Source organism: Rhinoderma darwinii, chromosome 9 (assembly GCF_050947455.1).
Source record: "Rhinoderma darwinii isolate aRhiDar2 chromosome 9, aRhiDar2.hap1, whole genome shotgun sequence".
Taxonomy (NCBI): domain Eukaryota; kingdom Metazoa; phylum Chordata; class Amphibia; order Anura; family Rhinodermatidae; genus Rhinoderma; species Rhinoderma darwinii.
The window spans coordinates 30551199-30615545 of record NC_134695.1 but is presented as its reverse complement, the minus strand read 5'-3'; the positions used below and the strand labels follow the sequence as shown (position 1 = coordinate 30615545).

General features: G+C 43.9%; 1 protein-coding gene across 2 annotated transcripts; it reads left to right on the top strand.

Annotated features, from left to right (window-relative positions):
- The first annotated feature begins 6566 nt into the window (after nucleotides 1–6566).
- Nucleotides 6567–37238, top strand: SF1 (splicing factor 1). 2 transcript variants are annotated; one of them, XM_075837458.1, is made up of 12 exons: nucleotides 6567–6842; nucleotides 15610–15735; nucleotides 19406–19481; nucleotides 25273–25425; nucleotides 25804–25893; nucleotides 26028–26211; nucleotides 28034–28149; nucleotides 28225–28332; nucleotides 28436–28625; nucleotides 32039–32222; nucleotides 32301–32471; nucleotides 36166–37238. In XM_075837458.1, the coding sequence occupies exons 1-12, from the start codon at nucleotides 6737–6739 to the stop codon at nucleotides 36489–36491; spliced, it is 1830 nt and encodes a 609-aa protein (XP_075693573.1). In that variant the 5' UTR covers nucleotides 6567–6736; the 3' UTR covers nucleotides 36492–37238. The 2 variants fall into 2 exon arrangements, with proteins under 2 accessions (XP_075693573.1, XP_075693575.1); XM_075837460.1 differs by lacking the exon at nucleotides 6567–6842 and adding an exon at nucleotides 7322–7448.
- The last annotated feature ends 27109 nt before the right edge of the window (nucleotides 37239–64347 follow it).

Below are 64347 nucleotides of genomic sequence, written 5' to 3'. Positions count from 1 at the left end.
CTCACGAGTACAGAAATACCCCATATGTGGTGATAAACTGCTGTTTGGACATGTGGCAGGGTTCAGAAGCGAAGGAGCGCCATTTGGCTTCTGTAGTGCAGATTTTGCTGGATTGGTTTCTGGGCACCATGTCACATTTGCAGAGCTCCTGAGGTACCAGTACAGTAAAAACCCCTGAAAGGTGACTCCATTTGGGAAACTGCACCCCTTGGTGAATTTTTGACTCCACAAGTTTTTTTTTTTCTGAATCTCCTGAGACTTTGGCTGCTCACTGCTGCTTTTGAGGCAGACAACCCCTTTAAAGAGACTCTGTCACCACATTATAAGTGCCCTATCTCCTACATAAGGAGATCGGCGCTATAAAAGCAGTGCTTTTTATTTTAAAAAACTATCTGTTTTCACCACTTTATCAGCGATTTTAGATTTATGCTAATTCGTTTCTTAACCCCTTAACGACGCAGCCTAGTTTGGGCCTTAAGGCTCAGAGCCCATTTTTCAAATCTGACATATTTCACTTTATGTGGTAATAACGTCGGAATGCTTAAACCTATCCAAGCGATTCAGAGATTGTTTTCTCGTGACACTTTGGGCTTCATGTTCGTGGTAAAATTTGGTCGATATATTCAGTCTTTATTTGAGAAAAATTGCAAAATTTAGAAAAAATAGAATTTTTTAGAATTTAAATGCATCTGCTTGAAAAACAGACGGTTATACCACCCAAAATAGTTACTAGTTCACATTTCCCATATGTCTACTTTAGATTGGCATCGTTTTTTGAACATTATTTTATTTTTCTTGGACGTTACACGGCTTAGAACATAAACAGCAATTTCTCATATTTTTAAGAAAATTTCAAAAGCCTTTTTTTTAAGGTACCAGTTCAGTTCTGAAGAGGCTTTGAGGGGCCTATGTATTAGAAACCCCCATAAAGCACCCCATTTTAAAAACTAGACCCCTCAAAGTATTCAAAACAGCATTTAGAAAGTTTTTTAACCCTTCAGGCATTTCACAGGAATTAAAGCCATGTGGAGGTGAAATTTGCAAATTTCATTTTTCTTTCTGAATTTCAATTTTATTCTATTTTTTTTCTGAAACAAAGAAGGTTTTACCAGAGAAACACTACTATATATGTATTGTCCAGATTCTTCAGTTTTTAGAAATGTCCCACATGTGGCTCTAGTGCGCTCGTGGACTAAAACACAAGCCCTAGAAGCAAAGAAGCACCTAGTGCATTTTGGTGGTGCTTTTTTATTAGCATATATTTTAGGCAGCATGCCAGGTTTGGAGAGGTGTTTAGGTGCCAAAACAGTAGGAATCCCCCAAAACTGACCCCATTTTGGAAACTGCACCCCTCAAGGAATTAATTTATGGTTATTGTTACCATTTTGACCCCGTAGTTTTTTCACAGCGCGTATTTGAATTGGGCTGTGAAATTAAAAGACTGACAATTTTTCCAATAAGATGTCATTTTTGATCAGAATTTCTTATTTTCACAGGGAACAAAATGCCCCATTTTGTTGCCCAATTTGTCCTGAGTGCGGCAATACCCCATTTGTGGTGATAAACTGCTGTTTGGGCCCATGGGAGGCCTCAGAAGGAAAGGAGCGCTGTGTGTTCTTAGGAGTCCAGATTTTGCTGGATTGGTTTTCGGGTGCCATGTCGCATTTGCAGAGCCTCAGAGGTATCAAAGCAATGGAAACCCACCAGAAGTGACCCCATTTTGGAAACTACACCCCTCAAGGAATTCATTTATTGGTGTTGTGACCATTTAGACTCCACAGTTTTTTCACAGAATTTATTTGAATTGGGCTGTGAATTCAAAAAAATGTAATTTTTTCCAATAAGAGGTAGTTTTGGCTCAAAATAAATACCGCATTTTGTTGCCCAATTTGTCCTGAGTGTGGCAATACCCTATTTGTGGTGATAAACTGCCGTTTGGGTCCATGGGAGGGCTCAGAAGGAAAGGACCACCATGTGGCCTACTGGGAATTTTCTGGTGCTAAGTCGTGTGTGCAGAAGCCCCTGAGGTATCAGTACAGTTGAAACCCCCGAGAAGTGACCCCGTTTTAAAAACGACACCCCTTAAGGAATTCATCTAGAGGTGTAGTGAGCATTTTGACCCCAGAGGTATTGTGTAAAAGATAATGCGCAGCAGATGGTGCAGAGTGAGATTTGCAATTTTCTATATATATGCCATGTCAGTGTCCGATATATTGTGCCCAGCATGTGCCACCGGAGACATACACCCCATAAACTGTAATGTGGGCTCTCCCGGGTACGGCAATACCCTACATGTGGCTGTTATTAGCTGCCTGGGCACACGGCAGGGCTCAGAAGGAAAGGACCACCATTTGGCCTACTGGAGCTTTTCTGGTGCTAAGTCTTGTACGCAGAAGCCCCTAAGGTACCAGTACAGTTGAAACCCCCAAGAAGTGACCCTGTTTTAAAATCTACACCCCTTAAGGCATTCATCTAGAGGTGTAGTGAGCATTTTGACCCCACAGGTATTGTGTAAAAGATAATGTGCAGCAGTTGGTGCAGAGTGAAATTTGCAATTTTCTATACATATATGCCGATTCAGTGTCCGATATATTGTGCCCAGCATGCGCCACCGGAGATATACACCTCATAAACTGTAATGTTGGCTCTCCTGGGTACGGCAATACCCTACATGTGGCTGTTATCAGCTGCCTGGGCACACAGCAGGGCTCAGAGGGGAAAGATGAGGAGGGGTAAGCTGTGCGAAGTGGATCAGAGCGAGTAAAACTGGGGTAAATTAAAAATAAAGGGATGGATGATAAATTTTAAAACACTCTTTCATACAGAGCTCTGGTTTTTCGGGACACGCGTCACATTGATATATTGTGTCCTTCCTTATCCCCCTCTTATAGCAGACTCTGCACCTCTTTTGACTTTTTCCCTTCTTGCCAGTTTGGGGAACTTCTCCTAAAAAGTGTTGCCCTGGTACGATGCCTGTGGCCCCGCTTCCAGAAGTACTGTAAGGTTTCAGGACTTGATCTGACAAGTCCACCCCTCCCATGTACCTATTGTAGTCCAGGATGCAGTCTAGTTTGGGAGTCCCTGTACTGGTACCTCGTACAGGTACATGGGTACTGGTGTGGCATCTCCCTGGTCTTGTACTTGACACACAATATGTTGCTGCTAGATTGTGCCCTGCTCTCACCCCTTCTGAGTGTTTGCCCAAGCAGAGTCTTAGGGAGGCCTCTCAGGTTTCTTCTAGCAGTGCCGCAGGACTTCTGGAAGCGAGGCAGTTGAAGAGTGGGACGCTGGTATAAAAATTATCCAGGTAGAGGTGGTAACCCTGGTCCAGCAGTGGGTGCACCAAATCTCACACAATTTTTGTATTAACTCCCAGTAAGGGGGGGGCATTCTGGGGGCTGAGTACTGGTGTCCTTCCCTTTTATATATCCTAAATTTGTAGGTATACCCTGATGCACTCTCGCACAGCTTAGACATCTTCACGCCATACCTTGCCCTCTTACCCGGCAGGTACTCGCGGAATTGAAGCCTCCCTTTCAAATGTACCAGGGATTCATCTATAGAAATACACTTCTCGGGGGTGAATGCTGGGAAAACCGGGCACTGAAATGGTCTAATAGGGGTCTCCGTTTATACAAACGGTCAAAACTGGGGTCATCTCAGGGTGGGCACGGCTCATTATGAGTATAATGTAAGAAGCAAAGTATTGCCTCATTTTTATTTTATTTTTTAGTTTCCAGCTCAGTTCTGAAGTTGCTTTGAGGGGCCTATATATTAGACACCCTTATCAAACACCCCATTTCAGAAACTAGACCCCTCAAAGTATTCACAACAGCATTTAAAAAGTTTATTAACCCTTTAGGTGTTTCACAGGAATTTAGAGCAAAGTAGAGGTGACATTTAATTAATTAATTTAATTTATTAGGCACCATGTCCGGTTTGAAGAGGTCTTGTGGTGCTAAAACAGTGGAAACCCCCCAAAAGTGATCCCTTTTTGGAAACTAGAGACCTTGAGGAATCCATTGTAGTTTTCTTGGGGTGCATGCGACTTTTTGATCAGTTTTTATTCTATTTTTAGGTGGCGTGGTGACTAAAAAAACAGCAATTCTACTATTGTTTTTTATTCAAATTTTTTTTACAGCGTTCACCGTGCGTTATAAATGACATATTCACTTTATTCTGCGCGGCGATACGATTACGGCGATATCAGATGTTTATAGTTTTATTTTATGTCTTATGGCGTTTGCACAATAAAATACATTTTGTAAAATATAATTTATTTTTTGTGTTACCTTATTCTAAGAGCCATAACTGTTTTATTTTTCCATCAGGAAAGTTGTGCAAGGACTTATTTTTTTGCGTAACGAACTGTAGTTTCGATCAGTACCATTTTTAGGTACATGCGACTTTTTGATCTCTTTTTATTCCATTTTTTGGGAGGTGAAGTGACCAAACAATTGTGATTGTGGTACGGTTTATTATTATTTTCTCTTACGGCGTTCACCGCGCGGGATAAATAACGACATCGTTTTGTAGTTCAGGCCGTTACGGACGCGGCGATACCAATTATGTATAGTTTATTTATATATTTTTATTAATAATAAAGAACTGATAAGGGAAAAAGGGGGACTTTTACTTTTATTACTTTTAAAACTTTTTTTTACTTTTTCACACTTTTTTTACTTTGTCCCACTAGGGGACATGAGGGCAGGAGGCTCTGATCGCTATTCTAATACACTGCACTACATACGTAGTGCAGTGTATTAGAGCTGTCAGCTGTTCGCTGACAGCAAGCATAGTGGGTCCTGATTTTGTCGGGACCCACTAGGCTTCCGTCGATGGCGTAGCCAGAGTCCATTGTTAGGATTCTGGTTGCCATAGTAGCCATCACGGCCCGCTATCGTGTAGCAGGCCGGCGATGGCAGCTTAACCCCTAAGAAGCCGCGATCGCTATTGAACGCGGCTTCTAAGGGGTTAATCGGCGGGGACCACCGCGATCGGTCCCTGCACACTAAGCTGTGATAGCCTGCTGTCAGAAACAGCAGTTATCACAGCTCAAGCACGCGCCGGGATTAAATGGCGCCGTGTTTACTCAGGTCAGTAATAGTACTGACCTGAGCGCGAACGTTCTACTTAGCAGGACGTACTATTACTGACCTGAGCGCGAACGTTCTACTTAGCAGGACGTACTATTACTGACCTGAGCGCGAAGGGGTTAATGCCCAAGTGGGCGTGTTTTTACTTTTTACCAAGTGGGCGTTGTACAGGGGAGTGTATGACGCTGACCAATCAGCCTCATGCACTCCTCTCCATTCATTTACTCAGCGCATAGGGATCCTGCTAGATCCTTCTGTGCTGTCTTATAATAACACATTAACGATACTGAAGTGTTTAGACAGTGAATAGACATTCCACGGAATGTCTATTCACAATCTCTGCACTTCGTTACTCTGTCTATGGTAGTTACAGCAGAGGAAGCGTAATCTCCCTGTAACCTGTCATCTACACCGTAATCTCGCGAGATCACGCTTCCTCTGCTGTAACTACCACAGACAGAGTAACGAAGTGCAGAGATTGTGAATAGACATCCCGTGGAATGTCTATTCACTGTCTAAACACTTCAGTATCGTTAATGTGTTAGTATAAGGCCTGATTTACACGAGCGTGTGCGTTTTGCGCACGCAAAAAATGCGGCGTTTTGCGTGCGCAAAAGGCACTTAACAGCTCCGTGTGTCATCAGCGTATGATACGCGGCTGCGTGATTTTCTCGCAGCCGCCATCATTGACACTCCGTTTGAATGTTTGTAAACAGAAAAGCACGTGGTACTTTTCTGTTTACATTCAGTTTGACAGCTGTTGCGCGAACCACGCAGTTCACACGGAAGTGCTTCCGTGCGGCATGCGTGGTTTTCACGCGCCCATTGACTTGAATGGGTGCGTGATGCGTGAATAGCGCACAAAGAAAGGACATGTCGTGAGTTTTACTCAAAACTCACGCACTGTCTGCACGGCTCCATAGACTAATATAGGTGCGTACGACACGCGTGAAAAGTGTGCTGTACGTACGTATATTACGCTGGTGTAAATGATGCCTAAGACCGCACATACTGATCTAAAAGGATCCCTATGCGCTGACTAAATGAATGGAGAGAAGTGCGTGACGCTGATTGGTCACTGATGGGTCAGCATCATACACTCCTCTGTACAACGCCCACTTGGTCGAAAGTAAAATACGCCCACTTGTGCATTAAGCAACTCATTAGCATAAATCTAAAATTGCTAATAAAGTGGTAAAAATAGATAGGTTTTTTTAAAATAAAAAGCACTGCTGTCACCTACATTATAGCGCCCATCTCCTTATGTAGGAGATAAGACACTTATAATGTGGTGACAGAGTCATTAAGCCCTTGACATCGCCAGAGCATGGAAAGCTGTCTGGCGGAGGACTCGTGTCTAGCTACACCCCTTGATGTCAATGTCCATATATGGACAGTGACGTCAGGGGCTCCTCCAGAAGGGGACTCTCAAGCCAGAGCATTGCCGACACTCAGGCTGGAGGAACCCACGTTATACTGTAGATCCCTCAAATGGGAATAACTCATTGCAGCCCTTAGGAGTGGCCGAATATGACAACGTGGTCCTGCTTTGTGGGGTGTGGATTAGATACGATGTATTCTCCCTGCAGCATTTCACAAGGTGCGATATTCGTAGTAGTGCCTCAGCTCGCCATGCGGTTATGTACACAGCCTGTGGCACACGTGTCCTCCAACTAGAAGGGACCGTGCTAAAGATCCTGAAGACGAATGAATCACCGCTCTTCAGCCGGCAAACATCGAGACTCGGTGAGAGGAAACTATAGAACAAGAGGTTTCCAGCAGCCTCGCTTATAACGCTGAGTATACACGCGCCGACATCTTCTCATAGGCCATGAATACTATGCACTTGCCGCCATTTTCCCACGTAATCACAACCAGAGTGGCAAAAAGCAGTTTTCAAAATGGCAGCGATAGGCAGGTCGGTGAAACACATGTATGCAAGCAAAGAGGTAACCAGCGAGTCGGCTAATAGGAAGAGAGCGCGCGTACAGGAGGATTGTCGCCCAGTGTGATAGGCCAGGGCTCGCCACTCCCCTAAGTTTTTTTTTTATTATTATAATAACATCAAACCGTTCAAGCACTTTCTTGCGCGCATTTGACTGGCATATTCATCGTCCAATCAGCACACCTTCTTCCGGCTTTGCAAGTGCTGTTTACGTCACGTCCCTTTCTTCAGGCATAGCGCGTTCGTTCAATCCAATCACTGGGTCATATCCTAAACCAATGAACGCCGTAGCCTTTATGTGGTGGGAGGAGCAACCAAGCTTATAAAGTGTCCAGATGTTAACGTGACCGCGCAGTCATCTTAGATGAAAGACGAATATTACGTGACTGTACGAGACCGCGAAATGGGTAAGGGAGAGGCCTACTGTGCGAGACGGATAACTGATATTTCACCGAATACACGAATTTGTCACGTGCATGTGGCAACTTTTGTCTGATATAGAATAATAGAGAACGTGGTTTAGGAAGGCCCGGATGTGGCGAACAGCTGTAATGTCTCCGGACTGTCTCCGCAGGGATACACGTGTGCTGCTATATTCCAGTATTCGTATGTCATGTTCTGGGCTAGAAATGTGTATTAGCAGCGCCCATAGTGCAGACATTGTCAGAACGGTAGTCCCAATGAACAGCTGTGGCCTAAAATTGCCTCATGTGTCTCCCGGCTCAGCCAATGTATGTGTATAATGTAACGGTGTCCTCTCACCAGTGTTGTCTTCTAGTAGTTAATATGGTTCTTGGCTGTGTTCTATTACCTATCCGCAGATCATGGCTATATCTCATTGATAATTACTATGTGGATTATGTTTTCAGGGATGCATCTGCTTTAGGCTCTGTTCACACCATGTTTGGTCTTCCAGTTGACAATAGGCCGTTGCAGCGAGCGCCGATCAACGAGACATTTTTGATCGGCGCTCGTTTGCTCCGGTCACACGGGCTATGGATGGGGACGAGCAGTCATTGCTCGTCCCCATCCATTGTCATCATGTCGGCAGCGCGTCTCCTTGTTTACACGGGGCGATGTGCTGCCGACAAAGATAGTCTTTTAGTTTTTTAAAACCATACGACCAGCAGATGATCGAGTCTTTGCTCGTTCATCTGCTGATCGCTGCCCTGTTTTTTTTTTTCTTAAGATGTAAAGACTTAAGAATGGATTTCCACAAAATAAGTATACAGCTCAGTATATATTTTTTTATCGCGGGGCGAAGTATGATGTACGGCATATGTTGGGCCTTTATGTTCAGCACATAAGTGGGGAGATTTCCCATAAATGCTGAATGTAAGGAGAAAATGTGGTGTGAACAGAGCCTTAAAGAGGTAGTTCCAGAATCAACAATTCTCACCTATCCAAAGGATAGATGAGTGTTTTATTGCTGGGGTCCCCACTGGTGGCACCCCCATTAATCATGTAAATGGGGTCCCCATTTCCCTGTTCCCACTAACTGCTCAACCGCAGTGAGGAGGACAGTCCAGCATGTACGCGGCTGCATTCAGAGACTCTGTGAATGACGGAAACCGCCAAGTACAGTGCTCGGTAGTTTCCGTCGGTTCCAAGGGGAGCAGCGGGCACATTCTCGGCAACCTCTCCATTCAAGCTCCTCCTCACTGGGGGGTGTAGTAAGGTGGAACAGGGGGTTCGGGACCCTCGTTCTCGCAATCAGATGATTATCTCCTATTTTGTCGATATGTGAAAATTGTAGATTCTGGTAAAACCTCTTCAAAGGCTATGGAGACAACTGTGCGCTTATTATTTTTATTGGTTATTTGTTCCTTGAAGAGGACCTGTCGCCAGTATTTATCATCTTTTGTAAACCATGTCTACTCCCTCGCTGTGATGTGGTCCAATCAAGTCTGACCGCTTCAAAGTGATACAAAGACATGCCGATCTCGCAAGATTTACTTATCCTCGCGAGACCAAACTCTGTAACCCGGAGATGCCGTGGGCAGAAGATAGGAAGATTATTGGAGCTGCAGCACAAGCATCCTAGAGATTATTGTAACCTCCCCTGGCATGAGCGATCGTGACCGCAGCCTAATAACGGATGCGGCACCCCTAGGAAAACGAGAATGGCATAATGTATAGCAGTGTATAATGGCCAGTCCCACCATGGTCTCGACACCCCAGGGCAATGAGCATGTGGGCATTCCATCTATGGTCTCTATAACCCCTGGGCAACGAGTATGTGGGCAGTGTATATTCTTGCCCAGAGGGCATGGAGACCATAGGGGAATGCCTATTACACACTGCTGTACATTATACAATGGTTCTTGTCTAGGGGGGTCGCATCCGTTATGAGGCTGCGCTCCCATTCGCTTCTTTCTGGAGGGGGTTTCAATAATCACCAGGATGTTTGTTCTGCAGCTGCTGTTCCTATAATGTTCCTATTTTCTGCCCGCGGCTCCAGAATCACCAGGTTACAGAGACTTCTCTCTCTCGACTAGGTAAATCTCGCAAGATCAGCATGTTTCCTGCATCACTATGAAGCGGTCTGCATTGATTGGACAGCGTCACAGCGAGGGAGAAGACCACACCCACTGAGGAGAGCTTAGGTCTCCTCCCTGTACCAATGCTAGATAAGAAACAGAAAACACGGCGCCACATAGTGCAGGTTACCTGGGTAGGATGTAGTATAAAATTGCAGATACTACTAACCTGGTATAGGATGATAACAGTCAATGTATATTTAAATGCTGCTGCTGCCAGGGCTCAAAACCGGTGTTCCAAGGAAAACCGCAGAAAGTGTTCTGGGTATGCAAGAAAAAAATGGAGTCTCCAGGGCGCTGCTGCACTTCAGTTTAACGCATCAGTACATAAGTAATGATAAGTCCCGTACGAGAGAAATTGATATAAAGGTTTATTAAACAATAAGGCTACGCGTTTCAATGCCGCACTGGCATCTTCATCAGGCAATGGGAAAGCATGCAAACTACACTGCTTAAATACAAACGTATCATTAGAAAAAAAACCGACAATGTGACCGGGGTCAGAGTGCTCCAATGACGTCATAGGTCAAGGTTAAAACACCAAATATAAATGTAAGCAAGTGGTTATACATATAAAAGAAAGAACAATAGTACCTTACAATGCTAAAGAAAAAGACATCAAATATTAGCAAAACAGACGTATTGATGTAGTAGGACTCACTTAAACACTAACGCGGCATACAAATCATCCAAAAGGATGCTAAATACTGAAACATCCATTTGGATGCCAAAATAACATCCATGTAACATCTAAATGCAAATTTAACCCCTTCCCTCTGCGGCCAGTTTTGGCCTTCCTGACAGAGCCTCATTTTTCAAATCTGACGTGTCTCTTTATGTGGTAATAACTTTGGAATGGTTTTACCTATCCAAGCGATTCTGAGATTTTCTCGTGACACAGACTTTGTTTATGGTAAAATTTGGTTGTTACATTCAATATTCGTTTTTATAATTTTAAATGTATCTGCTTGTAAGACCGATAGTAATACCACACAAAATAGTTGCTAGTTTACATCCCCCATATGTCTACTTTGTTGGCATCGTTTTTTGAACATCCTTTTATTTTTCTAGGACGTTACAAGGCCCAGAACTTTAGCCGCAATTTCTCACATTTTCAAGAAAATTACAAAAGGCGTTTTTTTTTTTTCCAGGGATCAGTTCAGTTGTAAAGTGACTTTGGCCCATACAATACAATCCCCCCATAAATCACCCCCATTTTAAAAACTACACCCCTTCAAAGTATTCAAAACCGTATTTTGGGGCGTTTACGCCTAGAAAAAAAACTCCTGAAAAAAATGGAAGCTGAGTGCCTACAAACATCTGCCCATTGAAATCAATGGGAAAAACAGCATTTAGTTCATACGGGGCGTCTTTTTACGCCGCTGTTGTAAAAAAAAACGGAGCATAAAAAGAGGTAGCATGTCACTTCTTAGGCTATGTTCACACAGTTTTTTTGCAGGCGGAATTTCTGCCTCAAAATTCAGTTTGGAAGGGCATAAAACGCCACGAAATACGCTTTCTCTGCCTCCCATTGATGTCAATGGGAGGTCAGAGGCGTAAACTCCCGTAGATGGGAGCGTGTCCCTTCTATCTCCCGGGAGGGGGTTTTACCGCTCGTGGGAGAAAACCACCTCCCATTGAAATCAATGGGAGGCATCTTAGGGTCGTTTTTGACTAGTTATGCGGCGTGGTTTCCGCGTCAAAAAACTTGTCAAAAAAACTCCATGTGAACGTAGCCTTAAGGCGTTTTTTGGAGCTGATTTTCCATTGAACACTATGAAAAATGCCTGAAAAGAAGCTCCAAATAAATTTTCGGCTTCAAAAACGCCTGAAAATCCGGAGCAGTTTTCCCTTGAAAACCGCTCCCTATTTTCAGACTTTTTTTGTGTGCACAATACCCTACATGTCAGGTAGTCAGGAATTTTTTGCAGTTTTATATTGGACTTTCAGTAAATTTCTTTCTACTAAATTTGTATCTTTTTCTTCTTCCTTTTTTTTTTTTTCCCTTCAAAATTTGATATACACGTGTAGAAGTACAACTTATGCAACCACCTCTGTAAAAATAAATTGAGTATTACACGTGTTGAAGCACTACATACCCTCCTAATAAAATTGTCCCAATCATACCAAATTGTCTATTCAGCTAAACAGGCATAAGGGTATGTGCACACGTAGTGTTTTAAGGCGTATTTCAGGGCGTTTACGCATCAAAAAACGGAAGCAGAACGTCTACAAACATCTGCCAATTGATTTCAATGGGAAATACGGCGTACCCCACATATGAACCGCCTATTCAAAATCAGGCCAGTCATTGATAATTTTTGCACCACATTTGAACAATCATACACCTTCCGAAAGAACATTGCAATAGACGAGTCCCTTGTACATTTTAAGGGGAGACTAAAATTCCGCCAGTACCTGCCAAGCAAGAGGGCGAGGTATGGAATTAAAATGTACAAGCTATGCGAGAGCAGCTCAGGGTACACCTACAGGTTTAGGGATAATGAAGGGAAGGACACCAGGATAGAACCTCCAGAATGCCCTCCTGTCCTGGGAGTTAGTGGGAAAATAGTGTGGGATTTGGTGCACCCCTTGCTGGACCAGGGTTATCACCTTTAGGGCTTATTCACACGTACATATAATACGTCCGTGTTACGTGCGTGGAAATCACGCGCGTCGCACGGACCTATGTTAATGAATGGGGCCGTTCAGACTGTCAGTGAATTTTACGCAGCGTATACGTGCTGTGTGAAACTCATGACATGTCCTGTATTTGCCCGTATCTCACGCTGCACGCACCCATTGAAGTCAATGGGTGCGTGCAAATCGCGCTCGGCACACGGAAGCACTTTTGGGTGATGCGCGCTACAGTAATAAAAACTATGAATGAAAACAAAAAAAGCACCACGTGCTTTTCTGTTTGTAAACCTAAAACCAGAGTGTCATCATGATGCCGGCTGCACGAAAATCACACAGCCACGCACCATATGCTGATGACACACAGACCTTTTGCGGGTGCAAAACGCACACGCTCTTGTGAATCCGGCCTTGCATGGATAACTTCTACACCAATATCCCGCTATTTAAATGCCTCTCCACCTGAAGTACTGGAGCATGCGGCACCCTGCGCAAAAACCAGAGAGGCCTCTCTAAAACTCTTGATTGGGCAACCACTAAGAAAGGGAGAAAGCAGGGCACTGCACTGTGAGAACATGTTGTTGGTCAAGTATAAGGACAAGTGGGATGTCCTTATGTTGACTACAATATACGGTACTGGCAGCCCCCGTTCCTGTCCAAGGTAGCACTACAATGACCCCCAAGCCAGATTGCATCCTAGACTATAATAAGTACCTGGGAGGGGTTCATCTCTCTGATCAGGTACTGAAGCCGTACACTGCCATGAGGAAAACAAGGGTGTGGTACAAAAGTTGGCCGTGCACATGATGCAGATGGCGTTGTATGACGCTTACGTGCTATACCAATGTGCAGGCTGGACAGGGACATTCCTTCAGTTTCAAGAGGTGGTTATCAAGGCCCTTGTATTTTGGAACCAGGAAGGGGAAGGGCCCCAGTGCTTCCAGAAGCGATCACACTAGGGCCACATGTGGGATATTTCTAAAAACTGCAGAATCTGAGTAATACATTTTTAGTTGTATTTCTCTGGTAAAACCTTTTGTGATATAGAAAAAAATGCTTGCTTCCCAGCATGACTTAAATCTCAAACGCATGCAAATGCTTACGTGCGCAATAACAAGGCTGGAGCACTCGTGGCTAAGAAAATAAAACAAACCTCGCCACACTCTCGCATTGCCTACCTTCTAGATGAACAGGGGCCGAATATTCTGGATCCTAGGCTGATAGCTGAGCAGTTTCAGGCTTATTATAGTGCTTTATACAACCTGCATAGAGAGTAACCCCAACCAACCTGCGAAGTTCGATATCACAGACTTTCTTAATGCTGTACCATTGCCACAAGAGTGTCAACCCCGGCTACAGGATCTCTCGGCCCCATATACTGAACCGGAGATAATTAAAGCCATAACTTCCCTTAAGTTATTTAAAGCTCCTGGCCCTGACTAGTTTCCGAACAACTATTACAAAGTGTATGCACAAATCCTAGCCCTTCATATTGCAAGTCTTCAATAAGGCTGCCTTGGAAGGTACTTTATCATGCTATCTGCCACTATAGTGACCCTCCCCAAGCCTGGGAAAGATCCTATATCTCCTGCTAATTTTCCCCCTATCTCTTCTTTTAAATTCGGATGAAAAGAAATATGCAAAGCTTCTCACCAATAGACTTTTCCAAATTGGCCCTCGCTTAGTTGAATCAGATCAGGTGGGGTTTGTGGCAGGACAACGGGCTCTGGATGGAACTCGTAGGTTTATGGATTTGATGCAGTGTGCGGAGATTTCTTGAAAGCTTTCTCTGCTCCTAGCCTTTGAATCAGAGAAGGCATTTGATCGAGTGCATTGGGATTATTTGTCTCACCTCTTGGAGCACTTTGGTCTCAAAGGTTTCATAAAATCCTCTATCCTTGCATTATACTCGTCTCCTTCAGTTGGGGTTCTTTCATTAGGTTTTTTTGTCCGATCCCTTTAAGATAAAAAATGGCACGCGACAAGGCTGCTTGATATTTGCCCTGGTAATGGAACCACTGGCAGAGTTAATACGTTTTAATTCAAATATTCCGGTTGGATCTACGGTTCACAAAATCGGTCTCTATGCGGATGATCTATTAGCAATTTCTGATCCTCTTCAATTGTTACCTGCTGGTTAGGATGTTATTTCGATGTTTGATAGGATATCATATTGTAAAGTCAACCCATCTAAGTCTCAAATACTGAATATTGGAATTGATTCACTCACTAGAGCCGCTTTGATTTCACGATTTCCCTTTAAAGAGGCTCTGTCATCAGGTTATAAGTGCCCTATCTCCTACATAATCTGTTTGGCGCTGTAATGTAGAGAACAGCAGTGGTTTTTATTTTGAAAAACGATCATTTTTGAGCAAGTTATGAGCAATTTTAGATTTATGCTAATTAGTTTCTTAATAGACAACTGGGCGTGTTTGGCCTCATGCACATGAACGTAAAAACGCCCATAATTACGGGCCCACAGACTACTATTGACCACGTGTACCTTCCCGCATGCTTACGGGAAGGTGCCCGTGCCGTTGAAAAATATGAAACGTCCTATTTCAGCCCGTAATAACGCCACAGGCAGGCCCATAGAAGTCTATGGGGCTCCCGTAATTACGGGTGGCTACGTGTGTGCACCCGTAATTACAGGAGCGTTGCTAGGCGACGTCAGGGGATAGTCACTGTCCAGGTTGCTGAAAGAGTTAACTGATCGGCAGTAACTCTTTCAGCACCCAGGACAGTGACTACCGCTGGAGTTAATAGTATTAAAAGTTATCTTACCAGCTTCTTCCTCCGGTCCGGCCTTCCGGGATGACGTTTCATCCCATGTGACCGCTGCAGTGACTGCCGTGTCATCCAGGGAGGTCGGACTGGATGTCAAAAGAGGGACGCGTCACCAAAACAACGGTACGTATGAACTTCTTTTACTTTCAATCGCTGCGGAAACTCTGCCCGAAAGGCCTGCCCCGTCTCTCTTTCCAGCACTGATAGAGAGAAGGGGCTGCCGATTAGTGCAGAGAAAGCGGGTCCGCGTAAATACAGTTGGAATACGGGTGACACCGGAACCGTATTTACGGGCACGGCTCCGTAAATACTGGTGGAATACGGTTGAATACGTGTGACAAAGGACCCGTATTTACGGGAGGAAAAAAATAAGTTTGTGTGCATGGGGCCTAACTGCCTGTTTCGTGATTCAACTTGCCAGGTTTTAGATTCACTTTTGGCGAATTTAAGCAAGTAAGCAAAGTTGGTTCTCCCATTGTAGTCTATACTTCGGCAAGTTAGCAAAGCAAAAGTTGTGAAAAAAAGTACTGGCTTTTAATTTTACTTGGCAACTTGTATAAATTAGATCCAATCTTTCTAGTAAAACCTGCTTCTGTGTTCTTAGACTTTTCTCGGAAGAGAAAACGCAGTCGCTGGAACGATGAGACTCCGGACCAGAAGACTATTATTCCCGGCATGCCAACAGTAATACCTCCAGGGCTTAGTCGTGAGCAGGAGAGAGCATATATAGGTAATGTCATGTTACTTCTTTCACGTTGATTGGTCTTCAAGAGTTAATCTTTAAACTACAATATTTATTTGAATTTTTTGTTAGTATTTAATTTGCTGTCTCCTAAGCATAATCCTATTCATAAGAACAGGTTTTTTTTTATCTTTTTTATTTTCTGTTATAAATGATACTTTGTAATTTCTTTAACATTTGACAGCACAGAAGCTTAAATATTCATTAGTATTAAAGTTGGTCAATGATAACATAAGTGCAAGTTTCATTTAAATCGAAGCCAGCACCAGAAAATAGTTGTTATAAATGACTGTAACGTGATAAGATTCATGGAAACCTGCCTTAGGCTTCGTTCACGTCTGCGCCAGGGCTCCGTTCCGATGGAACGTCGGAGCTTTCCGTTACTATAGAGCCCTGACTGACACACGGAAAGCATAGGTTTCAGTTTCCATCACCATTGATTTCAATGGTGACGGATCCGATGCTAATGGCTTCCGTTTGTCTCAGTTGTGCATGGGTTCCGTCGTATTGCCGGAATCAATAGCTTAGTCGAAATTGGAAAGCTCTGTCGGAAGGGGACCCTGGAGTAGATGTGAACGAAGCCTTAGTCTGTTTTTTTTTGGGGGGGGGGGGGGTTTTACACAAAAATGGAACTGGATAATAGAGCAGACATAAATTCCTTTTAGTAGTAAAGGTACCATGCAAGTAGAATTCAAATGAATGGGTGACTGTAAGTAATAAGAGACCATGCTGAGTTTACCAGAGGGAGAGCTGCTCTTTGCAGCACCTCCTTACTCTGGTCTGTAATGGAATGGAGAGCCCTTAAAGGGAATGTGTCGCTAGAAAAATATATTTATTTTTTTTAGTTAATATATAAAGGATTACACATTGTTCTAATTTTTTTATTTTTTTCACAAGTCAGGAAATATTATAAATTAGATTCTAATTTATAACATTTCCCTGTGCTGGTCACTAGAGGGAGCAATTCCCAAAATTGCAGCGTTGGCATGTGGTAAAGCAACCTCATTGCTTTATGCTGCAAAATTTGAGAAGACACACTCACTCTAGTGTACTCAAACAATCCCCGCTCCCTTGTTCTGGCTAGTACCAGGAAAAAGCAGGGGGTTGAATGTTCAAACCTCCTACACTGTGTGCCGCCATTTTTGTTGAGTGGTAATCACACAGTAAAACACGTACATACACAGACATAACTTACCTGCTTCTGCCGCTCCCTCTGCTCCTAGTCCTTTCTTCTGAACACATGGACGGATGTCGCGACCGGAAGTAGTCATCTTACTGTCCGGCCGCGGCTTCCGGTCCACATGAAAATGGCGCCGGATGTCGCTCTGCCGAAGACCTTCCTTTTGGACTGTGTGGGATCGGCGCATGCGCCGTTCCCACACAGATGGCGTACGCTATAGTGAATGGAACGGCTCCCGTTCGCATTCACTATGGGGATGTATTTGCCGTATTCCATCTCTGAATGTGTCGTTAATCGACACATACAGAGATGAAAAAAATAATGTCAGCCCCCATAGAGAAGTAAAAGAAAGAAAAAAAAAGTATAACACAAATAAATAAAATTTACTTTAATGACATAATAAAAGCAATAACATAACATTTTTTTTTTTTTTTCGTGACACCGTCCCTTTAACAGGGCACCTCTCTTCCCCTTTTATAACATCCATTTGCCTTAAAGGGGTATGTCGATGCTTAAAAGGGGTTGTCTCATTCCCCACCTGGGCCCACCTATACAAGCCGGAGCGGAGAGCCACTAACAAGTAGTGGCTTGAGCTCTGCTGGTCTTAAATGCTATTGGCTATTCACAACCTTTTAAATGCAACGCTATTCAGCCCGGATGATCTTAGGTTTCAGCCCTACGTGACCTTGAAAACCAGTCTACCTGCAGTGTTGTGCCCTCCATAGCAAGTTAAGAGGTTGAGTCTTTTTAAAAACAATTTTTCATTTTTGATCTGCTTGCAAGTGTTGGCTAACCCCTTTAACATTTTGATCATACTTGATGGCAAATTTTGTTGGTTGATTTCTTGTCTTTGGGAGTGTAACAATATTTCACTATGGCACATTGAACATACTAGTCAAGCTTTTTTCAAAATGATTATGGCCATGAAATTGAAACCTATATACACAGAAGGGGTTAGTTTTTCAGTGTTGGAGTACCACCTTCTTATGCAGCCATCCAGGAAGGCATAGGAATATGACGATGGGAGTAAATTCTCAAGAATAATAGACGTGGGGCAGGAGGTGGCTGCAAGTGGTTTCATGTGCTTGTATGCATGTTTAGTGGCTTGCTGACCAAAAAATATCCCACTTAGTCCAAAATGGCTGGCAATGGTCACAACGTCCTTTGCCAGGTAACAGTAGGTAAATCAACTCTGGAGCACAAACCTGCTGATTTAACAATTAAAATACTGTGCTGGCTCAAAAATCAACATTCAAGAGGTACAACAGTGAGTGAATGTGAACAGGGCCTTAAAGGGGTGTTCCCATAAGAGACATTAATGACATATCCACAGAATATTTAATGCCAGATGGATGCAGGTCCCACCTATATCTAGAACGAGGTCCCCTAAACCCTGTTCTAGTTCTTTGTGCTCACGCTGCCTCCCGGCCACTTACTGATAACATGGAGGGGAGTTACAGAAACAGCGTAGCTCAACGAGTTACGCTGTTTCCGTAACTCCCGACCATGTAATCAGGAAGTGGCCGGGAGTCGGCATGAGCACAAAAAACTAGAACAGGGTTTAGGGGACCTCGTTCTAGAGAGGGACCCGCATCTATCTGATGTTTGACATATCCTGTGTATATGTCATAATTATCCCTCATGGGGAAACCCCTTTGTGTACCTTCAGTACAGAACTTGGCTATGTGGCTCCAGTTAATAAACATTAAAGTGGCCATCCTGAATAAGCCATCCTAGGAGATCAAGCCTGCACTTTATTCCTGGTGTACAGAATCGGCTTTGGGCGCTCTGCTGCTGTACCTGTAACCTGGGGTTAACTTGAAACTAGCTTAAATCACCATTAAGACCTGTAGGGGGGCTCTGGGCCTTGTGGGTTTATACGGAAGATAAAATGTGTCCGCGTCTGAATAAGGCTTTGTGTAGAGCATTGGAGGTTTCCATTATCTTGCTGGCCTGGAGCATGTCAGGTTATCAGAATTTTACTCTTACCAGCTGTTAAATGATCACTTTTTCTGGTGTTGGTTTTCTGATATGATTTTCTTAATGTAAAGTGAGTTAGTATTTTCTAAAGTTCATATTAAATTGTCTGTCTATTTATGTTGGGGTTTGACTTCATAGTTGAATGTATATCATGAGATGTTATTTTACATAGTCTGTTAGAATTGTTATGGAACTTGCATGATGTAAATTCTAGTGCTTTGCACAACCCCTTTTTCTTTGAGGCATAACTAATTGAAACCTCGTTTATTGGGGTAAAAAGTTCCTGTTCAGAATTTTCCTTATGGTAAAAATGTGTGAAACCGGTAAAATAACCCTAACCTATTGAAAGCCATGTATGAGTTTTGTTAACTTTAACACATTCTCTTCCGGTCATAACTTGTATTGAAACGAAATGTATTGGGTTTGATTTTTCTCCTTTTTGGGTTTGTAACAATTTTCTCCCGTTCCTTTTTTGTTTTCTAACCTGCTTTCTTCCAGTTCAACTACAAATTGAGGATCTGACACGCAAGCTTCGCACGGGAGACCTGGGAATACCCCCTAACCCAGAAGACAGGTTGGGATACCCCCTCCACTCGCTTGTCACCTGACAGTAACCGTTTCATCTTCTCTTGGGCTTGTTAATATAGTAATCTGTATATTTTGTGAACTATGGCATGTAAGCAGGGTTTCAGTTTTCACTAAGTGGAATTATCTTGTGCTCTCCAAACATGTACACATTTACTTGCCTATTGGAGGTTTATTTTAAAACACTGCACCTGTGTCCATATAGCATTTGAGCGACTAGTGATGTCTTTCACTCCTTTAGCGCTTCATCCTTTCAAGTTTGGTAATAATGTTTCGGACCATGGACACTTTTTCCGTCAGTCTGAAAACTAATCCTACCATTTTTTTTTTCTAGGTTCTGTGTTGCAAAATTCAGCTTCAGAACAATTGACTGGGGATTTTCCCTTTGCAGCAATGTAAAAATGACATTTTTGTATGGGAAATATCTTTTGCATCTGTGCCCTGATCAAATGGACTCAAATCAATTTGATTTGTTTGGTCATTGTTTTTGAGCCCGCTTTTTCTGGCTTTATGTAAATACAGCCTGTTCAATGTAGAAGTTTTGCAGCTTTTAGTCATTGTAAAAAAAAAATAACTAGTATAATATATTTCAGTCCCGGGATACTTGTCCTAATAACTATGACACGTGCCGCACCTGTTAAGAGCGTCTTGATACACTTAAGGGTTTTGTCCCACCACAGCAAACCTTTTATCAAATTAAGGTGGCCTACCAGCTAATCTCTGTGGGGACTGGATGGTCTCTCAAAGAAATTACAGCCAGCTAATATTTAAATAAACGTGTATTAACCCCTTAAGTACTGGCCACCGTCTTTTGATCGCAGGTGCTTAGTCTACAGCGACGTCTTTTGGCGTCGCTGTAGAAGAGGCTGATGAGCGATCATCCTCTAAACTTAGAGCAGCCTGCTGAATACATATGAGATCGGAAACATTCCGACCCCAGCTGCTTAACCTTTTGGTTGACGCGGTCCATGTCCACTCATGATCAAAGGGGACTCCCCTCTTCGACCGCGTCACCGGCAACCCGGTAACGCAATCGTAAACCGGGGAATCCATCTGCAGTCAGCCCTGGGGACTTACAAGGGACCCCAGGGCTGCCTGCTCAGTATGCCTGCTGTTAGGGCACACTATGTGCTGCCCTAACAGCAGCCTGTCCGTGACCGTGTAATGTATTAGTATACATGGATATGCTAAGACATTATAAGTAAAAAAAATAGTTATCCCTTAATGGAATTTAATTTGTTTTTTTTCCAAAATTTCATTATTTTGCATAAAATAAATTTTGTTGGCCATATATTACATAAAAACAAAAAATCGCCACGAACGTAATAACCTCGAGATTTAATCGAACAGGTTATTTAGCGTGAAACGTGAACGGGATAAAAAATAAACAAGAAAAACAATGCTGAGAATTGCTTTTTCCTATATTCACGCCGTAAAAAAAAAAATGTCGCCCCCCCCCCCCAAACTGTGGGGGAAAAAAAATACTATTTCTCTCGCGTAAAACAAGGCCTCATATATCCACGTCAATGAAAAAAAAAAAAAGTTGTGGCTGCTGAAAGGGAGAGAGGGAAATATTTAGCTGGTCATTAAGGCCTTTTCAAGCCCAGTCATTAAGGGGTTAAGATCTCTGCTTGTTTACTTCCAATGGATAAAGTTCTGTCCATGATCATGTGATGGACACACAGGTGCTGGGATTGTTAGAAGACACCGCCCTGATACACATTCTGTATTAATCCCTCACACAGGTGCAGGGCTCGTTACAGTAAGTATATTGAAAAATTGTATAACTTTGAATTATACAAAAAAATAAAATTTCATTTGATGAAACCGGACAACGTCTTCAAGATGTTAGTAAGCCAATCAGAGCCACAACCTATAGGGAGCAGATACCAGGTAGCAATATTCCTTCAGCAGCTGCTTGTTGATAGATCCTAGGTAGCAACTGAAAATGAAGACTGCAAAAACCTGAAGCTATAATAAGCTTTATGGGGAGAGGCACATTTATCCAAGGGCTATCACTTATACAATTACTGGACAACTATACTTCATTTCCCACCTTCAGTACCTTACAAAAAAATGCAAGGACTCTTCCCTGCGTGGGAAGACCTCTTATATGCCAATAAATGACTGAGGAGTGTTTATGAACATGGCTGTTTAGGTCCCTGTACTATAAACTACTTCTAATCCTCATTTTCTTAAAGGCTATGTACAACTTTAAAAACTTTTTTTAAATAAAAATATGTATCAGTATTTTTGTAACTTTCTAATTACTTTTTATTATACTATTGAGATACAGCTGCTTTGTATTCTGTGCTCAGAGCAGCCGTATCTTGCGCTGAGACCTGAATCTGTCAGGTCATCGTTACTGACGGGGGGTTCTGTGACGGTGGGTCCTGCGTCTCTGACACGCAGGATCGAGCGGTTACTGATCACATCTAAGTTCGTAACTTAGATGTGATCGATAACAGGTGGACCCTCCACCAATCAATACTTCTGACGTGTCACTATGACACGTCAAAAGTTTTTTTAATAGTTTAGTTCCACTTTAAAAATGTGAAAACCTTCTATCCGTGGATAGATGCTCAAGGTCGCAGGTCCAAAGCCTGAGCTGCACTTCCTCCAGATTGTGATAATTTATTTCCTATTCTGATTTGTCAGGCGCAGTGATGTCATGTGGCATTGATACATCTGGTTATTTGAATCCACACAATATACAAACATGCCTATCAATAACCAACCCGGTTTGCATTTGGGGATTTGTATCAACATACGATTTCAGTGACAACGCTGCTGCTGTCAGATAGGAAATGTTGGCAGTAGTGCAGCCTCAGCATTTGGGTCTGTAGCATGTAATCGTATCTCTGCATATAGGTAAAACATATTAGCTTCTTCTTTTTTTTTTTTAATTGTCCACTAAATGGATATTCTAATTTTGGTCTCACTTTGCACATTCTGCTGTGGTTTTCACCCCTCAACATTGAAAGGGGTGAAAATCTGCAAACGAAATTGACATGCTGCGGATTGTAAAATCCGCACCACAGGTCCGTTTTTTTTTTGGTTTTTTTTCTTTCCAAGAAAAACATTCTGCAGCATGCGAGTTAGATTTGTTCAAATGTCATCCACATGGCTGGTACAGCAATCCGCGGTGGACTTTCTATGCGGAACTCCACACAGAAAATCTGCATCATTTCTGCTGTGTGGACCCGGCCCTTAGTCTCTGTACACACTTCCTTTATGTCAGACTTTTGCTGCTTTTGACAGGTGGAATAGCATATTCTGCTCTGCTATTCTACCTAGTAAAAAAAAAACAGATAAGTATAAAGTGAATTGGATCATTTGAGGTCCTTTTAAAAATATTAGCTGTAACTTAATATTGTGCAGACCCTAAGGAGCCTCACACACAAGCGTGTTCAGTCCGTGATATACGGTCTGCACGTCGGCCGCGTTTCCCGGAACGAACAAACTGCAGGGAGCCGGGCTCCTAGCATCATAGTTCTCCATGACGCCAGGTCCCGCTGCGGGACAACTGTTCTGTACTGAAAACATGATTACAGTACGGGACGGTTGTCTCGCAGCGAGGCAGTGACACCTAGCGTCATGGATGACTATGATGCTAGGAGCCCGGCTCCCTGCAGTGTGTTCGGTCCGGGAAATGCGGCCGATGTACGGACTATATAACACGCACTGAACCCGCTCGTGTGTGAGGCTCCTTAGCCTCTAATTTTGTCTGGAGAACACACAGATTTCCACTAACTGAATTATTTCTAAGGTCTAGAGTTTGGTTGTTTTAACACGTAGTTGCCTGGTCTTTTGGTGACCATCAGCTTTTTTGCTGTCTAGTCACTTTAAAACATTTTGAGCAAACCATTCAATCATTTTAGAAAAAAATCTGTAGATGAGCAGAGTCCAGCCTTACAATCACTACAGGCCAAACTTGTACACTGTCATGTGGTGCTCTCTGAATCCCTGTCATGCACCTCCTTCCAGCCCCTGTTCTGTTCATTGCTCTATCAGTTTTGCCTGTAGTGTTCTTTTAAGTGGTATAAAGCTGGATGACTGGTTTTCCAATATTAGTTTCTGATTTATGTGCATGTTACGATTTATATGTAGATGAACATTCAGATAATGTTTACTTGTTCTGAGCTTTGATTTGACTGGATTCCTCCCCTACGAGTATTGACCCTGCCTTCACTGAAGGTCTTCTCCCCAAACCTTCCAAAGTCCTGTTCATTTCCAGCTAGCTCCAGATGCCACATTGCCTGTATGGGACGAGTGCTCCCTGAGATCAGCTCTTACAACAATCCACCTCATTATTTACTATAAACAATAGAAAAAAATGATATTTTGTAATCCTTCTAGATTGTTTTGTAAATTGATTAGCCCCATGACTCAGAGGATATTCTGACATCAATTCAGCACTGTCCACATATTGTGGTAGATGGTCACGTATGGATTCAGTACCTTAACCAGTAACCATAACCATTTTCCTTTTTCTTTTTTTTTTCTCTGTATATCCCTAATTCTTATCAATGTCTTCAGCAGCCTTTTATTTTCACTGTCACAATGTTATTAGATGGACAATTTATAGGGCAATTATTCCAAATACAACTGGTTTCTGTTATGCCACCTTAACCTCTACCCTGTTCTCTCGGCTCCTACTGTTCTCTACCCTGTTCTCCTCCGCTCAATTGGTTTTGCTAAAAAAAAAAAAAAAAAAAAAGCCGGTATTAGCGAAGTTCACCTTTGTCTTAATGGTTAACAGCCTTTGCACTTTTTAAACAGGTTTTAAAACATTGTGCCCAACTTAAAAAGGTTTGTGAGCAGATATGAATTAATGACGCTAATGTTTTTTGTTTTTTCTCAAAGCAGCCCTCAAATAATTTGACTTTTCGGCTGAATATTTAACCATATTTACAGATTTAACCTGCTGACTTTCTCTTTAGTCAATAAAGTGACTTTTTTTTTCTCCTCTTGCCCAAGCATTCTTTTTATCCCTTTCCCGCGTATCACTGTCTGAACATATGTGAGTCTAGCAGGTGCCATGGGATCATCTACCTTATAATCTTTTCCATGGAAAAAAAAAATCTAGTTTGTTTACTTTAGATCTTAATAAAAATGAAAGCATATCTTCACTACGGAAGGGTAATGAAATGGTAAGACCTTATGAAGACATCTGCCAGTTTCCATGAATTTTTAAAATGTTTCGACCCACTTTTTAAACTGGACGTCTCAATGTGCACTTGTAAAAACAACATGCCGAGATAAGAGATAACCTAGCGGTAAAAGAAGGCAGAGAGTGCGGTAGCCGTTCACATACCCAATTGTTCACCAAGGAATTTAGCAATTTATTCTAGAAACTTACCGTGGATTTTATGCAGCGATTTGAAGAATTTCTGTTTTGCTGTCCTTTAATATTAACACCACATAATATAACTTTCATGTCATCAATGGAAAATACACTTAATCATTTTTAAGATCCTTGGCCACAAGTTTAATCCCTCTATTACTAGTTTCTATTTCTGGAATATAAAGCAGTTTAATATTCACAAGATCCTCATATCCCATATCTGCTACTGACCTAATGTGGCATTGTAACGTGGTGGTTCGTGGCACCGCTAACCGCTCATGTTCAACAGTTGGCACTCTAATGAAGAATATTTCAGCCATATATAATGTTGGAAATGTATTTTGCGCAGTGTGTTTAAGAATTGTATATTACGTTTCAATATTTTGTGTGCGTTATTACCTTTTTTGATCAGGTTTATTCTCCCTCCATCCAGGTCCCCATCTCCTGAACCCATCTATAATAGTGAGGGGAAACGGCTAAATACACGAGAGTTTAGGACACGTAAAAAGCTGGAAGAGGAGCGGCACAATCTTATTACAGAGATGGTTGGGTTGAACCCAGACTTCAAACCTCCAGCTGATTATAAGTGAGTAGATTAGGGATGGTTACACTCTACACTCGTTTGCTTTCGTCTCTATGGCTGTGCTTCAATTATACGTCTTCAACGGTTTTTGTAATCGAAAAGTTGCATATCATTTTACGATAATTGGATGTGCTTTTTCTCGAATACTCAGCACTTTTCTGTTACGATACCATCCGGGGTAGCTTTGTAGTTCATGATGCAGTGCTCTGGCTTTCTGGATGTATGAATTATCTAAGCAGCGCTAAAGGGTCTGAGCACTTTGGGTATAGGATTAGTATTCGCTGCGCGCGCAACCTTGATTCTTTATTGCCTTGATATAATAATTTGTCTTCGCTTTTAACTCTGGCTTATATTTGTTACACTTCTTTTGTTTTTCCCCAGACCACCCGCTACTCGTGTGAGTGACAAGGTCATGATACCTCAGGATGAATACCCAGAGATTAACTTTGTTGGTTTACTTATTGGCCCCAGGTATAAAATATTCACAGTAGAAATTTTTATTATTTTCGTTCGTTCGTTCGTTCGTTCGTTCGTTCGTTCGTTCGTTCGTTCGTTCGTTCATTCGTTCGTTCGTTCGTTTTCATTGCCTGGTTTGTTCAATTTAGAGGAAATACCCTGAAAAACATTGAGAAAGAGTGTAACGCCAAAATAATGATCCGTGGCAAAGGCTCCGTGAAAGAGGGCAAAGTGGGACGCAAAGACGGGCAGATGCTTCCGGGGGAAGATGAGCCACTTCACGCCTTGGTGACCGCTAATACGATGGAGAATGTCAAGAAAGCAGTAGATCAGGTAAATGTTACTTCCCGCTGCAGCCACTTTTGACCTTCCTGACAGAGCTTCATTTTTCTGACGTGTCACTTTGTGGTAATAACTTTGGAATGCTTTCACTTATCCAAGCAATTCTGAGATTATTTCCCTGTGTCACATTTTACTTAGTAGTAAAATTTGATCGATACATTCAGTATTTAGCAAGCAAAGGATCACGTAGTGGATTTTAGGCACCATGCCAGGTTTGAAGAGGTCTTGTGGTGCCAAAACTACACCCCATAAGTAATTTATCTAGGGGTGTAGTGAGCATTTTGACCCCACAGGTGAGATTTTATTAGAATTGAGCCGTGAAAATGAAAAATGAATTTTTTTTTAGCTCAAAAAGTTTTAATTCTCTCAACAAATAATAACGAATAAAAGTACCCCAAACTTTGGCTTTTGGAGCACATATTTTGCTGGTTTGGTTTCTGGGTGCCATGTCGCTTTTGCAAAGCTCCTGAGGCACCAAAACAGTGGAAACCCCAGAGAGTGACTCCATTTGGGAAACTACACCCAACAAAGAATTCATCTAGGGGTATAGGAAGTACTTGAACCCACAGGTTCTTTGCCGAATTTATAAGAATAGGGCTGTGAAAATTAAAAATGACATTTTTTCCAATAAGATGTATTTTAAGCTAACAATTTTTCATTTTCACAAGGAATAAAGGAGAAAAAGCATTTCAACATTCGTAAAGCAATTTCTTCTGAGTTGTTTTCCAGAAATTAGTGTGCAGTGGATGTTGTTGAGTGAAAATGCCAATTTTTCTATAGACATGCTATTTCAGTGTCCAATCTGTGGTGCCCAGTTTGTGCCACCGTGAAAAGACATCTCTCTAATTATTATGCTGTGTTTCCTGGTTTTAGAAACACCCTACATGTGGCCCTAATGTTTTGCCTGGACATTAGACGGCTCAGGAGTGAGAGTACCATGCGAAATTGAGGCCTAATTTGGTGATAAATACAGTATTGGTTCACAATTGCTGGGCTCTGATGTAAAATAATAAAAGAAACCCCTGAGAAGTGACCCCATTTTGGAAACTACACCCTCAAGGCATTTATTAAGAGGTGTATTGAGCATTTTGACCCCACAAGTGTTTTCCAGAAATGAATTAGCTGCAGATGGTGCACAGTGAAAATTGCAATTTTTCCACAGATATTCAGTTTCAGTGGCAAATATGTTGTGCCACTGTAGACGCACACCCCAAAAACTGTTAAAAGGGTTCTCCCGGGTTTGCCGATGCCATCTATGTTACAGTAAACTGCTGGCTGGGAACAGTGTAGGGCTCAGAAGGGAGGGAGTGCCATTTTGCTAAAGTGATATACTGCAATACTAATGTATTTCCGTATATCTTGATTCTGACAGTCTTTAATAGGAGTACAAAGATGGCAGACTTGGGGGTGGGGGGGATTGTCAGAGGGGGCCGTCTCTACAGGGTTAAATTAGTGGGATACTGCTCATTACAGTGAAGTGTTGGCTGTATCATACAGCCGACACCCGCATGGTATGGAGCTCAGCCCGTCTGCTTGTTCCATACTCTCTCCCCACCCCCTACCGACTAAGATGTAAATATACGTCAGGAAGGGGTTAAAAGATTAATAATGTGTTTGGAAAAAGTCTACACCTTTATGTAATTAATCTATCCGGCTGCCTGTTAGGTGTTCTACAGTAAACCGTTTGTGCAGTTCACATTGAATAAGTTATCTGCAAGTCAATGATCATTTATAGTTTATTGAACTGAACCATCACCGTTCAAGGTACATTCTGGAGGGTTCATTTTTATTTGCCTTTTTTTTTTTTCTCTAGATTCGAAATATTCTCAAACAGGGAATTGAAACTCCAGAAGATCAGAATGATTTGCGCAAAATGCAGCTGCGAGAGCTAGCACGACTCAATGGCACTTTGCGTGAAGATGACAACCGGTTTGTTTTTCTTTTCTCTGAGTTTGACGTCTCACATTTGTGATCACGTTCGATACTAACTGTTTCTATTTATAGGATTCTGCGACCCTGGCAAAATACAGAGTCTAGAAGCATCACCAATACCACCCTGTGTACAAAATGTGGAGGAGCTGGACATATTGCCTCTGACTGCAAATTTACAAGGTGAAAGGAGGAGGTTTTAAAATGAAACAATCACTTGTATTGGTAATGCCAAATATTACACAACATTTCAGCACTTATGAAATCTATTTACATTTCTATCTAGTCTATCCGTCCGGCCTGGAGAGCCCCAGTCAGCGCAAGATAAGGCAAGGATGGATAAAGAATACCTTTCCCTTATGGCGGAGCTTGGAGAAGCACCGGTACCTTCTTCTATGGGGTCTCCAACTCCAATGCATACTACTATGCAAGGAACACAAAGACCATCTGGGATGAACACAAACCAGCCACCTTTGGTATGTAGACCGTGTTGAAATGAACTGTGATCCAGGCCAATTTACCCACTGACTGTTTGGAGAAAGTGGAGACCTTTCATATGCACACTAGGATGCCTGAGACTCTTGAAGCTTAACCCCTTCCCACCGCAGCCACTTCTCGGTTTTCCTTTTTCTTCCCCACTTTCCAAATTTTTTGGGGGTTTTTCTACATTTTTAGTCGAAAGTTGTACGTGGGCTCTATTTTTGCGGGACAAGTTGTAGCTTTTCATGGCACCATTTAGCGTACCATATAATATACTAGGAAATTGGGAAAAAAAATTGTGGGGTGGAATGGCAAAAAAATAGCGATTCCTCCATTGTTTTTTGGGTTTCATTTTTATAGTGTTCACTGCAATAAAAATGACGACATGTTAACTTTATTCTGCGGGTCAATACAATTACAGCTATGTCAAATTTATATTGTTTTCTTTTGTTTTCCTACTTTTTACTATGGAAAAAGTAATTGTTAAAAATTTACCTTTCTCTTCTTTTTTTTTTTTTTTTCTTAACTACTGCGTTCACTGTGTGGATCAAATAATGTTGAAATAGTTAAAACTTTTATGGCCGCGGTGATTCCTGACTTCCGGCAGGGCTGTTTAGGAGCACAAAGATGGCAGGCAACGTTAGGTAGCCGGGCTGACATGACAACTACCACCATTGCATGACTGCAGCGCAGGGGGGCTGATGAGGCGGCAGTGGGGGCTGCCTCTGTTTCTAACGGCTTAGATACTGTAGTCGATATTGACCGCGGCATCTTAAGGGGTTAAACATTCGGGATCCCACTCATTGCAGTGAAGTGTCAGCTGCTTGATAAAGCAGATGTGCTTGACTTATAGAGAATGCTCCCTACTCTCTCCCTCCCCCCTTATATACACAGCAGATGTCGGGAAGGGGTTAAAGACACAAATTCTCAAACCTCAAATGTACACCTGAACATCGCATCTATTAAACTTCATTACAAAATCATAGAAATGAATAAGCAGTTTGTCTACTGTATATAATGTAAAACATCTTCGTTCCATGAATTAGACTAATGTGGAAGAAAAATGTGTTTTTAATGTATCTAGCTTTTAAAACCTTCACCCCTTCACAACATCTGTTGATGAGAGAGAGAGAGAGAGAGAGAGAATACAATTTTGTGTTTTCCATGAAAACTGACACTTATATTTATCAAATGAGTTGCAAAATGACTAGAAAATATAGTCAAGACATTGACAAGGTTAGAAATAATGATTTTTATTTGAAATAATAATTTTCTCCTTCAAACTTTGCTTTCGTCAAAGAATGCTCCATTTGCAGCAATTACAGCATTGCAGACCCTTGGCATTCTAGCTGTTAATTTGCTGAGGTAATCGGGAGAAATTTCACCCCATGCTTCCAAGTTGGATTGGCTTTTACCTTGTACAAATCTCCCACTTTACCAGCACCAAAGCAACCCCAGACCATCACATTACCTCCACTATGCTTGACAGATGGCGTCAGGCACTCTTCCAGCATCTTTTCAGTTGTTCTGAGTCTCACAAATGTTCTTCTGTGTGATCCAAACACCTCAAACTTCGATTCGTCTGTCCATAACACTTTTTTCCAATCTTCCTCTGTCCAATGTCTGTGTGCTTTTGCCCATATTAATCTTTTCCTTTTATTAGTCAGTCTCAGATATGGCTTTTTCTTTGCCACTCTGCCCTGAAGGCCAGCATCCCGAAGTCGCCTCTTCACTGTAGACGTTGACACTGGCGTTTTGCGGGTACTATTTAATGAAGCTGCCAGTTGAGGACCTGTGAGGCGTCTATTTAAAAAACTAGAGACTCTAATGTACTTGTCTTGTTGCTCAGTTGTGCAGCGGGGCCTCCCACTTCTCTTTCTACTCTGGTTAGAGCCTGTTTGTGCTGTCCTCTGAAGGGAGTAGTACACACCGTTGTAGGAAATCTTCAGTTTCTTGGCAATGTCTCGCATGGAATAGCCTTAATTTCTAAGAACAAGAATAGACTGTCGAGTTTCACATGAACGCTCTCTTTTTCTAGCCATTTTGAGAGTTTAATCGAACCCACAAATGTAATGCTCCAGATTCTCAACTAGCTCAAAGGAAGGTCAGTTTTATAGCTCCTCTAAACAGCAAAACTGTTTACAGCGGTGCTAACATACTTGCACAAGGGTTTTCAAGTGTTTTCTAATCATCCATTAGCCTTCTAAAACAGTTAGCAAACACAATGTACCATTAGAACACTGGAGTGATGGTTGCTGGAAATGGGCCTCTATACACCTATGTAGATATTGCATTAAAAACCAGACGTTTGCAGCTAGAATAGTCATTTAGCACATTAACAATATATAGAGTGTATTTCTGATTAATTTAATGTTATCTTCATTGAAAAAAAACTGCTTTTCTTTCAAAAATAAGGAAATTTCTAAGTGACCCTAAACTTTTGAATGGGTGTGTGTGTGTGTGTGTATATATATATATATATATATATATATATATATATATATATGTGTAAAAGTCTGAACTATTACATTACATTATTTATCCCGCACGATGAACGCCGTTAAAAAATAATAATTAAAAAGCCAGAATTGCTGTTTTTTGGTCATTTCATCTCCCACAGAAAATGTAATAAAAAGTCTCGGGTTGCCCAAAATGATACCAGCTACAGCTCATCCCATTGTTTAATCGACTAAAAAAAAAAAGTTGTGGCTTTCAGAATGTAGCGACACAAAACAAATTTTATCCGTTTTTTCCTTGTAAAAGTAGTAAAACATAAAAAATAAACAATGTAAGCTTTGCGTCGCCATAATTGTATTAACCTGCAGAATAAAGTTAACATGTCTTTTTTTTTTTTTTGTACTACACGGTGTATGCACAAAAAACAATGGAGGGATCACTGTTTTTTTTCCCCATTCCACGGCAAATATATTTTTCCCAGTACCTTTTATATGATACAGTAAATGGTGCCGTAAAAACAAATCATCACGCAAAAAAACAAGCCCTCATACAGCTGTATCAACGGAAACATACAGTTATAACTTTTGGAAGGTGGAAAAAAACTAAAAACCGAAAAATTGCTGCGGAAGGAAGGGGCTAAATGGGTTTTCCCATCATTGAATGTTCTGACGCATCACTAGGATATGCCATCAATTCTCGATTCTAGGACTGCCTGGACCCACACAAGTCCTTAGTAAGATCTGCAGCTTCTCTAATCTAAGTGCTGTGGCTCTCATTGTGCAGTTCTCTGCACAGTGGGTGGCCGGTATCACTGCTTTGCAGGAGAAAACAAAGGGACCTTGACTCCCTCATTCTATGGATCAGCGAAGGGGCCGATGTCCGACCACGCCAATAACAATATTATGGCATATTCTATTTCAACAGGTGTGTAATCTGTCACTTCTCTTTTCAGAACCGGCCGCCTTGGATGGCAAATGATCGACCATTCCCATCCCTGCATGGTTCCCCTCATTCCTTCCACCACCCAATGGGTGGGTCAGGAAATGGTCCTCCCCATCAGCCTAATCCCGTAGCACAACATCACCACTGGATGCAGCCTCATCCAGGAGCACATCCACCTGGTCCTCATCCTATGGGTAAGCACTTGGGCTATTAAGTGAAACAATTGCGCCAAAAACTATAGCAAAGTTAATTTATTTTCTTTTTCCTTTCAGGGCTCTTGCACTCTCACCCTATGGGTTTGATGCCGCCACCACCACCACCTCCTCCCAGTGGTCCTGCGCCGCCCCCACCTCCACCATCTGCACCCTCTTTACCTCCTTGGCAGCAGCAGCAAAATGTAGGTGCACCACACCAACCTGGTGCTCCCCTACCTTGGCAGCAAAGTAAGTAGTGTTTTTTGGTTGTTTTTCTCACTGTAAATCTACACTTAAGCCTCTGTTCATGGAAAATGAATGTTCTCCGATACATTTATTTACTGAAAATGCCGGTCGGAAGATATTTCTTGTAGTAATATACACGGCAGAGTCCGTTTTATCTGTCACTGGTTAGGCCCACCAAGGAAACCTCTCTAAGGCTACGTTCACACGAGCGTGACAGATTTACGCACGTAAAAAACACGTGTAAATCTGTCCCTGTGCGTTGCGTTTTGCACCAGGTGAGCTTTGCGAGTGGCATGTGTTTTTCACGCACTTGCAAGTACGTCTTTTTTTTCTTTTCTTCTTTCAATGTAAGTGATGCTTAAAACACAGACAGAACACGGATGTGCTGTCCGTGGTTTTCACGCACCCATTCACTTCAATGAAAACGCACCAATAAAGGACATGCAGTGAATTTCACACAACGGACACTCGCTGCGTGATAACTCAAACATGTGTGAATAGCCCCATTGAAAGTAATGGGGCCATGTGCTGTGCACACAGGACAATTATCGGCAACTAGCATACGAACGCTCGTCTGCACGATAATCGTCCTCTGTAAAAAAAAAAAAAACCCCTTAACTTGACCCATAAGCTGCTGAACAGGATAAGAGCATAGCAAGATGAACAACTAAATAAAGAATAATCTCATTACAGGCGGTGCAAAACTTTTTCCATTGTGCTACATGGCATAATTTATATTTCATTGCTATAACTTGGCTCTAATGGAAATATATACTGAATGTAGACACCTGAACTATCACTCCCATGAGTTTGTGGGACATTCCATTGAAAATACAAAGGATTTAATATGGGGCTTGAGGCTATAACAGTCCACACTTATCTGGGAAGGCTTTCCACAATATTCTGGAGTTTCTGTGAGCCAGACCTTCTTTTGGTTGAATAGGCACAAATTCCCACAATCGGTGTTCAAATGTTTTATGGGGTTGAGGTCAGGGCTCTGCAGGCCACTCCAGTTCCTCCAAACTCCTCAAACCATGCGTTTGTGGACCTTGCTTTGTGCCTAGGGGCACGGTCATACTGGAACAGGAAAGGACTTCCTCAAAAGTCAGAGGCATACAATTGTCTAGCATTTTCTTTGTATGCTGTAGCATAAACAATACCCATCACTGGAAATAAGAGGCCTAGCCCGAACCCTGAAAACCCGCTCCAGACCATTACATTTTACAGTAGACACTATGCATTCTGGTAGGTAGAGTTCTGGCATTCATCCATCGGACTCCCAGAAAGGGTCGTGTGCTTTATCAGCTCCAGAGTCCGCGTGCTTGAGAGAGGCTTCCGTGTAAGCGGAAACGTTGCTTATGTACTTGTTGGCAATAAATGTGTCTGAAACACGTGAATTCACTAAAGTGATAGTTTGTATATGATATGTCTTGTGGTTTAGGTACCCTTTGCTGCGGTTTTTGTTTTGAAAATCACGGAAAAGGTGCCATGTTTTTTTCTGAAAAATTGCCGCAGTACTACGTTAGTATGGCTACATGTGGACCCTTTTACATAGTGCCTGCCAAAATTTAACACCCATAAAATAAATTTGGGGAGCTGGTAATGTAGTGTTATAGGACCAGGGAGGACTGCAGGTAAGCATGCTGCTTGTTGGTTTAGCCCCTGCCATAATGCAGAAAGAAGGCGGCTTACGGGGCTCAAAGTGAATGTGGTTTTTTTTCTTATCTGAAACACATACTGAACGGTTTCGTTTCGTTCCTAGGTTACAGGTGACAAGTCTAAAAGATAACTGTTGCTGCTTTTAGATGTCAAACCATTTCTGTGTACTTTTGATTCCTGACACAATTCCTTGTTTCCTAAAAATATAACATTTAGAGCCGTGTCTTTAAAGGGAAGCTGTCACTTTGAACACGCTGCCCAATCTGCAGCCAGCATGTTATAGAGCAGGAGGGACTTAGCAGAATGATGTATAGTTTTGTGGGGAAAGATTTAGCATAACTTGTATTTTATTCATTTGTTTTCTCATTTGGGTTTTGGAGTCCAGTGGGCGGTCCTACTGACAATTCAAGCTGTGTGCACTCATTCAGAAAAGGCTATCAATTGCAGAGTAGGACTGCCCGCTGGACTCTAAGCCCAGATTGAGCAGGGAGTTAAAGAGGCTCTGTCACTAATTTATTAATGCTCTATCTCCTAACTAATCTAATAGGAGCTGTCATGCTGATAACTACAGTGAAAATTGTGTTCCAAAACGATTTATTTCAAAAGTTATGACCTTTTTTCTAAATATGCTAATCCTATACTTGACAAATGGGTGGTAACTCTTCATTTTCCAGGACGACTCCCTGCAATGGCTGGAGGCAAGCAATGCAAGCACCATCTTCCTGGGTGAGCGCTGAGTCACTGTGTTGAAGGACCTGTGGCTGGAATTGACAACACAGCGTGATCTCGCTGTTGAATCTGAGATCACACGGGGAAGGGGGTGAGCTGTATGATGCTGATTGGACAGCATCAAACAGACAAAATAGAACACCGCCCACAGAAAAATAATTGAGTTACCGCCCATTTGTTGAGTATAGGCTCATTGGCAGATTTAAAAGAAAAAAAAAAAAAAAAAGACATAACTTTTGAAATAAAAATTGTTTTGGAACACAATTTTCACTGTAGTTATCAGCAGCATAGCACCTATTGTATTAGTTGGGAGATAAAGCATTAATAAACTTGTGACGGCGCCTCTTTAAATGAATAAAATACAAGTTATCCTGAATCTTTTCCTACAAATTAATGTCCATCTGCTCTGCTCCTCCTGCTCTAGAACATGCTCTCCACAGATCAGATGACATGTTCAACGTTTCCGGTTCCATTTAACAGCTAATAATATACTTGATATGCTTTGTTTTTATTTCAGTATCTTATTTTAAAGGGGCTCTGTCACCAGTTTAATACTTCCCTCTCTCCTTACCTAATATAATAGGCGCTGTGTTGTAGATATCTACTGTTGGGTTTTTAAAAAAAAAACGTTTATTAGTGACAAAGTTATGGGCATTTTAACATTTATGCAAATTTTTTGTAAATGTCCAATTGGGTTTTTGTTTTTTTTACTTTAACTAAGTGGGCGTTGTACAGAAAAGTGTATGACGCTGACCAATCGGCATCATACACTTCCCTTCATTCATGTCCAGCTTTAGTCACAGGACAGCGTGAACTCGCGAGAGCATGCTGTGACGTGACTTCCTCCCGCTGGTTCTTCACCGGAGCGACGGGACAATGACTGGACATCGCCTCCAGCCAGGAGGCGATGTCTGGTCATTCTCGTGTCGCTCCGGTGAAGGAACTGCGGGAGTGACGGCGCAGTGTGATCTTGCGAGATCATGCTGTCCTGAGGCTAAAGCTGGACATGAATGAAGAGAAGTGTATGATGCCGATTGGTCAGCGTCATACACTTTTCTGTACAACGCCCACTTAGTTAAAGTTAAAAAAAAAATGCCCAGTTGGGCATTTACAAAAAAATAGCATAAATGGTCAAATGTTTATAAGTTTGTCACTAATAAACGTTTTTTTTATTAAAAAAACCACAGTAGATATCTACAACACAGCGCCTATTATATTAGGTAGGAGAGAGGGAAGTATTAAACTGGTGACAGAGCCCCTTTAACCTATAACTTATTTTAATTTGGCCTATTTTTTTTTCCCTACTCAGGCTCTCAAAACACCACTGGTTCAGCTTCCCTTCCTCCATGGCAGCAGCAACAAGGAGCTGCCAATTCTTCCTCTAGCAATGCCATCCAGTCGAGCGGCTCTCTTGTTCCTCCTCCCCCTGGTGTCCAACCACCTCTCCCTCCAAGTGCTCCGCCTCCTCCACCACCACCACCTCCGGGATCCTCTGGTCTTCTCTATGCTCCACCACCTCCTCCCCCTCCTCCCATAGATCCCTCCAACTTTGTCACTATGATGGGGATGGGTGTTCCTGGAATACCCCCATTTTCAATGCCTCCTGCCCCTCCACCGCCCCCACCTCAAAACTGAATCTTCTTTAATTGATAAGTGACAGGGCACTTTGACTTACATATCAGAACTCGGCACAGTAGACCAATGCCTCCTCTCAAGAACGCCGTGGTGGAACGACATACAGATACAAACTTCATGAAGACTTTGTCCTTTAAAGTGAAGTCTAACAATTCAACAGAATTCAATAACTTCAGTGTGGTAGTAATTCTTGTAGTAGATTGAAGACATCTTCTAGGTTTTCTATGTAATATTGATGAATTTCTAATATTTAGGTTGTTGTAGAATTATAACAATATTAAGATATTAAAAACCTATCATTCAGATAAATGTTCCGTTTTAATTTCAGTGGTAGAGACGGATGTTTAATGTGAAAATATGCAAATTTAACGGCACAAGTATTGTTAGCTTACATAGAAATCTAGACGGCTTTTCTAGCTGATTCCAACCTGTGGAAATAAACCGCTTTTTTTTTTAATAATATTCTCCAGTCAGTTTCTTCTAATGTTCTTCTTTAGATACATTTGTTTCTTTACCACACACGTGACTATATAACTTAGATTGTTTACTTATGTACTTTGGTGTTCAGGGTACCCAGAGTTTCCCGATACTGATGTGATTTATAATGCGGAGTTCTTTGGGTCACTGAGGGCAGAGGTTGTACCATATAGACCAAGGGTCTGCGATTTTGAACCCTTATGATTGCGTTTTTGTCTTATGACTCTGTATAAAGCTTATCTTATATTAAAACTTTTTTAATGAATGAGACCTGGAGGTTATTAACATGACTGATTCTTTTGATTAATACTTGAAATGTTTTGTTTTAGGTCAAATCTAAGATATCACAACTGGAAGTATTAATGGATAACGCCAGTAAGAGGATTCCCATTGTAATTATTGAAGGGGTTGTTACACTACGGCTCTTTGTTTTACGTGGTCAAATGAACATAAACATTTTTACAGCACTTGCATGTGTTTTTTTTATTTAAAAAAAAAAGAGACCATCTGACCTGTTTGCTTCTCCAGCCCACTCTGTTGTGGATCCTCTGTGCGTCCTGATTGGTCAATGGGCCTTCAACCTGCCCCCATGTGATTGTCAAGCAGTGGGAACTTATGGGTGAGATCTACGTTCACAGCATAGTCAGACTGCTGCCCTGCACTACTTTTCATTTTACCAATATATCAGCTGCGTGAACACGTTTAGTTTTCTGGAGCTAACCTATACTTTATTATCGCAGGCAGTACTCCATGCTATAATGGAGTATGGAATGTGCTCAAAGAAAGAAAGAACTCATTGTTTTCCTTTACCTGGCGGTTACCTGGTGGCAGGACGTCGTTGTCTTCATCATGCAGCGATTCCCTAGTGTCCCTGTATGCCGCATCTGACCATTTCTCAATATGCGTTATTGAACACTTTGCTGCTTCTCATATTGTTTAACACCATTTTAAAAAGAAATGAATGTAAGGGCTCATTTACACGAGCGTGTTATACGTCCGTGCAACGCACGTGATTTTCACACGTGTCGCACGGACATATTAATCTATGGGGCCATGCAGACAGGTGCGTGATTTTTACCCGAGCCATAGACTTTTTACGGCTCGGGTTTTAACTTGCTGCCCGCGTGATCGGGCAGCTGAATGTCGGGTCTCCAGCGGTCAGGGACCCTGAGGAGAAGATAGAAGCAGCTTTTGCTGCTTCTGTCTTCTCCGATCTCTTTTTTACACAGCGCTCAATGCGCGCTGTTTGTAGGAATAGAGTCAGCGGCCGCGCCGCTGTCTCTATTCCTCCTGGTGATCATGTGACTGGTCACATGATCGCCATGTGCCGTTACTGACAGACTGCTGCTGGGTCTTACTAGACCCAGCACAGCCCTATTAGTGACAATCGTCAATATGAGAGGGCTGATTTCCCCTGTAACTTGGGCTGCTGTGCAGCTCCAGTTACAGTGGAAAAACATGGTGTAAAAGAAAGAAAAAAAATATATATAAAGTTCCCCAAAGGTCTTTTTTGACAGACAGACCATAGTAATAAAAAATAGTAAAGTAAAGTGCAAAAAAATTAATAATAAATACCCATAATATACCCACGCCAAAAAAAAACGTTCCCCCCCCCCCACCACCAATCATTGTTGTAATGCTACCGCTGACCCAATTACCCTAATATAGACATGTAATATATTAAAATTTATTTTCCTACTATTTTCAAACTTTATGAATAAAAATTCTAAAATAGCAAAAATGGTGTGTATAAAAACGATAAAAAAAGAAACCTGCATTGTCTACGGAAAAAACGTCGCAAAAATCACGTCGTTAGCCCAACAAATAAAGTTATAGCCATTTAACTAACACGTGCTAAAAAGGGCTAAATGGTGTCTGGTCCTGAAGGTGCAAAATAGCCCGGTCCTGAACTGGTTAAAGGGAGGGTGTCGTGAATTTTTTTTTTTTATCATATTGCTTCTAGTATGATTAAAAAAATTACATTTATTTATTTGTGTTCGTGTGTTCTACTTTTTACTTTTTTTTTATATTTTTACTTCTCTATGGTGGCTGCCATTTTTTTTCATATCTGTATATGTCGATTAACGACACATAGAGATGGAATACGGCACATACATCCCCATAGAGAATGGGAACGGGAGCCGTTCCATTCACTGCAGTGTACGCCGTCTGTGTGGGAATGGCGCATGCACGCTCCCACAGAGACCAAAACGAAGCTCGTTAGCAGAGCGAAATCCGGCGCCATTTTCATGTGGACCGGAAGCTGCTGCCGGACAGTCAGATGACGACTTCCCGCCCCGGCTTCCGGCCATATGTTCAAGGAAGCGAAGGCGCAAGGAATAGGAGCGGAGTCGGCAGCAGGAGCAGGTAAGTTATGTTTGTGTAAGTGATGTGTGTATTATGTTCGTGTATGTTAGTGTTATACTGTGCTTAGCACTGTATCTAATCCTACACTGTGCAGTCGCTCAGAAAATGGTGGCACACCATATAGGAGGTTTGAAGATTCAACCCCCTCCTTCTCCTGGCACTAGCCAGAATAAGGGAGGGGGGATTGTGTGAGGACACTAGAGCGATTGTGTCTACCCCAAATTTGCAGCATAAAGCAATGAGGTTGCTTTACCACATTGACCATGCTGCAATTTCGGGAACTGCTCCCTCTAGTGACTAGCACATGGAAATGTTATAAATTAGAAAATAATTTATAATATTTCTTGACTTGTGAAAAAATTAAAACAATGTGTAATCACTCAAATAATGTTTGTTTAACTAAAAAAAACAAAAACTAATTTCTAGCGACACATTCCCTTTAAGTTAAAAAGAAACAAAAACCCTTTTCCAATTTTTCCCCCAAGCACAATGTAAAAATAATAAAAAAAATTGGTATTGCTGCGTCCGTAAAAGTCCGAAACACTTACAATATATCATTATTTGACTCACAGTGAACGGCGTAAAAAACTAAATTGAAAACCCCAGAATTGTTGTCTTTTGGTCATCACAGCGCTAAAAAGAATGAAATAAAAAAATCGTATGTACCAAAAAAATGGTGCTAATAAAAACTAATGCTCGTCCTGCAAAAAAATAAGCCCTCACATGATGGAAAAATATAAGTTATGGCTCTTAGAATATGGTGAAACTGAACAAATTTTTTTTTTTTACCAATAGTTTTTTCTTAAAAAAATATGATGTATATGTTAATCATGTCATACCCCCCCACTTACATCTCTTTTCAAGGCTAAATAGGATTCTTTATTTTAATCTTGCCTCATAACTAGGATTCTCCATGCCCCTTATTAGTTTTGTTGCTCTTTGTATTTTTTTTTGTCCAACTCCAAGACCTCCTTTATGAACTGGAGCCCAGAACTGAACTGCATATTCTAGATGAGGCCTCACTAATGCTTTGTAAAGTGGTAATATTACATCCCTGTCCCGCGAGTCCGTGCCTCTTTTAATACACGACAATATCTTGCTGGCCTTAGAAGCAGCTGATTGACATTGCATGCTGTTATTTAGTCTATGATATACAAGTACACCCCGATCCTTCTCAACAAGTGACACTTCCAGTGTAGCTCCCTCTGGGACATATGATGCATGCAGATACTTAGTCCATAGATGCATAACTTTACATTTATCTACATTAAGCCCCATTTGCCAAGTGGATGCCCAAACGCTTAGGCTGGGTTCACACTACCTATTTTCAGACGTAAACGAGGCGTATTATGCCTCGTTTTACGTCTGAAAATACGGCTACAATACGTCGGCAAACATCTGCCCATTCATTTGAATGGGTTTGCCGACGTACTGTGCAGACGACCTGTCATTTACGCGTCGTCATTTGACATCTGTCAAACGACGACGCGTAAATTGCCTGCCTCGGCAAAGAAGTGCAGGACACTTCTTTGCAACGTAATTTGAGCCGGTCTTCGTTGAAGTCAATGAAGAGCAGCTCAAGATTACGGGCGTCAAAGATGCCTCGCATAATGCGAGGAGGAGCTTTTACGTCTGAAACGACGCAGCTGGTTTCTCCTGAAAACAGTCTGTCTTTTCAGACATAAAAGACAGTTCTCGTGTGCACATACGCTTAGTGTGTCCAAATCAGCCTGTAATTTACAAACATCTTCCATAGACTGAACAATACTACATAGCTTGGTTTCATCTGCAAAAATAAAAACCGTACTATTGGTCCCATCCTCTGTCAGTGGTCCCCAACCACCGGACCGCGAACCAGTACCTGGCAGTGGGTCATTTGGTACCGGGTTGCACAGAAAGATGAAAAACATTTTTATTTTATGTCCATTTAATTGTAGTCTGCAGGGAGTTTTACTTTGAAAAATGACCACTTCTGTCTGCGCCTATTTTCTGCACTATAATAATAATAATAATCTTTATATAGCGCCAACATATTACGCAGCACTTTACAATTTAGAGGGGACATGAAACAAACTATATCAGACATTACATAGTGACAAAGTTTATTTACAATTCAAACCTGGAGAGTGAGGACCCTGCTCGCAAGAGCTTACAATCTATGAGGACATAAGGGAGACACAAAGTGTAATAGTGTTTGTTCTGTACAATAGTCCAGCCATTTTTTATACACATGGGGTGGTAACATAAAGCTGCATGAGCCGGTCACCAGCCAGTATCCGTGTATGACGGACATGAAGAGAAGGAGTGTGAGGGAATCTTATTCTGATGACTAATCTAAAAGGAGGGCCATGGAAAGGAGTCAGATTAGGGAATGTTATAGGCCTGTCTAAATAGATGTGTTTTCAGGGCACGTTTAAAACTGTGGATATTGGGAATTAATCGGATTGTCTGGGGTAGCGCATTCCAGAGGACGGGTGCAGCACGAGAGAAATCTTGGAGACGGGAGTGGGAGGTTCGGCTTATGGAGGATTTTAATCTAAGGTCGTTGGCAGAACGTAGAGCCCGAGTAGGGTGGTAGACAGAGATGAGGGAGGAGATGTAAGGAGGTGAAGCACTGTGGAAAGCTTTGTGGGTGAGAGTAATAAGTTTGAATTTTATTCGGAAGGGGATGGGCAACCAGTGCAGTGACTGGCACAGATTAGAGGCGTTTGTGTAGCTGTTGGTCATAAAGATGAGCCTGGCTGCTGCATTGAGGATAGATTGGAGAGGGGAGAGTTTAGTGAGGGGAAGACCGACTAGTAATGAGTTACAGTAGTCAAGACGAGAGTGAATCAGAGCAACAATGAGAGTTTTGGCGGTTTCCTCCGTAAGAAAAGAGCGGATTCTGGAGATGTTTTTGAGGTGAAAATGACAGGAGCGTGAAAGTGATTGTATGTGAGGAGTAAAGGAAAGATCTGAGTCAAAAATAACCCCGAGACAGCGGGCGTGCTGCTTAGGAGTGATGGTAGTGCCACACACCGAGATGGAGACATCAGGTTTAGGGAGGTTAGTAGATGGTGGGAACACAAGGAGCTCAGTTTTAGAAAGATTCAGTTTCAGATAGAGAGAGGACATGATGTTAGAGACAGCGGACAGACAATCACTGGTGTTCTGTATTAGAGCAGGGGTGATGTCACGGGAAGAGGTATATAATTGGGTGTCATCAGCGTAGAGATGGTACTGGAAGCCAAATCTGCTGATGGTTTGTCCAATAGGAGCTGTGTAGAGAGAAAAGAGCAGCGGACCTAGGACTGATCCCTGAGGAACCCCGATAGCAAGGGGAAGAGGAGAAGAAGTGGAACCAGCAAATGACACACTGAACGAGCGGTCAGAGAGATAGGAGGAAAACCAAGAGAGAGCCGCGTCCTTGAGGCCAATAGAGTGGAGCATGTTAAGTAGGAGTTTGTGGTCTACAGTGTCAAAGGCTGCAGAGAGATCCAAAAGAATAAGGAGAGAGGATTTACCGTCCGATTTAGCCACCAAGAGATCATTTGAGACTTTAGTAAGGGCAGTTTCTGTGGAGTGTAGAGTGCAGAAACCAGATTGTAAGGGGTCAAGAATGGAGTTAGCAGAGAGATAGCAGATAAGGCGAGAGTAGACCAAGCGTTCCAGGAGTTTGGAGATGAAGGGCAGATTAGAGACTGGTCGGTAGTTAGCAGCGCTGGATGGGTCAAGAGTTGGTTTTTTCAGTAATGGGTTTATAATGGCATGTTTAAAAGCGGAGGGAAAGATACCAGAGGAAAGAGAGAGGTTAAATATTTTAGTCAGGTGACTAGTGACAGCTGGGGAGAGGGACTGGAGGAGGTGTCAGGGGACAGGATCACTAGGGCAGGTAGTAGGACGAGAAGAAGAGAGGAGCCTCGAGACTTCTTCAGTTATTGGGTCAAATGCTGAGAGTGAAGAAGAGGGAGTGCGGGAGGGAAGGGGATCGATGTTACTAGGGGACTGGGAGATAATATCATGCCGGATGTTGTCAATTTTAACTTTAAAATAAGTGGCCATGTCTTCAGCACTGAGATCTGTGATTGGCGTCTGCACTTTAGGACTAAGGAGGGAGTGAAAAGTATCAAAGAGGCGTTTTGGATTATTAGATAGTGTGGAGATGAGAGAAGTGAAATAGACTTGTTTGGCTCGGTGAAGGGCAGAGTTGTAAGTTTTGAGCATAAATTTGTAATGGAGGAAATCTGCATCCAGATGCGATTTTCTCCACAGTCGTTCGGCACATCTCAAGCACCGCTGAAGAAAGCGGGATTGAGGCGTGTGCCAGGGTTGTCGTCTTTGTCGGGTGGTTCGGAGTGTAGGGGGGGCTGCTTCATCCAATGCATTTTTGAGAGTGTTATTATAAAGTTTGGCAGCCAGATTGGGACAGGAGAGGGAAGAGATAGTTGACAATGAGGACTGTAGACTGTCTATGAGTTTCACAGTGTTAATGGCATGTAGATTTCTGTATGTCTGATACGTAGGGATGACCTGAGGAGGCAGAGAATATTTGACAGTAAAGGAGAGAAGATTGTGGTCAGAAAGCGGGAGAGGAGAGTTAATAAAGTCAGAAACTGAGCAGAGCCGGAAGAAGACCAGGTCAAGTGAATGCCCGTCCTCATGTGTAAGAGAGTTAGTAAGTTGTGACAAACCTAGGGACGAGGTTAAAGATAGAAACTGGGAGGCAGATGAGGAGATTGGGTTATCAATGGGGATGTTGAAGTCACCCATGATGAGAGTGGGTGTTTCAGAGGATAGAAACTGTGGAAGCCAGGCAGCAAAATGATCCAGGAATTGGCGGGGTGAGCCCGGTGGGCGGTAGACAACTGCCACTCGGAGGGAAAAAGGGTGAAAGAGTCTGAGGATGTGGACTTCAAAAGAGGGAAATGTGAGTGAGGGGACCGGAGGAATGACCTGAAAAGTGCAGTGTGGAGAAAGAAGTATACCTACTCCTCCACCCTGCCTGTTCTCAGGTCTGGGGACATGAGTGAACTGGAGACCACCATAAGATAGAGCAGCAGGGGAAGCAGTGTCAGACAGGTGTAGCCATGTTTCTGTAAGAGCCAGAAGGTTGAGAGAGTTAGAAATGAAAAAGTCATGAATAAGGGGGGATTCACACGAGCGTGATTTGGCAGCGTGTAGACCGCGTGGTTTTCGCGCGGCACGCAATGCCCTATAGAAGTCTATGGGGCAGTACACACAGTCCGTGTATTTTGCGCAGCGTTTGTTCGCTGCGCAAAATACGCGACAGGTTCTATAACTCTGCGTATTTCACGCATCACGCACCCATTGAAGTCAATGGGTGCGTGAAAACCAGGCAGGTCGCACGGAAGCTCTTCCGTGCGAACTGCGTGTTTGCGCAACAGCTGTCAAAAGGATGAATGGAAACAGAAAAGCCCCACGTGCTTTTCTGTTTCCAAGCATCCAAACGGAGTGTTTTTGCGATTAGCGAACCCCGACAACCGAAGCTAACTTCACCGGGTTCGGCCAAACTCGTTTTGGCCGAACCCGGCAAAAAAATTTCCGGTCCGCGACGTCGGAAGACATTCACTGTGCATGGTTCTGAAAGAGTTAAACTGTTTCAGCACCATGGACAGTGACTTGCGATCCCAAAATACATGAACCTGTAAAAAAAAAAACAAGTTCTAACTTACCGATTACTCCTGTCTCCTTCCTGCAGTCCGACCTCCCGGGATGACACTTCAGTTCAAATGACAGCTCCAGCCAATCACAGGCCAAGCACAGGCTGCAGCCAATCACAGGCTGCAGCGGTCACTTGGACTGCCGCGTCACCCAGGGAGGTGGGGCCCGATGTCAAGAGAGGCGCGTCACCAAGGACGCGTCACCAAGGACGCGTCACCAAGGCAACGGCCGGGAAGTTCTCGGTAAGTAGGAACTTTATCTTTTTTTTTTACAGGTTTTTCGCTGTTGTGTTCGGCATTCACTGTCGAGGGTGCTGAAAGATTTAGCTCTTTCAGCACCTTGGACAGTGACGGGCGTCGACAAGCCTCATCTCTATGATGCCGGCTGCGCGAAAATCACGCAGCCGCGCATCAGACACGCATGACACACGCAGCTGTCAAATGGTTTTTGCGCTCGCAAAACGCTGCGTTGTTTGCGCGCGCAAAAACGCAACGCTCGTGTGAATCTGCCCTAAAAGTGAGTTTGTTGCACACGGACCGAGAATTCCAGAGAGCACAGTTAAAAGAGACAGGAGAAGACATACAAGGAATGGTAAGAAGATTTGCAGGGTTTCTATGTGTGGCAGGTAAGTGGTTGAGCTTGGCAGAAGAAAAGGGAGGCCCAGGGTTGGGAGAGATGTCCCCTGCAGCTAGTAGCAGGAGAATGGAGAGAGACAGCAGATGGTTCTGTGATTTATAAGAGTGATTTTTATGTTGGGCAGTGGGATGAGATGGGTTAAGTTGATTGAGGAAAGTGAATAGTGAATGGGAGCTGTACATGGGCGAGGCAAGGAGAGAGGGACTGATGTAGACTGTTTTTTGGCAAGGCTTAAATGGGCGATAGGATTGTAAACCAAGAGCAGCTATAATGCTGAGAGCGGTAGCAAACATGTTTGTTTGTTAACTGATAGTTAGAAATCTAATAATTAGAGCGTGTGATAGATTGTTTGGTTTTCTAATGCAGCTTACCTGTCATTGACCCTGTGCAACTGCCATGTATAACTGCCATGTATGACACTTTGACAGTATGACACTTTGACAGTATGACACTTTGACAGTATGACACTTTGACAGTATGACACTTAGACCGAGATGACTTCTGCCGTCGTGCCCCCCTGCACGAGTGCCTTCCCCATATGCTACATCTAAATTTATAGGGGAGTAGATGCTCAGATATAGGCCTAATTAAGCTTGTTCAGCTATTAATCAAATCAACTAGACACATGAGGTGAAAAGCTCTGCAGAGATAAACAAATAAAAGTTTGTGCGTTCCTTTCCAACCACAAAAAAACTGTGAACAAGAAAGGAATGGATCAGCGACCCATTTGTGAACAAGCTGGGTGAATTGACCTAGTCCGTGCTGGAAGGAGACCAACTGCTTGAGATCACAAATGATGGTGGCCTTAAAAGTATGTTTGAGACTTCAGATCTCCCAACATTCTGGATTAAAGTCAAGGCGGAAGATCCTGAGATCGCCACAAAAACACTGAAAACCCTGCTTCCATTTCCAACATCCTATCTTTGTGAAGTGGGGTTTTCTGCGGTGACCGCAATGAAGATGAGATTACGAAGAAGACTGGACATCAGGAACACACTTCGGGTGTCACTGTCTCCTATCACTCCTAGATGGGACCGTCTTGTTGCAGAGAAACGAGCTCAGTTATATAAAATGGACGTTACTCTGTTTTGTAATGCGAGTAATTCTCCCGCCGGTGCATGGAAAAATTGTCTTGCATGAAACTGGTACTTGGTGCAAAAAAGGGAAAGGACCCCTGCTCTATATCATCAAGTTGAATAATAGCGGTCCCAGCACTGAACCCTGAGGTACACTACTTATACCCAGGGACCGATACGGTCCTTGAGCCAATTTGCAATCCAATTACAACTGTACTTTCTAAACCTATAGTCCAAAAACACGATTTCTCTTTCACTATATTGTGGGACACAGACCATGGGTATATACTGTTGCCACTAGGAGGCTTGACACTAAGAAATTAAAAAGTGGCCCCTTCTACATGACTTGGATAAGTAGAGTCGAGTGATCCGTAATCATTCCTTACCCTTCCAGAATAAAACACATGACACCGACGTTGGATTTTAATGGCCACAGCAGCCGTTTATTATAAATTTTATGAAAATAAATTTTTTATAACCAAACATTAAATACCCAAGAATTCCCCAAAAATGGAATTCTTCCAAAAAACACATAACAAACCCTTAACAGGGTCAATATAAATAACACCAATAACATGACCAGGGGAAGCCCTTGAGGTTACCGCAAAATAGAAAAACTAGCCAACTGCCACCACCACTTGCTTTTTACCTCTAGCCGTAACCGGCTCGAAGGCACCGCTTACTTCTGCAGATAGCTTTGCCTATAAAGCACTTCAAAGGGGTAACACCCTAAGAAGCCTTCCACATATTTTGGGGGACGCATACCCCTGATGCGACCCCCCACCAGTTTTACTGACCAACCTCAAGGACTCCCCCCGCCAGCCACCGTGACAAACACATACTTCCCATGATACCGGTCAACATACACCCTCCAGATCACACACTTCCCATGCAAAACCGGAAAATCAGGGGTGGGTGGGTGGGACTGCTGTTGATGCTGTTCCTCCCACTGTCTCCCTCGCACTGAGGAAAACAGCGGGAAGCCCGAGACTCACACCCCCTCCTCCCTCCAAACCACCCCCCTTCCCTCCCCTAACCACTGCTACGATCTTTTCTTAACTCCTTCCTACCCTCTCCCTCCTATCCTGTCATGGCGGCCTCCACTTATGTCTTGCAGGCGGCAGTGCGGCCGCTCCTTGACTTGGATAAGTAGAGTCGAGTGATCCGTAATCATTCCTTACCCTTCCAGAATAAAACACATGACACCGAGGTTGGATTTTAATGGCCACAGCAGCCGTTTATTATAAATTTTATGAATATAAAATTTTTATAACCAAACATTAAATACCCAAGAATTCCCCAAAAATGGATTTCTTCCAAAAAACACATAACAAACCCTTAACAGGGTCAATATAAATAACACCAATAACATGACCAGGGGAAGCCCTTGAGGTTACCGCAAAATAGAAAAACTAGCCATCTGCCACCACCACTTGCTTTTTACCTTCAGCCGTAACCCGGCTCGAAGGCACCGCTTACTTCTGCAGATGGCTTTGCCCATAAAGCACTTCAAAGGGGTAACACCCTAAGAAGCCTTCCACATATTTTGGGGGACGCATACCCCTGATGCGTCCCCCCCCCCACCAGTTTTACTGACCAACTTCAAGGACTCCCCCCGCCACTGCGAAATGGGCCTTGACCACCTCAAGCCTATGAGCTCCTCCACACCAACACCCCTCTTTCAATTCCTTCTGCCAGGGCCAAACTCCATAGATCCATCCCAACCTCATTCAGGTGCACCCCATCCTGTCTCCAATAACACCCCACACCCGATTCCAGGTCCCTGAGCCTGACCACCACTCCACCATGTTTAGCCACAAATGCTGACACCGCCCTATTAACTTTAATTCTGGCCTTATTCAGCCTCTCCACGGATCGGGCAAAACGCCATGTCTTTCTGGGCACAATATCCGACCAAACTATAATTAGTCCCGGGTGCAACGCCCATAAGCACAACAAATCGTGCTTTATGTCCCTTACTAGATCGCGAAAAGGGCGCACGCCTAAGTCGTTTCCCCCGACATGTAACACTAAAACCTCAGGAACACCATCTAGCTGAGTATAAACCTGAAATTCCTGTAACACCCTAGCCCAAACCATTCCCCTAAAACCCAACCAATGCAGGACAGCCTCATCCCGCGGAATCCTCAGTTGGCGGCCATCAGGGCGAACATCCGCCCTCAGTGCGCCCCAGTAAACAAAGGAGTGCCCCAAGATCCAAACCAGACAAGGGCGTGAACCTGTAAAGAGAGAAAAACACACTTCTTACAATCCCATTCGCACTCCATCTAACACAGGCGTAACACACACCCTATTTTTTTTAATATATGAACAATGTTAAAGCAGATGAGGTCGCACATAGGTGCGGAAACGGTTGGACTCCCACCTCCCAATACGTCTCACCCCTGCCTTATCCAAACCCCATCTCACTGCTTCAGTCGCCGCGCCAATTCGAAAAGAATGGGAAGAATATTCAGTCTCCCGCACCCCGATTGCAAGCAGACAGCGCTTGAACACCGCACCAAATTGGAACCTAGATAAAAACGACCCATTCTCATGTCGCAACAACGGAACCCCTGATAACCCCACCTGCACCCCAAATGCAGAAACACAATGTACCGGGCACATCACCGAACCCTCGATAGCAAACAACACTATCCGCCTTCCCTTGCCCGTTGTATCAGTTTTTGACCTGCGCAGCACAATCTCCACCCTGTCAACAAACAGCTCCACATCATCCAAACCTATTCCGCCTGCGCGCGACACACTTGGCGACACCAATTCGCCCACTCTAAAAGCCCCGAAAAAGGCTAACGAAAAAGCCAAGCGAAACAATCGGACTTCAAAGGCCGAACTGCAAACCACCTCCACCGCCGTTCCCAGCAAGCAAAGAATCCGGAAAAAAACCGGCTGCCGCCGATCCACCGACACTCTCCCCCTGCGAATCCCTTTCAAGGCTTGAACTGCTAAAAATTCCTTAGTCGCATCCGCGACTCCATGCAGTTTCAGGCCAAATGCCACAGCGGACGCAAACTTGTTCACCTTGGACACACCTGTCTCATACGCGTCCCCCAGCCAATACAAAAGAGCCACCAATCTGTCCCGGTCAGACCGGACATCACCTAGGGATCCCAACCAAAGCTCCCATTGAGCCCAGCCAGCCCTGTATGCTGCCCACTTAGAACTCGCCAGAGATCGCTCAATCAATGCTTCTGCCGCAGAGAAACCAACTCCCAAAGATGATCCGGGCAAACCTTGCCGATCCGATCCACTCCCGGCGCCAGCTGACGAAAACGGTCCCACTGCGAGCGAGAAAGGGCATCAGCAACACAATTTTCAACCCCCGGAACATGCACCGCCACCACCCAAGCATTTAAGGACAAACAAACTAGCACTAAATGCCGTAACAGTTGCACCACCGGAGGAGACGACGCCGATATATTATTGATAGCCAACACCACCCCTAGGTTATCACAGTGAAAATGAATCTTCTTGTTCCTGAGCCTATCCCCCCAAATGGTCACCGCGACCACAATAGGGAATAGCTCGAGTAGGGCCAAGTTTTTCGTCAAACCGTTGTCGACCCAGGTATCTGGCCACCCTCCGGCACACCACTGGCCCCCACAATAAGCTCCAAAACCGCCCCCTCCAGCCACATCCGTAAACAAATCTAAATTCACAGAGTCCAGAGCCCCATCCATCCAAAGGGACCGCCCGTTGTATTGCCCCAAAAACCGATGCCACACTTCCAAGTCCGCCCAGTGCTCACAGCTCAATCTCACAAAATGATGCGGTGCCAACACACCGGCAGTCGCCGCCGCCAAACGCCTACTAAACACTCTGCCCATGGGCATAATTCGACACGCGAAGTTTAACTTCCCCAATTCCGACTGCAAGCTACGTAATGTAACCTTTTTAAGTCGAGACAACGCCTGAACCTCCGAACGAAGCCCCGTCAATTTATCTTCAGGGAGCCTAGATTCCATCAAGACCGAGTCAATTTCTATGCCTAAAAAAACGAATAACCGTAACCGGACCCTCCGTTTTGTCGGGAGCCAACGGGACTCCAAAATCACTCATGACCCCCTGTAAAGCATACAAAATATTGGCGCACACCGCTGAACCACCCGGGCCAACACACAAGAAATCATCAAAGTAAGGAATGACAGACTTCACACCTGCGACCTCCCGTATTACCCATTCCAAAAAAGAACTAAATGCCTCAAAATATGCGCACGAAAGGGAACAACCCATAGGCAAACAACGGTCCACAAAAAATTCCCCTTCCCAAAAATAACCCAACAACCGTTGGCTCATGGGGTGAACCGGCAGTAACCGAAACGCCGCCTCAATATCCATTTTTGCAAGCAAGGCACCTTCACCCGCTTCCCGAACCAAAACCACCGCCTTATCAATCGACGCGTACACCACCGAACACAACCCGGATCAATACCAGTGTTCACTGATGCACCCCGGAGAAAGGACAGATGATGTATTAAACGAAACTTGTTCGGCTCACGCTTAGGCACCACACCCAATGGAGAAACCACAAGATCATCCACAGGGGGTTCAACAAAAGGCCCCGCCATGCGGCCCAAAATAACCTCTTTACGCAGTTTCTCAGTCACCACCCCCGAGTGTTGATACGCGGACCGGAGATTCCGACTAGTGACTGGAATGTCATAAGGGGGAGAAGGAATCACAAAGCCCATGCTAAAACCATCCGCAATCAACTTCGCCCAAGCCATATCCGGATATCTACTTAGAAAGGGGGCCATCCTTTCCAACCTCACCGGCGTCACTCCCTTGACCAGCTGAACCCCCCCGGACCCCCTCTCCTTTTGCCTTTTCGCAAGCACTTTGACGCGCCATGGGACATCCCGCTGCAATGGGAACACACATGCTTGAACTTGCACGTGGCCCCAAATTTACATTGGCCGTCGTTAAATTGCCAACAGAAACCGAGTTTCGAACCGGAACCCTGACCTGACTGGCCGACATGCCCTGCAGATCCCCCGCTCCCTGGAAAGGACTGTCCCGGCTTAATCGGAGCAGTAACCCTCAACCACAACGCGATGTCCTTCTAATCCCATCTAATGCTGGGTCGCACCACCTTCCGCTGCCGAAACTGCTCGTCGTAACGCAGCCATGCCATACCGCCGAACACACGATGCTCCTCGCCGATAGCATCCATATAACAAAACAGAGAAGAACAATGCTCCGGAGCCTTCTCCCCAACCATGCTAGCCAAAATTGCGAACGCCTGCAGCCAGTTCACAAACGTTTGTGGAATGAGACGATAACGCCGCCGTTCCTCCTCCTCTTTCTTACTCTCATCCCTTTTTCCTTTATCCAAATTAAATTTCGCCAAAGGAAGAAGAGAAAATATTTCCACATACTCGTCCTTCCAAATGCGCTCGCGGACCTCCTGTTTCAAATGCGCCCCCAACGGACCTTTGAAACACACATAAACTTCACCCCGCGCTCTATCATCTAACTGCACCCTGTCACCTTCCTGTGACCCATCTGTCTGCACCGACACCGCCACAGCCACCGCGGAGCCCCCTACTTGCACCCTATCTGGCGGCTGCCCCACCCCGGCGCTACCACCCCCCCAAACCGCAACCGGAGCCACTCCCGCCGATACCGGCGCCTGCGACTTATCCAATTTGTTCACCAGCTCGCGCACACATCCTACTAATTCCGCGAAGCCGCTACCACCCCCCCGGAAGACCCGCCGATGGCCACATTGCCCGACGCAACCCCCGCACCCCCCAACATACCAGCAGTATGAAAAGAGATAGAAGATGAACACCCACCTGGCTGCTCAGGCGCTGTGATCCCGCCAGCCGGACTAACTTGACCACGCTGATGCTCCACAACTTCTCCCTCTTCCAATTCACCCGCCATCTGCGACCGCTGCCCACACGCACAATTAGAGCACGGAGATCCTCCACCAGACTGTCCCGAAGGGCCGGCCTCCATCGGAGCCCTGATGCTGATAGGGCCAACCGCCTGCTTCCCGATACGCGGAACCCATACTTCCGAGCGCACTCCACGGCCAAACCGGACTCGCCATCCTCCTTGCAGAAGGCCTCGAAGCAGCCAGCCCCCTGATTGGCACTTCATCATGCGGGGCTGCCGACAGTCCTATATCCTGTATCACACCCGACGGAGGGGGGGTATTTGGAAATCCGGGAGCAGACCCCCCCTAACCGCCAAGCACCGCCACGGCTGGGGATTTCTGCCAGGCCGGGACCTCCTAGGGGATGCAGCTCTCCCTGGAGACCGGCCTGCAGCGACCCTGGAGGGGCTTCCCCTGCGGCACCATGCCCGCAGGATTTCCTCAGGGCTAAGTCTCGCCGGAGGGCGGGTACGCCGAGACCTGCGAGCGGGCACAACATCTGAGGAACCGGGATCGATCCCTCCACTACCCGGAGTTGTGAACAGCAGAGGGCTGCCCACGTCTAAATCAAGCACTACAGCAGACGACATTGAGGGGGACGACAGTGAGGAAGCCGCCCCTCCCCCCTCCCTGGACACCGCGCGATGTGAGCGCCGGTGCCCTGCTGCCTGGGGCACAGCCAGCCCCAAGAGTCTCGTCACCTGTGCCTCGAACCAGCCTTCATCCTGCAGGTCAGCTGCCGTCCGGAGCCGCTCCACCAGCCCCTCGAATGACGCCATCGCAGTTAACACAGGTCAATCACAGGATGAACAGCGCTAAGTACTGCTGTTGATGCTGTTCCTCCCGCTGTCTCCCTCGCACTGAGGAAAACAGCGGGAAGCCCGAGACTCACACCCCCTCCTCGCTCCAAACTACTCCCCTTCCCTCCCCTAACCACTGCTACGAACTTTCCTTAACTCCTTCCTACCCACTCACTCCTATCCTGTCATGGCGGCCTCCCCTTATGTCTTGCAGGCGGCAGTGCGGCCGCTCCTGGATATACACTGCACACAGACAATGAGCTATAAAGGCTTCATGTCCATAAGGGGGCAGACACTTCTGCTAATGCAGCATAGCCTTTAGGCCTCGTGCACACTTACGTCACCGTTTTCACGGCCGCTTTTGACGGGTCCGTGAACCCGTTTTAGCGGCCGTGTGGTTTCCATGTGCACTCCCGTGTGCACTCCGTGTTTCCGTTTCCGTGCACCGGGAATGGTACTGTCCAGAGTGCTGAAAGAGTTAATGGGCTGCACTGATCGGCGGTAACTCTTTCAGCACCCTGGACAGTACCATGCTCGGCGTGCGGAAAATACAATTTTAATGTAATAAAAAAATAAATAATAAGTTCATACTTACATTCCTCCTGTCCGGCCTCCAGCGATGACGTTCAATCCATGTCGCCGCTGCAGCCAATCACAGCCTGCCGTGGCCTCGGCAGCCAATCACAGGCTGCCGCGGCCTCTGCGGCCAATCACATTCTGCCGCGGCCTCGGCAGCCAATCACAGGCTGCCGCGTCACAAAAGAAGGTCGGACTGGAGGAAGAAGAAGGACTCGTCACCAAGACAACGACCGGGTACGTATGAAATGCTTTTTATTTTATTTTTAATCAGCAGCCTCTTTTCTCTATCAGGTATTGATAGAGACAAGTGGCTGCCGATTAGTGTAATATTTTTCTAATGTTTTTCTGCCCGCCCGGCAGTTGCTAGGTAACGGCTCCGTCACACACGGACGGCACACGGATGCCTTCCGTGTGCCTTCAGTTTTTTTGATGGCCCCATTGACTTGCATGGGCCTCACGGTCATGGAATCCCGGACCAAAGTAGGACATGCTCTACTTTGGATCGGAAAGGAGCAACGGACCGTCAAAAAAACTGAAGTGTGCCTGGCCCCATTGAAATGAATGGGTTCAGGGTGCTATCAGTGACAAAAATGGATAGCACCCTGAAGGAAAAAACTGAAGTGTGCATGAGGCCTTACCAATTTCCTTAGTTAGTTTATTTTTTTCCCTTTTCAGCAAGAAAGGTGGGACACGGGTTTGAGATAGTCTCCCTGTTGTCCCCTCCTTGGCAGGCACATTGTGTCATATTGAAAATGTGTTGTTGTCAGTGGCGGATTATCATATGGGCGTTTCGGGCGGCCGCCCGGGGCCCGAGGCTCCCAGGGGGCCCATGGCAGCCCGAAACGCACATCATCTCCTAAATCTATTCAGCGCGCTAGCGCTGCTAACGGCCGAAGATGAGGAGGAGCAGGGAATTGGCCGGGAAATAGGTAGGACACGCCTCCCTGACAAGTGCGGGCCGCCGCCATTGAGTAACAGAACAGCGACGGACGGCTGTTCTGTTACTCCAAAGCAGCAAGAGAAGAGCCGGGCGGGCGGTCACCGGCACTGAGGTCAGTACAGGCTTATCCTCCTGCCCAACTGGTTCCCGACCGCTGGCTGTATTTTTACGGCCAGCGGTCAGGGACGGGTCCTTAAAACCCGAGCCATAGACGTTCTACGGCTCGGGTTTTAACTTGCTGCCCGCGCGATCGGGCAGCTGAATGTCGGGTCTCCGGCTGTCAGTGACTGCCGGGGACCCTGAGGAGAAGATAGGAGCAGCTTTCGCTGCTTCTGTCTTCTCTGATCTCTTTTACACAGCGTTCAATGAACGCTGTGTACAGGAATAGAGACAGCAGCAGCGGCGCTGTCTCTATTCCTCCCGGTGATCATGTGACTGGTCACATGATCGCCGGGTGCCGTTAGTGGCAGACTGCTGCTGGGTCTTACTAGACCCAGCACAGCCCTATTAGTGACAATCGTCACTGTGAGAGGGCTGATTTCCCCTGTAACTGGGGCTGCTGTGCAGCCCCAGTTACAGTGGAAAAACATGCTGTAAAACAAAGAAAAAAATATATAAAGTTCCCCAAAGGTCTTTTTTGACCTTTAAGGGACAGACCATAGTAATAAAAAAATAGTAAAGTGCAAAAAAAAATTAAATAATAAATACACATAAAATACCCACCCCAAAAAAAACGTTCCCCCCGACAATCATTGTTGTAACGCTAGCGCTGACTCAATTAGCCTAATATAGACATGTAATATATTAAAGTTTACGGTAGACAATGGCGATCACAAATAAAAGGTCTATTTTAGGGTAAAACTATGTTATTACCAAAAAAAAATAGCTCAAACGTAAAAAAGCTTATTTTTTTACTATTATTTTCAAACTTTATGAATAAAAATTCTAAAATAGCAAAAAAGGTGTGCATAAAAATGATAAAAAACGAAACCTGCATTGTCTACGGAAAAAACGTCGCAAAAATCACGTTGGTTTTATTTTTTTTAAATAAAAATGTGTGTTTGGTGCAACTTTGTAATTACGTTTTATTAAAAAATATTTTCAGCAGGACTGACGGGATCAGTGAAATTATAATCTTAGATGTGATAGATTTGAGGTGGATCCTGCGTGTCACTGATCCTGTCAGTCCTGCTGACCTGACGGATACAGGATACAAAGCAGCCGTATCTCAAAAAGTAAAAATATTTTTTAATAAAATCAATCAATCACACTGATACACACACATACTATATATATATATATATATATATATATATATATATATAATTATAATATAACGTTTTTAAATGTGTACATAGCATTGTGGCACTATATACAAGGGGGAGCGCTGTGAGGCACTATATACAAGGGGGAGCGCTGTGAGGCACTATATACAAGGGGGAGCGCTGTGAGGCACTATATACAAGGGGGAGCGCTGTGTGGCACTATATACAAGGGAGCGCTGTGTGGCACTATATACAAGGGGGAGCGCTGTGAGGCACTATATACAAGGGGGAGCGCTGTGAGGCACTATATACAAGGGGGAGCGCTGTGTGGCACAATATACAAGGGGGAGCACTGTGAGGTACTATATACAAGGGGGAGCGCTGTGAGGCACTTTATACAAGGGGGAGCGCTGTGTGGCACTATATACAAGGGGGAGCGCTGTGAGGCACTATATACAAGGGGGAGCGCTGTGTGGCACTATATACAAGGGGGAGCGCTGTGTGGCACTATATACAAGGGGGGGCTGTGTAGTGCTATCCACAGTGGTATGTGTGTGGCGCTCTTTATAGGGGGGGCTTTTTGGTGCTATTTACAAGAGGGGGAGGGCTGTATGGCACTATCTATAGGGGGCTGTGTGTAACGCTCTACGAGGGGGATGTGTGATATATAGAGGGGGCTGTGTATGGCGATATCTATGGGGGTGTGTAATATCTACAGGGGCTGTGTGTGGCACTATGTACAGGGGGCTGTGTGTATGTGGTGTTTTACAGTGTGTGGTATTATTATATTCAGGCGCGCAGTGTTTGGTGCTATTATATTTAGGGGCACAGTATGTGGCACCATGATAACTTTATTTTCGTTTATAGGTGTGGAAATGTTGGAAAAGTGAGGAGACGTCTAAGTGGCAAATTCTGCAGAAATGAGTCATGGCCGGGAGAAGTCGTCATGAGCGCTGGACCGGATGGAGAAGAAAAGAGGAAAAAAACTACTAGAATCTGAGACGTCGTCACCTGTGAGTCACTAGATTTATAGAGAATCTGTCACATTTCCTGACATGTTTATTATAGGAAATCCTTGTATTTCACAAAAAGTCTTTCTGCAGTCCAGGACTGATAGACAATTTCCCTTGTCAGGAGGTTGTGTCCCTGCACAGTGTGATCCTGTCAGTATGTAGGGACACCGCGCTGTGACAAGGGGAATCGTAACACTGTTAATGCTTGCCCAAAAAGGTAGTGTTAAAAATAGTTACGGTGAGGAAGGGGGGCCCAAGTTTGGGTAACAGCCCAGGGCCCATGGTCTACTTAATCCGCCACTGGTTGTTGTCCAACCATGCCTTTGAAGACAAGAGCGTCAGCTCTACTTTCGCCCACCAGCCTTCTCCCACCAGTGTTCCCTTAGTTAAAAGTGAAACACTGAGGGGGGTGCTCCTGCTGGTCACACATCTGGGAGATGGAGGGCAGAAAGCGCTGCTCTGGATGGTGAGTGTTTGAAACCCCACTCCCCAGGGCCGCTGGACCCGCCCGCCAGTAGCTCCCATTATTATGGTGGTGCCATTTTCAGCCAGCCCATAGCCAGCGGTGCTATTTATTTCTTTATTTTTTTAACTATGGCTTTCGCCATTTCTGCTTGCCTTGTGCCAGCGGTTACACATTACTACATTGTACTGCACAAGCAGGGGGTTGGGCCTTGCTCTGGTAGAACCGCGCTCCAGCACATTTTTTTCACTTTTTTTACACTATTCCCTTGTGGGGAATCAGACTCCTCCTCTGATTGGCCAGTCTACCTCACATGACCGCCAGCAGCCCAGCGCAGCGGTTCGAGGGCAGAGCCTATGTGTCCTCTCTGTCTCTCCTGCATTCGGATGGACGCTGATGATGAGACAGGACCTCATGACCGGTGCTGCTGCATCTTTGCTTCAGGAGGAACATCAGACACTATGAAACTGGCCCTTGGACTTTTTTTTCTCCTTTCCCTACAGGTGCCCAAGTCCTAGTCCCTGAGCTTACTCCCTGTAGAAGTGTGTTCTTATTCCTAGCAGAACTAGGTGAAGGCAGTCATTACTCCCTCAAAGGAGTATCTATTGGTTTCTCTACTCCCACTAGTGTGTGGTTTAGTAACTCCCTCTAACTGCCATGTCTGACCGTAAGGTAGAACCCTCACGCCAGACAACCATTACAATTTATTATGCATATTCCAAATGTAGTACTAAGTTTCCTTGTGGACAGTCTACTTCCCTAAGCAATGCACGTCAACCTCCTGGCCAAACACCTTCGGCTCCTGCACTCCTGCCACCGCCAGTGTTGCTCACGCCTGGTATGGTGGGTCTGGATCTGGAATGAGCCCATTCCCTTTTCAGAACTGTTTATAACCTTGAGAACTTCACTCAGTCCATAATGGGCGTGATGCCTATTCGTCCTCCCTTGGGCTCTTCTTCTGGTCATCCTCATCTGGACTCTACATCCATGTCTTTCGAACTGTCCGAACTGTCTCATTCCGACTCGGATTCGATTGACAAGGGATCTGCCCCTCTCCCCACTTCTGTGGAGGTGTTTATTAAAGCTGTCTGTGACACCTTACAGGTCACTGGATTCACGCCTTCCCCTTCAACTTAGACCCAATCGGTCTTTCCAGCCCATTCTGAACTTGAATGTATTGTCTTTAAAGGGAATGTGTAGCAAAGTTACTTATTTTTATTATATTTTGTTAGGTTTGTTTTTTGTATTTTTTTTCTTCCACAGGGTGGGAAGTATTAAAAATTAAATAATAATTTGACATGTTTTCCTTTGTTGGCCAGCAGAGGGAGCACTTCCAAGAATTACAGCAAGGTGAATCAGGCAAAGCAACCTGACTCACAGCTGCTGTAAATGTGGGCGGGAGACTCACCCCCTCGCTATTTTCGGCTACAAGCCAGGAAAAGGTGTCTTCAAATTGCTAAGCAGTGTCCAGGTCAATTTTTGAAGAGATTGTACAGATGCTAGCAAGCAGAATCTATAAAATATACCAAAAGGCTAAGGGATTCCTGACTGTGTGACGTAAAAACGTGTTGCGTAAAAAAGAAGCGTTCGATCAATTATTTGGTGCGTAAAATGCACCAAATGTTCCCAGAGAAAGTGGGAGTCCTATCTACGCACCAAAACCCGCAAAAAAATGCATAAAAATTCCTGTATTTTAAAAACCGCTTCACAAGAAACGCTAGTATATTCGACATGTTCACATGTAATTTTTTCTTAGCGCCTTGTGAACATGCCCTGAGGGAATTATTTTTCATTGGCCCCTACTTTACATTACGATGCAGGGAGAAGAAAGAAGTCTGCTGTAGGTGAGTATAAGTATTTTTATTTTTCATATTACTAAGGCCTCATGCACACATCAGTTGCTCATCATATGGCCGCAAATCACGAATCGCGGACTGCACACAGATGGCTTCCGTGTGCGGTCCGTTATTTCAACGGACCAAATTAAAGTAATTGCCGAGACTGTTCGGCAAAAAACGGACAGGAATAGGACCTGTTCTATTTTTGTCAGAACGGTCACACGGTTCCATTAAACAAAATGGAAGTGTGCATGGCCCCATAGAAATGAATGGGTAAGTATGCCATCCGTTTAAAAAACGGACAGCACACTGAAGCATTTCACTGAAGTATGCTTGAAGCCTGATGCACACATCCTTCACTGTTTTGACGTCAGTTTAAAATGAATCCGTGTGTCCGTTATGACTTCCGTGTGCTTTCCCTTTTCACTCCATGTCCGTTCCGTTTTAAACGGATGTTGTGCTTCCGTTTGTCTTCCGTTAAACGGTCCGTTAAAAAAACGGAAGGTATTAAAATTAACTTCAACTTGTCACATGACACAGGGAACACCCATAGGAATCTGATCATTTTGGCGCTGTTTTGTGTCACTTTCAGAGCATAGAGAATAGTTTGAGATTCCTCTGCTTGTTTTGCTTTGATTTCTTGCGTTTTTTTGATAGAAAACATGTGCTCCAAACCAGTTGATCGTGTCCTTTTAGCCTGGCTTCTTTCTCAGTGATTTGGACAGCAACCTGCTATGCTGGAAGAAGAACCGAGGAGGAGAAGGAGGTATTGGGTTCATTTCATTGTCTCCCAATGGGCTTTTAAAGGGCATTTCCATACCCTCTACCGTGACCTGCGGCAGCACCCAGAAAAATGTAGAAATTTCTGTAGTATGTCAATCAGCACCTTTGATTGTCTGCTTGAGGTCGTGCGTCCTGGAATCACTCTCCAGGACACATATATGAGGCGCTGCATTTCTCCTGAAGAACAACTGATCATCACATAAAGGTAACGTAAATGCACCCTTTCCATAAACCCGCCATGTCACCCTCATACAGCTAGCATTAACGTAATTGCTCCCTTACCATAAACCCGCCATGTCACCCTCAAACAGCTAGCATTAATGTAAATGCCCCCTTACCATAAACCCTCATACAGCCAGGATTAACAAAAATTACCTCTTTTTAAAAATACTCATCATGTTTTGTTTTTTTAAACTTTTTCAGATTTCCGGCAACAGGGAACTTCTTTGCCTTTCTACACTATGAGTTTCTGCTGGGGAACAACACCATCTCACGGATTATGCGGGTGACGTGCAAGGCAATCTGGTGTCTACTCAGAGAGACGGTGATGCCACAGACAACAGCAGAAGACTGGATAAGAATTGCAGATGGCTATCTAGAATCCACCCAATTTCCAAACTGCATTGGGGCGCTTGATGTAAAGCACATTCGTGTGAGGAAGCCGCCTCACTCAGGGTCCAAATACTACAATTATAAGCAGTTTTTCACTGTAGTGCTGTTGGCCTTGGCTGACAGCAACTACAGGTTTATAATTGTGGATCGGCTGACACATGCACGTCGGTATGTGGAGTGCGCCTTTGGGATTTTAACCCAGAAATGGAGACTGCTGATGTCTGCCATACAGATGGATCTGGACAATGTGACCCTGGTGACACAAGCGTGTGTGGTATTACACAACTTCACCAGGATTCACAATACTTGCTTGGACACAGATGTCAAACAATATGCTCTTTCTGCTGAGGTCCCTCTAGATCAGACGACACATAGAAGACCTGGATCGTCTGGACTGGCTATCCGTGAAATTTATGCAGACTATTTTCTGACTCCTGAGGGAGCAGTCCCCTGGCAGCAGGACTCTATCTGCACTGGTCGTAAAATATTTCTTTTTCAAGAATGGTTCTAGTTGTTATTTGATTCAGTTTAGTTATACCTGTTTGTTTAGTTAGTGTAGGGACTCGCAAGAGAATGAAGACCCTTGACGTGGGCTTGCGAGCTTAAATATTTTTGCATAAATGCTTTTTTAATTGATCAGGAAAAAATACTATTACAAAAACGAAATTGTAGTACTTCACCTTGCCAGACAGCGCTTAATTTGTGATACGACCTACAAAAAAAATATTTTTGCAAAAATATAGACAAATACCTCATTATGTGTTGAATGACCACCCTGCATCATTGGGTATGATCGACGCTCCAAGATTTGCTGAAAATTGTAAAAAATAAATCAAATAAATGTATTTCTCAATCACATAATGTTCGGGGACCTGAGTATCGTCGAGAAAATGCTGATCTTGTTTTAATAGCTGTGTTGTCAGATACTGAGTCAAATACTATTAAACCATAAAAAGCTAATTGTATAGAAAATTACAAATTTTATTGGACAATACAAAAATACATGGTTAAAATACAGACTACAAACCAAATCACTGCATATCTCCACAGTAGGAGACAATGTGGAACCACACTAGTAGTTTATATGTGCATAGAAATGGGAAAATTCCCAAAGAAGGTTGTCATCATTTTGCTCAAGAGTAAATACGTTATAAAAGTACGACAAAGGCTAACAGAGTATATATCTATTCATGTCCAAAAAGATATGTTAGTATCCCCACTATAATGTGTCATTGTAAAAGATGGTGGAGGATAACATAGGTAGTGACTACAATTTAGTCTAATCTATACCCATTTAGTAATTAATCAGAGGACAGAATAGTAGGCATAGCCAGTCCAAAACATCATTTAAGTGTACAAATAACCAGGCAACTAGCATAACAAAACATCAGTTAGTAGTAAGGCTAAATAGGTTACTAACCCATGTGGCTCCTCGGATGTAACAGCTCCCAGGTGTACACCCCTTGAAAAAGCAATCTACGCGAAACGCGCGTTGGGGTTTTTCTCCATACCTGGGAGCTGTTACATCCGAGGAGCAACATGGGTTAGTAACCTATTTAGCCTTACTACTAACTGATGTTTTGTTATGCTAGTTGCCTGGTTATTTGTACACTTAAAGAGGCTCTGTCACCAGATTTTGCAACCCCTATCTGCTATTGCAGCAGATCGGCGCTGCAATGTAGATAAGAGTAACGTTTTTATTTTTAAAAAACGAGCATTTTTGGCCAAGTTATGACCATTTTTGTATTTATGTAAATGAGGCTTGCAAAAGTCCAACTGGGCGTGTTTAAAGTAAAAGTCCAACTGGGCGTGTATTATGTGCGTACATCGGGGCGTGTTTACTTCTTTTACTAGCTGGGCGTTCTGACGAGAAGTATCATCCACTTCTCTTCAGAACGCCCAGCTTCTGGCAGTGCAGACACAGAGCGTGTTCTCGAGAGATCACGCTGTGTCGTCACTCACTTCCTGCCCCAGGTCCTGCATCGTGTCGGACGAGCGAGGACACATCGGCACCAGAGGCTACAGTTGATTCTGCAGCAGCATCGGCGTTTGCAGGTAAGTCGATGTAGCTGCTTACCTGCAAACGCTGATGCTGCTGCAGAATCAACTGTAGCCTCTGGGTGCCGATGTGGCCTCTGGGTGCCGCTGTGTGTCTGCACTGCCAGAAGCTGGGCGTTCTGAAGAGAAGTGGATGATACTTCTCGTCAGAACGCCCAGCTAGTAAAAGAAGTAAACACGCCCAGATGTAACACACATAATACACGCCCAGTTGGACTTTTACTTTAAACACGCCCAGTTGGACTTTTGCAAGCCTCATTTGCATAAATACAAAAATGGTCATAACTTGGCCAAAAATGCTCGTTTTTTTTAAAAATAAAAATGTTACTGTAATCTACATTGCAGCGCCGATCTGCTGCAATAGCAGATAGGGGTTGCAAAATCTGGTGACAGAGCCTCTTTAAATGATGTTTTGGACTGGCTATGCCTACTATTCTGTCCTCTGATTAATTACTAAATGGGTATAGATTAGACTAAATTGTAGTCACTACCTATGTTATCCTCCACCATCTTTTACAATGACACATTATAGTGGGGATACTAACATATCTTTTTGGACATGAATTGATATATACTCTGTTAGCCTTTGTCGTACTTTTATAACGTATTTACTCTTGAGCAAAATGATGACAACCTTCTTTGGGAATTTTCCCATTTCTATGCACATATAAACTACTAGTGTGGTTCCACATTGTCTCCTACTGTGGAGATATGCAGTGATTTGGTTTGTAGTCTGTATTTTAACCATGTATTTTTGTATTGTCCAATAAAATTTGTAATTTTCTATACAATTGGCTTTTTATGGTTTAATAGTATTTGACTCCTTGTCTCTCGTGTATATATCTAATGGTATTTGGAGTTTCTATTCTGACATTGGGGAGCTTAGAAATCCGCACTTGCTGGCAGCTTAACCCATATTACGTTATAGTCCCATGAGACATTTGTTTATAATGTTGTCAGATACTGGTAGTTACGTCCACTGTGCAGTGGACAACAGAGCTAAACAACAGATGATCAGCCTGATTGTGACGGTAATCGCACCATGCTCAATAGGTCATAGTATATGAACACCAACATCTGACGTGTAAAGTTACACACAATTACGCTACCCAATCAATAAAGACACAATTATTATTTTTTCAGGATTTTTTGTTAACTCAAACAACCAAAACCAAGAGAAAATATCTCCAAAATTAAAGTTCAAAAAGTTCATTGGCTAATGGTCCAGCAGCAGAGATGGCAGGTCGACCTGTAGAATGTATGTCAGACCTATCATGGCCATGATGATGGCCTTGGTAGGGGTGTTCCACGTTCCCCGTGTAACTTGTCCCGCTTGATGAGGGGTCATAGTAATCGGGACACATGTTCAGGCCCTTATCCTGG

Excerpts from the sequence above, each read along its gene's own strand:
- SF1 (XM_075837458.1), top strand. The coding sequence starts at position 6,737 with ATGTACACAGCCTGTGGCACACGTGTCCTCCAACTAGAAGGGACCGTG. Across the intron at positions 26,212-28,033 it reads TCAAGAAAGCAGTAGATCAG|ATTCGAAATATTCTCAAACA; the intron begins GTAAATGTTACT and ends TTTTTTCTCTAG. Across the intron at positions 28,333-28,435 it reads TCTGACTGCAAATTTACAAG|TCTATCCGTCCGGCCTGGAG; the intron begins GTGAAAGGAGGA and ends ATTTCTATCTAG.